Source organism: Mustela putorius, unplaced genomic scaffold (genome assembly GCF_011764305.1).
Source record: "Mustela putorius furo isolate JIRA1106 unplaced genomic scaffold, ASM1176430v1.1 tig00000508_pilon_pilon_pilon, whole genome shotgun sequence".
NCBI lineage: Eukaryota > Metazoa > Chordata > Mammalia > Carnivora > Mustelidae > Mustela > Mustela putorius.
In genome coordinates this window covers 1,835,329-1,905,421 of record NW_025421402.1, presented here as the reverse complement: position 1 = coordinate 1,905,421, position 70,093 = coordinate 1,835,329, and the positions used below count along the sequence as shown (strand labels likewise).

The 70,093-nt window shown below is 52.3% G+C and overlaps 1 protein-coding gene across 2 annotated transcripts; it reads right to left on the bottom strand.

Annotated features, from left to right (window-relative positions):
- Positions 1-37,046: 37,046 nt before the first annotated feature.
- Positions 37,047-69,445, bottom strand: IGFN1 (immunoglobulin like and fibronectin type III domain containing 1). 2 transcript variants are annotated; one of them, XM_045080993.1, is made up of 25 exons: positions 69,365-69,445; positions 67,038-67,087; positions 66,437-66,559; positions 65,177-65,316; positions 64,142-64,241; positions 62,681-62,725; positions 62,358-62,403; positions 61,602-61,776; positions 60,605-60,718; positions 59,422-59,590; positions 58,126-58,398; positions 57,312-57,347; positions 49,284-49,433; positions 48,656-48,780; positions 47,584-47,725; positions 47,080-47,382; positions 46,173-46,472; positions 45,476-45,649; positions 44,308-44,436; positions 42,209-42,511; positions 41,805-41,893; positions 40,452-40,647; positions 39,439-39,738; positions 38,394-38,720; positions 37,047-37,558 (listed from the first exon to the last, which is right to left on the bottom strand). In XM_045080993.1, exons 2-25 carry the CDS (start codon positions 67,042-67,044, stop codon positions 37,545-37,547), a joined length of 3,780 nt encoding a protein of 1,259 aa, XP_044936928.1. In that variant the 5' UTR covers positions 67,045-67,087; positions 69,365-69,445; the 3' UTR covers positions 37,047-37,544. The 2 variants fall into 2 exon arrangements, with proteins under 2 accessions (XP_044936928.1, XP_012913586.2); XM_013058132.2 differs by lacking the exons at positions 57,312-57,347; positions 58,126-58,398; positions 59,422-59,590; ... (7 more) ...; positions 67,038-67,087; positions 69,365-69,445 and having other exon boundaries at positions 49,284-50,998.
- Positions 69,446-70,093: the final 648 nt, after the last annotated feature.

The window sequence follows — 70,093 nt, the reverse complement described above, 5'->3', positions numbered from 1 at the left end:
GTGAGAGTGCGGGGAAACTGCCTTTCTCACCTCCTAAGGGACGTTTACTTCAGGAAGTAAGGATATGTACACGCCTTTGCCCTGTCCCTGTCATGGCGGGAGAAACCCACCCAGGAAGCCATCTTCCCAAGCATCTGAATGGATGAAGCTCTGTAGTAAACACGTTCTGAATCCGGGACCCTTGCTGCCCTCAGGGTACCGGGGCACGAATGGACCAGACTGTGGGTGCCTGCAGTAGGTCCGTGGCGCAAGACCATTGTGCCTGGAAGGCCCAGAGGGTGCTCCGAGAGAGCCTCCCAGCCCTGGACAGGAATATGGGGAAAATGGAGGGATGGGAACAGCGGAGGCCACGCCCCCAAGCCCTTTGGCAAGCGCCCTGATTGGACAACGAGAGCATGTGACTCTGGATCTTCCCATCCACAGAGGCCTGGGCAAGGGGTGTGGCCTGTGCACGTTCACACTAGGGCCGCTCTGCTCTGGAGGGAGAGGAGGAGGGAGGGCAGGCAGCCCTGCTGAGAAGATGAGAAAGCAGGGGGTCTGGTGCAGAGGCTGGCCGAGCCAGGCCTGGATGAGTCCAAGGCAGGCAGGGCTGGCCAGCTAAGGGGAGAGGCAGGGTGTGCACCTAGAGCTCCCCGACAGGGCAGAACCCACTGTCTCAGAGCTGCCATTCTGGTCTCTCTGGGCGGGGTGGGTGGAGCTGCGGCGAGAGCGGGAGGGAAGGTGATGAATAACACAGCCGTGTCCCAACCGTCTGCTGTCAGCACTAGACGGGCTCCACTTCCCACCCCTCGGCCAACCCCAAATTCCAGCTGTGTGCTCCTGACACGAGCATCCCGGGACCTGCCTTTCCATCTGTCCTCTCCCCCCAGGCCAGCAGTGCTGTTTTGCAAACCCTTGGCAGGACTGAGGCTCTGGGCTTGAGTCCCAGCCTCAGGACAACGGGAAGCCCTCCGCTCTCCGCAGGAGCGGAAGCCCCTGGAGCGCAGACCCCAAGGCCCTTCCAGGGAGGCACCGTGGGAAAGCAGGGATGGGGCTTTGGAGCCAGCAGAGCAAATGTTGCACCCAGTGTTGCTCCTACTGCCATGCTGCTACCTGGAACAAGACACTTTACCTCTCTCGGTACCTCAGTTTCTTCATTTGTAACATTAGGTTAGTCACACTGACCTCCCAGAGCTCTTGGGACCATAAACCTGTATAAAATATCTTACCCAGTGCTTTGTACGCTGCAGGGGCTTAATGGTAAACAGAATTTCCTTCCATCCTCCTGTAGTGCCTCTGGTCTTTTATCGGACTGCCCTCTCTTCTGCCCTCCACTTGACACTATCTGGTTCCCAGTGTGCGCCTCTCCTCCTTAACTTCAGAGCCTCACACATTCCTCCCTCTCTTGGGAGCTGGGCCATACCTCCTGCCAGGCTCTGCTCGACCTCTCTCCCATCGCCCCCATCTCTCCTCCCCTCCTGGCCCAGTACTGCTGTCTACAATGTGGCTCTGCCATGATTGCCCTTGGAAACATCAGAACCTCAGAGGTGGAAGGGACTCGATTTGTCAGAAGAGGCAGCTGAGCACAGAGAGGCACGGTGACATGCCCTTTGAAGGCCTGGGTGTCTGGGTCTTGCTTCTCCCACCATGGGGGGCACAGTCCCCTCCTCCCTTTGGGGGAGGATGGGGGTAGGTGGTTGGGCGATAGGCCTGAAGGGAAGCCAAAACAGGAGAGGAGCCCAGTAGGCGGTGGTTCCTGGAGCTGCCCCTTCTGCTGCTCTGTGCTGAAAGAATGGCTAGCCTTTGGGGGGGGGGGCGGGGCAGCAGCCCAGGGAAAGGCTGTGGGAGCCCCGAAGCTGGCAGCTGCATGGGGTATGTGCCCCAAGTGCTGGGCAGCCATGCTCTCCCCATCTCTGCCTCAGTGTCACCTGCCCAGCCCCAACCCCAGCCCCGCACAGCCTTGATGGTAATTTGATGAGTCACCCGCCCGCGCCTGCAGACAGGGCAGCCACACCCAGAGCAGCTGGCCCCCCGACGGTGCTTCTGCTCCGAGCTGCTGCTCCGGCAGCCTGCCAGGCCGTGGATGGGCGCTGATGGGGAGCCGTGACGCTCCGGGGCCTTGGGCCAAGCTGAGAGCCTCCTGAGTGGCAGAGCCTCCTGTCTGCAATGCCCCATCGCCATGGCCAAGGCCTCCTGAGAACAGTCCAGCCCAGCTTCCTTCTTATAAGGAGCAACCAATCACAAGCCATGGGCCAGGTGCCTCCCAGATCTGTGCTCAGTAGAGCCCTGGGCTTCTGGCTGCTGCCAGATCTGTAGGCTGCCACCATCTGGATCTGAGTTAGGAGCCATGACTGGTCACTTAGGCTGGCTCTCTCTGCCTGGCAGGCTGCTGTCTCATCTCTGTGCATTCAGTCCTATCGTGATCCTGCCTACCTAGCCCATCTCAGATGTTCCCACTTTCCCCCCACTGGCTCCCCGGAGCTTCTGAGCTGAAAGTCCTCCCATCTGTCCCCCAAGAGGTATAATTTGTACCTCTCTTGTGCTACTTAGTGCAGCCCCCAACCCCGCTGTAAACTCTTTGCATCACCTGCAAGCCTCCTGCAGGGCCCTGAATACTGCAATGGCTCAGTAAACATTTGTCCTGTTGGTCTACATTCCATCTGTGTGCTCTGTTAACATCCCTGTGACCAGACTCCCCTTTCAGCACTCTTTTGCTCCCACCTACCCCTGTCCTCATTCTAGGTTGTATCATACCAGAGGCCTTGACTTTGGGTCCTGCTGGTGTTGGGCCTGGATCTGGGCCCATTTGGCAAAGCACTCTTGAGGAATTATGGGGTCGGTCACATGACACCTGGACCCTCCAACTGTCTCGGGTCTTAGCTGTCCACTGGCTGCCACAGGTGCCGAAGGTGAAGGGGCAGGGTGGTCAGGATGGGGAATCTGTACCCCTTACTACTTTCCAAGGGGCCTGTAGACATGCTTTGCACCTGTCAGTCCTGGACCTTGACAGGCTGCCCTGCGAGGCCCTCCTGCCCCAAGAAAGACTCTGGGGGGCCTCTATGGCAGAGGTTTATTTCTTCCACATCCCACCCCCCACCATCTGGGAAATCAGTGAGCCAAGCAGGCATCACTGGGATTGGGTTGGCAAGAGGGTTCAGTGCAGGACTCCCCCGGTGACTTCTGGACTCCCGTTCACGTTCCAGCACTGCGGCTAGGGGTGAGGCTAGGCCTGGAGAGGGTGGGCAATGTGAAAGCAGAGGCAAGATTCGGAGACCTTCTGGAAAACAGGCAATAATGGACAGCACGGAACTGTGGAAACCAACTTTGTAGTCCAGGACAAAGAGTTTTTGCTCTTAGTGCAGCGAAGAGAAATCACGAGATGACTCAGAAAGAGTGAATACTTCTGATTACTTGCTGGCGTGGCTGGGTTTTGCATCTGCTCTCATCTGTTTGCAAGTGGAATGACGACAACTCTTCACAGCTATCTGCTTCTCTACAAAGTGGTTTTCTGTCCTTTGCCTCTTGGGATCTGCCCATCCACTCCTTCAGAGGAGCAGTCAACCCTCTGTAAGGATGACAAGACTGAGGCTCACAGGGGCTGCGTGATTTGCCCAGAGCTGCTGCTGGTGAGTGGCTGGGCTGAGTCTCAGAGGTCCTCTCTTCAACCCCAAGCCAGTGCTTTTCCTCTACATTGCGTCACACCTATCACAAGACCCTTCTGGGGGCGGAGACAGCTGCCAAAGTACAGTCTTTGAGGGGACACTGTTGTGGGTTGGAGGGTGGCCTCCCCCCAGAGAGCTATGTCCACTTTTTAATTCCCAGAACCCATGAATGTGAACCTATTTGGAAAAAGGGTCCCTACAGATATCATTAGGTCAAGAATCTCGAGACGAGATTATCATAGATTTAGCTGAAGTCCAGTGACAAATGTCCTTCCAAGAGAAAGGCAGGGGAGATTTGAGACACAGAGTAGAAGGCCATGTGAAGACAGAGGCAGAGCCTAGAGGGATGTTAGCACAGCCAAGGAACACCAGAAGTTGGAATAAGTGTGAAATGGTTTCTCTCTCAGAGCCTCCAAAAGGAACCATTTTATTCTAGATTTTGGCTTCCAGAACTGCAGAAAATAAATTTCTGTTGTTAGTGGTGATTTGTGTGGCCGCCCTAGGAAACAGACACTAACTTGAAACTCCGTCAGTCACCTGATATGAGCTGTCAGCCTCTTGGCAAACCTACTCAGCACGTGGCTTGGCGGACAGGTGAGACCCAAGACCAGCCCCGGGCCACGTGGGGGCTGCCGTGGGTGGAGGACACACCGGAATGACAGTCCCTTAGCAATAGCACCATGCAGGGACCGGCTGGCTCCCCCTCAGCCCGAGACGGCCGACCTCTCACTCCTCTGCTCCGCCCCCTTTGCCACCAACTTTTTGTTTGGTTTCACTCCATGCCAAGGGCAGATGGATGCCCCAGCGGCTCTGGGAAAAGAGAAGCGGCCTCTTCCCTGGGAAGAATTTATGAAGCCAGTTACGCCTGTGCCAGGAAGTCAGAAGGGCCCAGCCTCTCATAACTGCCAACCTCTCAGCCCGGGCGGCCCATCATTTTCATACTTCCCACTTAATGGGGTGTCTTTAGGCAGTCCACGTAACACAGCCACAATTAAACACAAGAAGACATAATGGGACTTTGTCTTTCCACAGGGCTTTCATTCTGAAAGCTCGGGCAGCTTTACAAGCCTTGGGAGGCCCCCTGATACTCCCTTCTGAGATGGGTAAACTGAGGTCCTGCTGAGGAAGAGAGACAGCACAGGGCTACTGGGCAAGGGCTTGTTTCTGAAGGTCTGGCTGGCTCCCTCCTCAGTTTTATCTACCAGGCTTCAACAAGAAGCTTAGCTTTTTTCTTCTTTTTTTTCCTTCCAGAAAAGTCCTCCGGATTCACTGTACCTTCTTTGAGATGTTCAGAGTGGGGCTCGGCCAGTCTCCCCAGCTTTGTGGGCAGTGGGAGCTGAGTGGGGCCTGACAAGATGGATGGGGGGTTGGAAAGAGCATACACACTGCCCTTCCTCACCACCTCACTCTATCTGGTCCAAAGCAGAGTTCTGGACCTGGCTTGGCCACCAACTTGCTGTGTAGCTTTAGACAAGTTGTTTGCCCTCTCTGGGTTTCAGGTTCCCTGCTTGTAAAATAAGGGGGTTGGAGCAGATGCTCAAAGTCACAACTTTTCCAGTCTTAATGGGCATTGAATCACCTAGGGATCTTGTTAAAATGCGGATTCTGATTTGGCAGGTCTGGGGTGGGGTCTGATGTCCTGCTTTGCTAGCAAGCAACCAGGTGACGCCGATGCCGTGGGTCCTCGGAGCGTACTGGAAGTAATGTCTCAGGACAGGTGACCTACCCATGATATGTCAAATACCACCGTTTCTGTCACTGCCTTCCCTAGGGTGCTGCTTAAAGAACCAGACTTCCTGTTTGGTGCCAGCGCACTTTATAAGCTCTAAAGTGATGTACAAATAAAGGTTTTTAAAAAGATCAGCAAAACTATGATTAAGACTTGCTATTTGGAGCCATGCGACTCAGCTTAAGACCAGCACTTGTCACAGCTAAGGCCCTCTTAGGCAAACACTTCATTTCTCTGAGCCTGTGAAATGGGGGAAAAGCAACCACCTCACAGGCTCATTATCAAGGTGAAATAAGAGAAGAGCATTGACAGGAGCGACAGTGTAGAAGAGCCCGCACAAAGCTCATGGGTTCTCCTTCCTCCTCCTGACCCTTCTCCCATTTCCAGAATGGGAACAATCCGGGGTTCTGCTGCGTCTGTCCTCACCTGTTCTTTCCCCTCCTATCCTGGAGTCCATCCTGCCAGGTCATGATAAAATGTCCAGTTTGACCCCAAAGTCTCTCCAGGTCCCACCCAACTTCCTCTGCTTCCCTACCGCCCTGAGGTGGGACCACCTCCTCCTCCAGATCCCGACAGTGTACGTGGCTCCACTCGGAACAGCTGGGGAACCCGAGGAAGGCCTGGAGTTTGGGGGTTTGGGCGGGAGGGAGGGGGATCTGCATTTCATTTTGGGTCAGGTGAGGGGGTTCTGCGTTTCACTCCCCTTGGGAAACTGCCTGCCGCCTGAAGGAACGTGGATTTGGTGGATTTGGTGGGAGCGGCGGTCAATCTCCGGGGTGATGCGGTTTGTGGGTGTAAGCAGGCAGCGGGAAGCACAGTGCCACTGGATGCTGGGGGCGGGCTCAGGGCTCCCACCCCACCCTCCCAGGCCTAGATAACGGGGCTTCCCTGCAGCAGCTTTTCCTCTCCTCATTCCACCTCCACATCCTTCCCTCTCCCCTAGCTCGAGCACCTGGCAGGGTGGGCGCTCTGACAAGCCAGAAGCCGCAGTGAGTGTGCCCTCCCCCGGATAGGCTGCCAGGTGCCAACTGTCTCCCGACCCATGCAGTGAAGTCTGGTTTTGTCTAAACAGAACAATTACCCTAATTGCTGTTTGTGCTGATTATACCGTCATCATGGGTCTGACAATAGGAGAGGCGTTACTCGCCCCAACTGGCCATGGAACAGCAGCCCGCTGGAAGCCAGAGCCAGGGCCCCGGGAGATCCCTGACTGAGCGCCGATGCCCAGCCCAGTCCTGTGGGAGGCCAGAGCCGCCCTGCACCATGCTCCGGGCCTTTGGGGGTCTCCGACCTTGACGAAGATAGTTCTTAGTTTCTAGGTACGAAGGTGAAGGTTTGCCAATGAGTGATGTGTGCATAATATAATTAAATGTGCAGAAAAGGAAAGAAGGAAATCAGCTGATTGTTGTATATCTGATCCTATGAAATTCCCAGGCCCCGTTTTGGGTTTTGATGCTGGTGGGAAATCCGTAAGGGAAAACCAACCAAACTGCCCATTTAAGGCAAATGGGCTGTTTATTTAGAAGAAGCTCTTCTGTATTCATTCACAGTTATTTGGGGGATGAAGCCATTCAAAATCAAAACTCCCCATCAGGGCTGCTCCTGTCCATTTCCAGGGTGCCCCGGAGGCATCTTTGAGATTCTGGAGAAGTGAGGGTGTGCACACAGCCCACTGCCTTCCGTTTGCAGCTCCTTTTGCTCTCTGAGGCCAAGCCCTCGGTTTCTCCCAAGGAGCATGGCCATCCATCCTGCTGGCCAGATCCCAGTCCATGCCAGCTCCCACTGGCCCTGAAGGTGCCCTGGGCACTGCCTGTGATATACATCCATCCCAGCCCTGGTAGGCAGCCCGCTGCCCTCTGGCTGCTTTGCCCCCTCCAGCCATGGCTCCTTAGCTTATCTTCCAGCCCAGACTGTCAGATCCTTTGACCTTCTGGGTGTCCCACATGCTTCATAAAGGTGGTGGGGAACCAGGGGGCAAGAACCTAGGACCATCTCTCTAGATACCTCCTTGGTCATTCTAATCTACTGCCCTGTCCCTTTTCAGACGTGGCCCCATGGGGATCACTAAGTTTTTCCTGATGGGCTTGCCATTTTCTGGTCTATATGCTCAGAGCAAGACTCCTGCGTGGGGATCCCCACCAAACCTCTCTGCGTGTTCACAGCCTTTAACCTGCCCTTCTTCCTTCTCCTGTCTTGAGCCTGAAGGTGGGTTCTAGTGCTCCACTGCCCTGCTCTCTCTCCCAGGCCACAGAAGGATTTTCTCCTTTCTCCCCCTGTCGGGTGGGAGTTTCTTTACATCATCCCCTCTTCTATATTCTTCCTGGGCAATAAGCCTTTTGGATTTGCCTAATCACAGAAGAACTACAGGGAAAGGAGGAAGAAAAAAAAAATCCTCTGAATCATGTCAGGAGAGATTTGAAACCCAGTGACATTGCCCAGAAAACTCCTGGCAACCTGGGATAGAGGAAGGGCTGAGAGAGAAGGAAGGACTGGTTTGGGACCCAGCACGGCTTCTTCCTTACTCTGCTTTTTGTAGGCAGGAAGAGCACAGAAAGACAGGGATATGGGCACAGTGTGGGGAGACATGGGGGTTGGGGTGGAGCTCGGACCGCGCTTGGGGACTCTTACGTGCCATGCAAATGCACCTAGGAGCCACGGGTGAGTACTGGGACCATGGAAGTTCCAGCCCTCTTGTGAGAATACCTCCTCCCTGCAATTCACGTGGGTGCCGCAGCTGCGGGGGCACCCTGCTGAGAAGCTGTGATGCGGCTCTGCCCCTGGGGCTGTGACCCATTGGTTCAGCCTCAGCTTATCTGCTCCAAACACAGTAGCCCTGACAGTGAGTTTCTCTGGGTGGTAGGGACCCATGTGTGCCCACAGGGTTGACCTGCAAGCAGAGAACCCCAGTGCACAGAGGCACACACAGGGGAGAGCAGAGGGAAGACATGAGGGTCTCAGGGGACTCCTAGCTGCTAATTCCCATGACCTTGCAATGTCCTCCTGTTGGGATCCATGACAACCAATAATGGACTGTTTTGGGCAGGGGAGGGGCCTGGTCCATGGAGAATAAAAACAATGATGACAATGCCCCCATTTACCAGGTGAGGTCACATGCTCTGGCTCCTGGCCCTTGTGTACCCTCTCCCAGATGCTTCCTGTGGACCCTTCCCTGGGGATAAACCTCTGTGAATAGTGAATCACCCTGGGATCCAGACTTGGGGGTACAGGGGAGTACAGGAGGGTCTGACAGGGATGGGAGGAAGGACCCGATGATCTGTTAGGCCCCCCTCATCCCAGAGCCTCCCATTCTAAAGGAACAGCTCTGTTGGTGGTGTCAGGTCCCAACCCTATCATGGAGCTTCTACTTCTGAGGCTGCTGGGTCAGGGCTCTCCAGGAAAGCACTGGAGACAACAAGCTTCCAAGGAGATGGTCCTGCACCCACAGAAAGAGGAAAATGGTGCAGGTTTCCCAAGCTCCTGGACAGAGCCCTCTGGCCTTGAAAAGACGCTGGTCATTCCACGACTCCTCCAGCTGCCCAGTTTCTTGTCATTAATCAAGTCTCTTTGTTCTGATCTGCTTTAGCCAATAGTTCTTCAACTAGAGGGCTCAAGAATCGTCTGGAAGTCCTTCTTTTAAAAAGGTACATTTTAGGGGCATCTGGGTGGCTCAGTGGGTTAAGCCTCTGCCTTCGGCTCAGGTCATGATCTCAGGGTCCTCGGATCTGGCCCCGCATCGGGTTCTCTGCTCAGCAGGGAGCCTGCTTCCTCCTCTCTCTCTGCCTGCCTCTCTGCCTACATGTAATCTGTCTGTCAAATAAGTAAACAAAATCTTTAAAAAGGTACATTTTAGGAACCCACCCCAGTCTGGGGCCAGGCCTAGGAATCTGAATTTTAAAGAGAGCTCCAGTCCAGCTAATATTTTGTGTGCATTTAAAAGATCACAATAAAATATACATAACATAAAATTTACCACTTGAACCGGTTTTAAATGAGCAGATCAATGGCAGAAATGCACCGTTTCTTGTGTAACCATCAACATCGTCCGTGTCCTGAACCGCTTCATCATCCCAAACAGAGACTCTGTGTCCATTAAACACTAACTCCCTCTTCCCCGCAACTCCCCTCACCCCTGCAACCATTCTTCTACTGCTGGGTCCTGTAAGTGGAATCACACGACATTTGTCCTTTTCTGATTGGTTTGTTTCACTTAGCATAAAGTGTTCTAGGTTCATCTGTTTTGGAGCAGATGTTGGAATTTCTTTCCTTCCTAAGGATGAGTAACATTCTGTTGTATGTATATACTACCTTCTGTTTATCTATGCATCTGGATGGACACGAGTTGCTTCCACTTTTGGATTATGGATTGTGGATTGTGGATAACGCCATTTTGTGTGCAAAGATCTGTTAGAGCCCCTGCTTTCATATCCTTTGGGTCTCTACCCAGACCCTCCACTTGCTCTAACTCTGTCATTTCATTCCATTTGTTCCTGTTGTCTAGAATACCTGTTTGGTTTCTGTCTTCCAAGTCCCATCATATTTCTCTTGCTTCTTCTAAACCTACTCACGCTTCTTTTTTCTTTTTTTCCTACTCACACTTCTTAAAAGCCAACCTGGGTGGCAGGGGAAGAGCATAGACTTTGGGGCTGGACTGGGTGGTTTTGTGCTCCTGTCTCAGAAGTTCATCCGGCTGTGTCCTTGGACTAGTTACCTAACTTCTCTGAACTTCAGTTTTCTCATCTATAAAAGGAAACTAATGAAAGCTCACTTGCAAGATAGTTTTGAGAGGATTATGTGTAAAGTGCCTGGCACAGAGTAGGTATTTAATAAATGGTGGCTTTTGTTGGAATTACTCAAGAAAACCTTTCCTGACAGGGTGGATCTGGGTGGAGGAATTTGCAAAGAAAACTCTGCCCCTAGTGAGGGTGAGATAAACCAAATCCCTCCCCACACTGAAATAACTGTATGATTTTTGCTCCTATAAAATTAATTATTGGCAGGCAAACTCTTGGAAATTAGCAGGCTATGTTTTGTGAGTAACCTCAATTTCTCTTGCTATAATTTAAACACATTTTCTCTAGTTTTGTCCCCAGTAAACTTTCAGAACTGCCATGGGGAATCCTCTGTCAGTATAAAACACTCTTTCAGGACTTGAGAGCTTAATAGAGCGCCAACCACTCTTCATTCTAGTCAGAGTTCAGACATCCAGCTATGCGTGTCTGGGTCCAGCAGTAGAGCAGGGAACAGAGAAGAACGAAGCGTGGTCCTTGTCTTTGGGATGCCGCAGGCACGAGGGCAAGATTTACATGCATGAGGCAATCCAGGGAGCCATACAAGACTAATGTGATTCATCCGTTTTATATCAAAGCTAATAGAGGGTGTGGACAGAGCTGCTCACGTTAGCATAAGCAATATGAAAAAGAAATAGCACAGCAACTCTGAAATTCTACAGTGGGGGCAGGGAGACAGAAAGGAACACAGCATGAAAAAAATAGGTGAAGAATCCCTCCTGGAAGAAAACATAAGCTAAAAACAGAAACAAAGTTTCGCTAGTGTTTCATGTTTGGGGAGCATGTTAATGCAACATTTAAAGGCTAGATGACAATAAGACTGAATGAGATGAAAAAAGGTTGCAGGGTTAGGAAAACAGAGTGAGAACTAAATACAAGTACTAATCTAATGAATGATTTAGAAACAACACAGACGACTAAAAATAGGATGGCACAAAGGAAGGCTTGAACCCATCGTAATCAACGCAAAGAAAAAGAGATTAAAAGCAATTAGAAGATAATAGGTTTGGAGGAGAAAGAAAGAAATAAGTGAAGATCAGCTAATATAAGAATAATTAATATCCCTAAGGTAGAGAACTATACAAAGATATTTAGGGCTATTTTTAAAAAGACTTTATTTATTTGTCAGAGAGAGAGAGAGAGAGCAAGTGAGCAAGCAGAGGGGAGGTGCAGAGAGAGAGAGAGAAAAGCAGATTCCCCTCTGAGTAAGAAGTCTGATGCGGGACTCCATCCCAGAACCCTGAAATCATGACCTGAGCTGAAAGTAGATGCTTAAAGGACTGAACCAACCAGGCGTCCCTGTTTAGGGCTATTGTACAGAAAAGCTTTCCTTTAAATAAAGAAGGGACTGAGTTTACTGAGACAAAGGGCACATGGCATTCCAGAGAAAAATAGATGAGAATGGTCAACACTGAGACACATCCTGTTTAAGTTACTGAACTTCAAAGCATGAAGAATTTTTCAGGCATTCAGGAGGAAGAAAAAAAAAAAACAAGTCATTACTAGAGGGAAAACCCAGGTTAGCCTCAGATTTCTCCACATTCAGTACTAGAAGACCAGGAAGTAATGGTCACAAAATCCCGAGGGACAGAAACTATGACCCACAGATAGTACACCAGGTAAGTCTAAAGACAATAGGTATCTTCAGACGTGAGAGCCCGTCTTGAAGATCTGACCATAAGAGGCAAAAAGCCATGAACGATTCGAGCTAAAGAACTCGAAAGTAACAAAGCCAAAGAAAGGATGGGTGGTGAGCATTATATCCGGTTAAAAATAGAGTTGCAGAATATAAACATTTAAGACTCCCAGCAAAATGAAAATTGTGCAAGCAACAAAAATCAGGATGTGGGAGATGCGGAGGGATGAGGTAGAGAGTGCTTATCATCTCGTCTTTCATAACGGAATCAGCTGCACTGTCTCTAATGAAAGCATAATTTTAAAAAATCAATGACTACAACCTTTTAAAAATGATTTTGAAAAATAATTCATTTTCTTATATGTAGAGGCAGTTTATAGGTACAAATGTCTCTTGTGGTTAAGAAACTTTTATCCAGGGGCACCTGGGTGGCTCAGTGGGTTAAGCCTCTGCCTTCAGCTCAGGTCATGATCTCAGAGTCCTGGGATCGAGCCCCACATGGGACTCTCTGCTCGGCAGAGAGCCTGCTTCCCCCTCTCTCTCTGCCTGCTTATGCTCTCTCTCTCTCTCTCTCTCTCTCTGTCAAATAAATAAATAAATAAATAAATCTTTAAAAAAAAAAAAAAAGAAACATTTATCCAAGATACAATCATGTCTTTAATCTTATCTGTCACTTTAGTTCCTGTTATAGGTAAGTACACATAAACTGAACATTTCTTTATTTTAAAAGCATGTCATTTATGATCCAATCCTTAGATAATTCTTTCTGTTTGTCTATCCTCTACCTACAGTTCTATTTGTATCTCTGCTTAGAGATATGTTGGGACTGATGTTCAGCAAATATTCATGTTGGTTATTTCTGGGTGGTAGGATGTGGGGTGAGTGATTACTTTCTTCTGTGCAGATGTCTGTGCTGTTTGAATTTTTATAACAAGCCTGTGCCATTTTGGTAGAAATCGTCAAAAGCATTACTTAGGAACACGGCCGGAAAGCTGAAAGTAAAAAAAAAAAAAGAAAGAAAAAAAAGAAAGCTGAAAGTGACTGTAGCCAAAAATCCATCCTAGAGCAGAAGGGATAGGTCCTACGGGCTGCCGTGGGTTAGATACCTTGGCTCCTTCCATGAATTCCATCTACCTGCCTGACAGGAGGGACAGGAGACAGGAGAAGATTTCTTGGTTGGCTTTGAACTGGACCTTGAAGAACAGGAAGTTTTGGAGAGCATCTCTTTTTCCAGAAACCTCATGGAGTATCTTACTTAACCCTTCTGGGTCTGTGGGGTAAGTAGTTTCATCTCCATTTTTTGGATGAGGAAACAGACCAGACAAGAAAGCGAGGGGAGAACATGGTAGACAGGGTACAAAGTATAGGCACAAAGCACAGGGTAGTAAACTGGGGTAGCCAGGAGGCCAGGTGGCCTTTCTCAGACTGGGCCTCCCTGAGGCAGAGGCTGAGCAGAACCCCAAGGGAAAGTTGTCCTGGGCAGAGTGAGGAAGATCCTGTACAAAGGCTCCAAGGAATGACCTTGTGATGGTGTGTGTGAATGCAACAGGAAGTGCCCTCAAAGGGTAATGGTAATGAGACTGGACAGGGAAGAGAAAAATGATCAGTGCCATCCCATGTGACTACAAACAGGGCCCCGAGCACAGGGACTGGCTCTCAGTAGCAGTGGGCTGTGTGGGGTTTAGGCTGAGGTCCTCAATGGCAATCCCCCGGGGCCCAGGAGAGGAAGGGGCCAGGAAGACTGAAGCCTTAAAGCAGGCAAAGGTCAGGGTGATGACTACACCCACCCAAACCTGCAGGGCACGGAGACTCAGCTCTCAGTTGGGGTCATGCTCTCAGAGGCCATTAATGGCTCCTTTGCTTCCCAAAAGGTCATTAAGTTATTAATTACATAGCAAGTGGCAATAAAATGGTCTCGGGCTTCCTAGTGTTCCCCAGAGCCCAGGGCCTTGGCATCTGAAACCCAAGGGCTCTGTTTTGAGCCAGCTGCCTTGCTGTATTTGGACTTCAGCAGCCCAGCGGAAACTGGTCATCGCCTGTATCACAAAAGCAGTCATGGCCTAGGAGTCTTTGGACTTCAGCAGCCCAGCGGAAACTGGTCATCGCCTGTATCACAAAAGCAGTCATGGCCTAGGAGTCTCGGCCTCTAGGTCCAGCCCCACCACTCACTGCTGGACAGCCATGGTGAAGCCGATCAGCCTTCTCCCCATAAGTGGCAGGGGCTGTTGGTAAGCTCAGACTCACAGAGGGACTCAGATTGTCCTCTGAGAACATTCATCCTACCCCCATCATCCCTTTAACCTTTGAAGCTCGTCCCTTCCCTTCCCATGGATGGAACACCCAAACCCAACTCCCACCTCCAGGACTCTGAAACCACCACGTGGGACAAGCTAGAGGTTAAAGAGTCCAGACTTTGAAGTCCAATAAATTTCATTTGAATCATGGCTCTGCCACATACTAAACTCGTGACCTCGGCTGGCTTCATCAACCTTGTCAGAGCCTCAGTTTCCTGACGCAAAATAGAGATAATATAATCTATCCCATAAAATGTCAAGAGGATTAAGGGGAGCAGCACAAATAATGCTCCTGACACACAGTGGGTGCGTGATCCTTCTGCTGGCCCCCTTTTCCATGTCATGCTTGCTGGTTCCTTCCCACTCCTGACCCCTACTCAGATCTGCGCTCCAGCTGGTAGCCTTCGATCGTCTGGGCTGTTTCTTCACCAGCACTGATAAGCTCCCAGTCTAGCACAACGACGAGGCCTCTGACCAGTGGGCCTCATTCTCAGGCCCAGAAGTCATCCCATCAGGAGGGTAGAGCTGGGTTGTATGCTTTGCAGAGCCCTAGGGTTCCAGACAGGGCAGGGAACCAGCAAGAGACGCATGGAGATCATGACAGCCTAATAAATACAATGTGAGCAACGTGTGTAATTTAAATTCTTCTAGTGATTGCATTTAAAAAAGTAAAAAGAGATGGGTGAAATTAATTTTAGTAATATATTTTATTTGACACAATATAGCCAAAATATTATTTCAACCTGTGATCTATATAAAAATTACTGAGATATTTTAGCTTTCTTTTTCTCATATGAAGTGTCTGAGATTTGTACTTTGTGCTCTGGTGTGGTATTGGACAGCACAGATTTTCAAGCTAGAGACACAAAGAGTATTAAGGCCGGGAGATTGTTCTGGACAAAGGAAATAATAAAATATGCATTTATTCATCCATTCATTCATCATCCATCCATCCATTCATTCAACACCCATGAGTTTCTCTCCTTGACCTCTGCCAGGTTCTGTGCAGGAGGCCCCTGTCCGGTGTGATTCTCCCTCCTGGCCCCTGAGCCCATCGGCCATTCTGTCATATTCCCCCCCACCCCTCCCCATCTTCCCTGGGGGCAGCTCTAAGCTAAATGGTGAGGCATCCAGCCCAATTGTGGGTCCAATTCCTGCCAGCTTGGCTTTCAGCTGGTCCCCTACCAGGGGGGGAAGGGAAAGGAAGGGAGTGAACGGGACAAAGAAAAGGCCCCTTGGGATCTCTGTCCCTGAGGGGATTTGGGAACAACGGGAGCCAACCCCAAATTTTCTCCCCATAACTTCACTTAACACATTTAATGGGTCAGCCCAGGGAGAGGCCTCAGGAAGTGTGGTAAATAGGCTGAAGCAGCCTCTGCCCTAACAGATTTCCACTTCAGAGAGGATCAGTCTTTCTTGGTGCTCATGAAGCCTCATGCTCGTCTGGGAAGAGCTAGAGACCCAGACCTCCAGGAAGCCCTGAAGAGTCCCTTGCCTCCTGGCTTGTCTTGCCCAATGAGCAACTGGGCTCAGGAATCCAGCCCTGTGGTTCCTACCTGCCACCCACGATGCCCTCAGTCCACCAGGACCCCAGGTTCCATTTCCCTCCATGGCTACCAGCAGTCCAGCGTCGGGCAGCTGGTCTACCTGGTCATAGAAAACCTGAAAGAAGCCACATTCCCACCTTCTGCGGCCCTGAGGATGGGAAAACACAACAGTCAAACTTCCTGGCGACAATAGTCCCTGAGCAAAGAATTCCCCCATTCCTGCCATGACACAGAGTCTCTGCTTCATGCCTGGCATGTTTGCTGAGTGACTGTTGGGTGATGTAAATATCCCAGCACAACAGAGATGACCGTCCGGACCAGGATTCTTCCGTCTTGCTGGACTCCTCATCATGACCTGACATTCCTGGAGGGAACCAGTTGTGTAATCCCAAGCAGATTCCTCTGTACTCTCTGAGCATAGTTTTTGTCTGTAAAACGGGGTAGTAACAACCCCTTTGTGGGATGGTCATGAGAAATAAATGAGGTCATAGATATAAAGACTTACAGCACACGGCTGGAGCTTAATCAATAGTTGGTCACTTCCTCTCTTTCTTTTCTGCCAGTAGATCTCTCTGCCCCTTCACAGTAAGGGGGTGTCTCAGGGTGACCGGGATGCACATGTCTCGTCTGGAGCAGGCCCTATCACCAGGGACCTCAAAGTGGCAAAGGAACCCAAGGGTCTCGTGGGGGCCACCTGGAGCTTCTGTTGGAAGTGAGAGGTTTTCTTGGCGACTGGGGTTCGGAACCCCTCCTGCCCAAGTCTGAGTGGGTCCCACTTCTATCTGCTCAGTGTATTAGGATTTCAAATAGCATCACTGGGAAAGATTTTTGGTGCCACAAAGGGTTGAGTTCCCTTTTTTATAACCCCCTTATTTTGCACATTAGGGAAATAGGCCTTGCCGTAGTCATTGCAAGAACAAGGTGCAGGGTCTAGCATGAGGTCAAAATTTCTGTGGCTATGAGGGGGCTAAGGCCAGCTCTGGAGCGGGTCTTGCTCACTCTGGAGCCCCACCGCCTCCCCAGGCCAGAGTGGGCTCGTCTCCCCAAGCCGGTGTTCCAACTCAAGCTTCGACTGTTAGTTCCCCCAGAATAGGCAGGGCATTCATCTCCCAGGGTCCCCACCTTCCTGGAACTTGTGGGGCCAGACAGGAACATACCGGGAGTGAAGGGAACCTTGAGCGGTAGACAGTGCTCAGAGGCAGGGAGCAAAAAGACTATGGTGAGCCGATTTAGCCTAGAGCCCATGGGCTTGGTGGGGCTATCCCAATCCCACAAAGTCTCTGGACACAACCAGGGCACCCAGAGACACAGTTTACTGGGGAGAGGGTGTGAGGGGTCCCTTTGTACAGGGAAGATAAGCCAATGTGGGAAAACCTTTCCACGTACAAACCCGTACCTAGTGCCAGGTGCAGGAGAGACACAGAGATGATGGTGACACAGGCCCTGCCAGCAGGTGACTCTTAACCTTGAGGAACTCTCAGGAGGGTTGAGGGTGTGCTGATCTTGATGGGTACACTTAAAACTTATCAAAATGTACCCTGGAGGTCTGTGCATTTGATCATATGTAAAACACACCTCGAGATATAAAACACAGTCTTTCAGACAGGCAGACTCAGAGGGAGGGAAATGATGGACAGGGTCTAGCACACAGGCACCTGCCCTCTTTACAAAGGTCACCTGAGACGGGACAGCATCGGGCGATGGGTGTGGCTCTCTGTTGGAGCAGGGACCGTGGCTGGGAGGAGACCGAGTCTCTGTTCAGAAGGCAGAGCTGGACACACCCATCTCTGTGTGCATATTTTTCCCAGAATCTGCTCTGCACAGGCCTTGCTCAGTTCTGAGACCTGGTCCAGCCTAACTCATTCCTGGTCCCTTTCTGGTTCTCGGCCCCACCCTCAAGGCCTGGTTGGGGGAATTGGTTGGAGCTCTCAAAAGGGGATCCAGCTTCATTTCCTATAGCCCATGGTTGGTCTCCTCCTCCCGTGGGCCAGGGTCCCAGGTCTACTGCCCAGGCAGAAGGGGAGAGGGGTTTGGGGGCACTCCTGGATCTGCGGCTCCCCAGATGACAGGGTGTGAGCTGCCAGCGGCTTGGGGAGGTAGGCTGGGAGCCATGTCTCATCGCTTGGGAAGCCGGGTACAAGCACCAACAGCTCCCGTGACGCAGGCGGCGGGTGGGGGTGGGGGGGTGGGCAGGTGCTGCTGCCAGGGAACAGCAGGCTTTCGCCGGGACTACTGGGCCAGCCCCGGGGGTGGAGGAAGTCCCATGGTGAGTGGTCCATGCACCCAGTACCCTTTACGGGGGGGTGCAGAGCCTACACCTGGGCCTGGCCTCTAGTAGGGCAGGGGTACCCTTTCCTGGCCAGGGAGTAGGAAGGCTCCTGGGTGACAGTTCCTAGGGTGTGGGGGGAGCTGTCACCCAGGAGCCCTCCTACTCCCGGGAGGCCTGGCAGGAGAGGTGGGTCTACTAGCTGCCGGGACCCCAGAAAACAACAAAGCCACAGCTCTCTGCCCTGAAACAGGTGCGAGTTCCCCCACCTCACTTGCCTGGGCCAGACGCATGGCCTGCCCTCTCCCCTGACTTCTTGTGACTGCCATGATTGGCCTGACCAGCCCCAGCCTTCTGGTAACACAGCAAGCCTGCCTGGCCCCGCTCAAGGTGGGGGAGGCCAGCAGTGTCCCATCAAAGGAGGCACAGAGCGGTCCCAGGAGCCCCCAGCTCCAGGGGCCCCTTAGAGAGCTTGGCAGAGCCGGCGACACTGCTGGAATGAGCCAACGTGGGCCAACTCCCTAATTATTAAAAAACAAAACACCTCTCAGGAAGGAGTTTGAAAATGGTGACTCAGCAGAACTGGGGGCCTTTCCTCTCCCCAGCAAGAGAAGAGGCAGAGGGAGGGGCTCGTTGGGCCTCCAGGAGGCAAGTGAGTCGGCCCCCCACCTGCTGCAGCCCTGTCTTCCTCCAATCCTGCCAAGGCCGGCTGTGCCCAGGGCGCGCTGCTCCTGGGTCAAGTACATGCATAGATTCCAGCTTTTAGACTCGGAGTGGGCTGTCCTGGCGGATGTTGCCAGTGGAGGTGGGATCGGACAGCAGAGCGGTGGTGGGCATGCAGGGCCAGCTGGAGGCTCCCCAAGACCACTGTCCTGTGGGTATGAGAACAGCGACCAGGATCCCGGAAGGCAGCCCCCAGGCAGGGACCCAGCATGAGGCACCGTAGCCTAATGCGTAGTAAGCACTTACGCATCTTCTCCATGGTCCAGCCCTGAGCCCAGAGTGTGCCCCTGAGCCCCCGAGCCTGGAGACTGGGCCCCCGGGGGGTGGGAACTGCTCCTGGGGTTGGGAAGAGGAGGGGAGGGGGAGGGAGGGACAGGGCTGGGTTTCCTGGGGGTGGGGTCCACATAGGGAGGAGAGCTCCAGAGAAGCTGTGGGGGGGGGCCGTGGAGGGATGGGGGGTGTGTGCTGGCTGAAAGGGTTTCAAACCAGTTGTAGGGTCTGGGGCTTCGCTGGGAAGGGACAGTCTTCCTTCTGAAGGGGAGGTCAGAGCTGGTAGCATCGCCCAAGGCAGGTGGGACACTCATTCTGCTCTGGGAGGAGCCGGTCCCCACAGCTCCATGCGGGCAGCGTCCCGCCAAGAGCCCAGGAGGAGGGCCTTCTCTTTCCCCCTGGGGACCCCACCTTCCCCAAGCCTGTGCCCAGCCCCTGCCCCATATCTCAGACACCTCACCCGGGACCCCGTGTCCTAGGAGGGCAACAGAGCTGTCAGCAGGAAAGCCACATCCTGGAGAAGCCTCCCTCCTGGGACCCCGAGCGGCTCCCCAGGTGAGGTGGGCAAGGGTGGGGGGAAAAGTCTCCGCTCCATCGTCCGGGGAGGACATGGAGCCGGGCAGCAAGTGTCAGGTCTGGCTCCAAGCCCCTGGTGAAGGCCCGGTGTCACTTTTCACTGCCACCAGCCCCAGTTCCTCTTCCTTGGCAGTGGCCCCACCCTGTCCTTGTCGGAACACCCTGCAGTCCTGTCCAGGCCCTCTGAGCCTGCACCCCAAGGGAGCTCCACTCCGGCCTTGCACCCCACACTACAATTTGACCCTCAGGGATACCCCCAGCTTTACCTGGGAAGAAGAGAGGAGGGTCCACTCTGTGGGCCCGGCCTCTGCACTAACCCTGTCCTCTCCGGGGTCCAGCAGGGGATCCAGGAGGGAAGGAGGGGAAGAGAACTATCCCTGAGGAGAAGTGAGAAGGCCGAGCAGGCCCTCATAGCAGCAGGAGAGCGAGGATGGTGTCAGGCTGGGTCCTACTTGTCCTGCCTACTGTCCCCACCCACTGTCCTTGCAAGACCCCCAGACCTCCAAGGGTCTGGCCTCTTGACCTCCCCTCAGAAGCTCTTCTAAGTGACACCCAGGGCCCTAGCCCTGACCCCCAAGAAGAACCCAGGCTGAGGGTCTGCGCGAGTTGAGGGTCTGGCCAGGCTGAGGACCACAGAAGGTGGCAAGGGGAGGGGCTAGGGAAGGAGACATCCCTCATCCAGGCTCAGTACAGGGGTCCCGGGTCCAGCATGAAGTTCGCCAAGAGAGACCTGGGAGAGAGCAGAGGGGGACAGAGAACCTGCTAGTGCCCACCACCTCCTCCCACCTCCAGCCTCCAGCTTCTGTTCTATCCTCCTCCCCCGCTCGCTGACCTCCAGGCTGTCACCAGATTTCCCAAAGGACCCTTTCTTCTTGCCCCAGTGGTGCCCGTCTCCTGCCCCGCTGCAAAGCCTGCGGTGCCACCTGGTGGTCAAGTCCGGGATGGCAGGCCATGTGAGTCTCAGGACTCCGAGGAAGGGGCTTGAGGCCCGGATTGTCTGTCACCACACACCCCCCGCCCCCACCCCTCAAAGACCTGTGCTTTCCTGGAGCTGCAGGCCCTTCTGCTGAACCCCATTACCCTGGCTGCCTTCTGCCCTCTCCAGCCGCTTGGTGGTGTTACAGATCTGGGCATCTGGGACTTCCAGCTGAGGTGTGAGAGGAGATTCAGAAATACCAGCCCCGGGATACGGAGTAACATTGGAACCTCACAACAGCACACTGGGGCAGGTTCTAGGATGATCTCCACGGCCCATATGAGGAACTAGGCTCAGGGATCTGAAATATGAAACAACTTGCCCCAGACCACACAACGAGTAAGTGATGGCATCAGGATTGGAGCCCGCTTCCTGCTCAGCCAGAGCCAGCTGGGCAGAGAGCCTCACTCCCAGGACAAACTGAGGCCCCGGAGGGGTGAGTGGAAAGAACACTAAACTGGGAGTTGGATTTTAATCCGGCTCTGCTACTAACTTGCTGTGGTACTCCAGGCAAGGCACTTTCCCTCTCTGGGCCTTATGCGCCCCCCAAGGGAGTCAGATCAGACCATCCTCCAAGGACTGGGGGATCCAGGCTGCTCACCCGGGGCTGGGCTGGGACAGCTGCAGCACAGACTGGTGACCAGGTACCCAAAACATTGTCACAGGAGGTCCTAGGTTTTCTGACAGGTGTTTGAAACAGGCCTCAAAGGCCACTGTGGGTGATATCTTCAGTGATGCCTTCTAGCTTGCTCCCATTCTCCCTCTTCTGGGAAGCACTTCTGGCAAGCCTCTTAAAACCCTCAGAGTCCCTCTCCCACTCCCACAGACCGGGTGTCCAACCAGTATGGGCGTTTCTCTGGTGACTGGAAGGCGCTTTTCCTGGCCTCTGAGAATTCACAGGCTCTTCTACCCCCAAGGATGCTCTCCCTCATCTCATCGCCAGGACATTCTGCCCTCCAGTCCTCACCCAGACCAGCAAGTGTCCCTGGGCCTCGTGGCTCCACAGCGGAGTAGGGGGCCTCACGGTGCGGGAGCCTGGCTGTAGCTGTGTTCTCAGGCTCTCGGCAGACTTCAAGACCGAAGAACGTCCATGCTTGGCCTGACGTGATTATTGCCACCTACTCATGTTTACTCAGTAGCACAGCACCTGGCCGCCTCTTTCCCTTCCCTCAGCCCCCTGTCCCCAGCCCCTCCCAGCCCTATCCGGACAGCAGCTAGGCCTCCCTCCTCACAGGGGGAGTTGATGAGATGCTGCTGCAGGGTCTCCTCAGATCCCAACTCCAGCCTGACGTGCTGGCTCCCAGGACTCCATGCCACAAGTACTCCAGGAAGGGTGCCTGTAACACTGTCACACCCATCGCCCCATCACGCCTGTTCTCCTTCCCTGGGCAGGACAGCACACACCTGGGCAGATGGACTCAGAAGTGTGGGAGTGAGTGAGACACAGCCCCACCATGGCCAGAGAGTATCAGAAACACACACCAAACAGGAAGGAATCTTGGGGACACAGATAAGGGAGGGGGGACTTGCCCAAAGTCTCTCAGAGCCCAGTCTGGCAGGTGTCCTGGCCCAGGGCTCCTGTGCCATCTGGGGTCTTGGGTGCCGCAAGAGGGGTCTCCAGAGCAATGAGAGGATCCCTGACCCGCTTTGCAGCATGGTTGGGGTGGGGAGGACTCCTGGAGGAGGAGACAGGAGCAGAGTCCCCTCCCCAACTTTCCATTCTCCCAGGCCCCTCCCTGCTCCCTTGGACCAGTTAGATCCCAAGCAACTTGGCAATGAAGCCTCTTAGGATTGGCCTTATGAATATTCATCATCATGTATTCGAGCATCAGCTGGGCACGGGCTGCATGCTAAGCACTTCTGCACACATTGCCTCACTTAATTCTAACAACCCCCAAACGCGGGCATCATTACCCCCATCTGACACTTGGGGAAAACCAGGCTTGTGGAGATGAAGCGGCAGCGGGAAGGCAGGCGCGGCCGCTGTGTGGTTCTCTGCAGCTTCTCGGGACTTCTCTCTGCTCCCTCTCCCAGCACCTCTTGTAAGAGGCCGACATTCGCCTTTAGAGTGGGGCTTGAGGACAATGGTGCGGGGAGGACTGTCCTCCGGGAGGTGCCATCCGGGACCTGGTCTGGAACTCCTGGCCCTTTTGCTTATATGATCTCATTCAGTCCTCGCAGGGGTCCAGCAGGAAGGGGCAGGCTGGGCTGGCTTTGCTGTTTTGGACATAGAGCAAGTGGCCAAGCTGGGCCAGGCTTTCTGGTGAAAACATTTGAGCTGGCTACCCAAAGACAAATTGACCAAAGGACGAATGTCCAATCCCTTAGGGTATGCTCAAGGCCTCCCCTCCTGCCGCCACCCCAGATTCATCCCCAGTGCCCCAAGGATGCTGCGTCAGTCTCTTCCCGGCTTTGGTCCATGTTCTTCCTCCGCTGACCTCATCCGTCAAGCTCCAGCTGCAATATCTCCTCCTCCATGAAGTCCCCCAGCACAAGTTTCTCTCCTAGCCACACCCCTACACTGGTGGCCCATTCTCCCCAAGCTCTTCACAGCCTCTCAGCCAAACCCCACAGTGGGTTTGGGGCAGCTGTCCTCATGCCTTTGTGCTCATCTCCAGCAGGGCCGGGAGCACAGGAAGCTTCAGGCCTGTAGCCCAGCTGGGCGTATCTGGGGTCTTGGGGCTGCTCCCTCTATGGTCTGCTCCAGAATGTTCCTGCTGGGCCCCTCACCCACAGGGGCTCCATGTTCTGGGGGCCAGAACCCCCTGCCCCCAGCCCCATCCACAGCCGGGCCCCTTTGTCCCTCCTGCCCCCCAGGTCCCATAGAGATGCTTGCTCTGGAAGGGCCAGTTCTTTCCTCTCCAGCCACATCTGAGCCTTCTTAGACTTGACCTTACCTGACCCTCCAAAGCACCAGTGTCCCAGAGCCTCCCTTCTTAACACTCTATTGGTTTCCTTTCTAACTCCTTGGCTGCTTCTGAGCCCTCGGTCCACCTTGGGGTCCACTCTGACACCCTACCCCAGAGTGACCACACCCCCCCACATTCTCCTAACCAAAGGGACATCTCCCACCCTGATCTCCTGCCCATCTCCCTGCCAGCCTCCCACCTGGAGGTACAGACACTCCCGAGTGACCTCCCTTCCCAGGAAGTGGTGCCGCTGCCCCTTCAGCTGACAGCTGAGCCCCAATCTTGACGATTCAATTGTGAGCCCCAAACTTTACTTCTTTTTCTCCCAAATGTGCCCACTGTTCCCTGGCACCGCCCCCCGAAACTCCTCCTTATGACTCTAATTGCTAATTTGTCTTTGGGATTCTGTTCAAGTGTTACTGTCTCCAGGAAGCCCGTCTTGATTCCCCTCAGCTGGGCTGGGGCGCTCCCATGGTACCCGTGTTTCCTTGCAAGCTCCCACGGATCCAGCGGGAACACACCTGCCGGTCACTGGCCAGGGCGTTCCTAGACCAGGGACTCTCCCGCAGACAACAGACCATGTTTTGTTCTCTTAGCACCCACCCCGGGCCTGGCCCATCGTAAGCACTTGGTAACAACCTGCTGTGGGAACAGATACATTAATGAGGATAACGCTTGGGAAACCCTGAGGCTTCTGAGCTCAGAATCTGCAAGGGAAGAGACGAGCTAGCCCGTGAGGTCTTCTCTGTCCCAACAGTGCAACCGCGGGGGGGCCTGCTGCCATCAGCAGCGGTCGGCAGGGTGGGGAAGACCACCCACTAGGGAGCCGGTTATAACACCACTGGCTTTAGTACTGCTCCAAGTGTGCTCTTTCTCTGGCCATGGGGAGCAGGCAGGACTGCAGGGTCAGCCGACTGGGGGAAAGCCCGAGGCCCAGGGAGGCTAAGGGAGGCGTCCCCAGACCCCAGGAGGCAGTGGTAGGCTTGAGACACTCAGAACAGTTTGTCTGACCCGCCCTGCTCCCCGAAGTGGGTGCACCCTGGGGCCACCTCTTGGCTCTATCACCCCATCCTTCCCCTTTCCCAGCCACTCCTGTCCAGCCATGGCTGCAGAGCCTGAGAGAGTCAGGCCCCCCAGCCCATGGCCCTCTCTGCCTCTGAGGCTCGCTGGGTTCCACCCCCAGCCTCTGCTCCAGCTTCCAGGCAGCCTCTTGGGCCTCCCGGTCTCCTTTCCGCAGAGACTAGGGGCATCCGCAGGGTCTTGCAGAGGCTGGAGGCCGGGGATGGGACAAGGCACTCCAGGTAGGAGCCTGGTGCCTGGACCCAGCCCAGCCCTGGGCGGAGAAGCCTGGTTGGGCGGGGGGGCCTGCTCCAAGTGGGTCATCCTCTCCTGCAGCCTAAATCAACTGACCTGCCCCACCTCCCCAGTCTAGAGTGCCAGGCCCAGTCTCTCTGGAGCGACCTCGGCCAGTAGCTGCTTGGCCACACCTGTGGCTTCTGGGAACTTTGGCTGCATCTTTACCTGGGCCATCTGAACCTCGGTAAACCCTTCGCTCCAGAAGCCTCAGGCCGTGGCTCTAGAACTGGCATAGCACTTAGTCATTCTTTTTCTAAGTTTTACTGCATTTCCTTTCCTTTTTCCATCTATTCTACTGTTGATGGACATTGGGTTGTTTCCAGTCTGTGGCTATGGTAAGAGTCACGATGCTGGTGTGAATGTTCTTTTCCACAGGGCACATACACAACAGTTCCTTGTCTAGACTATACAGCTAGGAGTGGGGTTGCTGGGTCAGAAGGTAGGATGCTTATAATGGTGAATGTCATGTGCCAACTTGGCTGGTTAAGGGATGCCTAGACAGCTAGTAAAATGTGGTTTCTGGGTGTGTCTGTGAGGGTGTTTCCAGAAGAGATGAGCATTTGACTCTACGTTGAGGAAAGAAGAGGGTCCTCACCAGAGCAGGTGGGTACCCCCTAATCCATTGAGGGCCTGAATTAAGACAGAAAGGCAGAGGGAGGACAAATTTGCTCTCTGCTTAAAACTTGGCATCCCTGATGACCCTGAGACTCAGACCGGAGCTTACAGCATCGACTTCTCTGGTCTTGGGTACTCAGATTTGGACTAGAAATACAGCAGCACCTTTCTTGGGCCTCTGGCTTGCAGACAGCAGACTGTGGGCTGTATCAGCCTCCACAAACCCACGTGATAAATCTCTATGTACCTCTATTTATCCTATTAGCAGGATAAATAGAATAAATTATTCTATTTCTGGAGAGCCCTCTCCAGGGCAATGGTCATGGTCAACTTGATGAGGTCATGGCAGACCTTCTTGAATTCACACCCCTGCCTGCCACAGGTGAGAGTTCCCATGCTTCACAGTCTGACCTGCACTTAAAACGACAGCTGATTTTTGCCAGTTTGAAGAGGTGAAGTGTTACCCGATTATGTGTTTAATGTTCGTTGTATGTTTAAGTGTTACAGATTCGGAATTAGACTTCCAGGTTCCAAATGAAGTTGAACATTTTCCCATATACTTATGAACCAGTATTCATACTACCTCTTTTACAAAAGGTGTGGTTGTATCTTTTGGTCAATTTTTCTCTTGAAATATTTATCTTTTTGTCATTTGATTTCAAGGGGTCATTAGAGACACTAATTATAAATAATAATTCTTTGACAGAATCATGAACAGCAAGTCTTTCTCCCACTCTCTGGCTTATTCTTTCATACACTTTGTTTTCTTTGGATGAAAACACAGCCTAATTTTAATATAGTCAAATTTATACTCTATTCCTTTCTGGCTTTGTCTTTGGCATCTTGTCAAAGAAAACCTTCCCTGCCTCAAAGTGATATAGACATTTTCCTATAGATTCTTCTAATATTTATAGTTTTGTCACTTACATATAAATTTTTTTTAAGATTTTATTTATTTATTTGACACACAGAGATCACAAGTAGGCAGAGAGGCAGGCAGAGAGAGAGAGAGAGGAGGAAGCAGGCTCCCTGCTGAGCAGAGGGCCAGACGTGGGGCTTGATCCCAGGACCCTGGGATCATGACCTGAGCCGAAGGCAGAGGCTTTAACCCACTGAGCCGCTCAGGCGTCCCTACATATAAATTTTTAATACACCTGGAATTCATCTTTTTGTGTAGTAGAAGATAGCAATTTGACTTCACTTGAGTAACCAAATTGTCCTAGAACATAGCGAAGAGCTGACTCTTTCTTATTGATTTACAATGTCCACTGAGTCATAAATCAAGTTTCCAAATAGGCATGTGTCTACTTGACCTGCTGTTTCTATGTCTATTGATACACCCAAATCACACTGTTGAAATGTCTGAAATGTCTGTAGAGATAATAAATCTTGATAACTGATAGAGCAAGTTTCCTCCTTTCTTTTTTATTCTTCAGGAATGTTTTGACTTATTTTGGGGGGGACTCCGTTCATCCACATAAATTTTATAATTGCTTTATTCATTTGTATGAAAAACTCTGTTGGGATTTTTTTTTTTATTGAAAATGTATTGAATCTATAGATGACTCTGGAGAGAACTGACATTTCAGTAATATGGCCTTTCAACCAGGAACAAAGTATGTCTATCTACCTTTGAAAAATTTTTCAGTTTTCATAAAGATACCTAGGAAAAGATCTAAATGATGTCATTTTAAAGTTACATTTTCTAATTGGGTGTAGCTGTATATGAAAATACAAATTATTTTTGTATGTTATTTATTTATTTATTTTACTTGTAACTTGTGTGAATTCCCTTCTAGATTTTTATAATTTATAGATTATTTTGCATTTGGTATATAAACAACCCTACGGTCTGTAAGTAATGCTAGCTTTGTTTCTTTCTTTCCAGTTCTGATTTGTTTTTCTTGTACTGGCTAGTAGCCCCAGTACAATGGTAACCATAAATGATGACAGCAGGCATTATACCTTTCTTCAGATTTTAAAGCAAATGCTTTCAATACTTCATCAGTAATTATGACATTTGCTCTAGGGGTTTGTAGGTGCCCTTTATGGACATTATGGATGTTTACTTCTCTTTCTAGTTTGCTAAGAGTTTTTTTTAAATCACTAATATAATAGGAGTGAACATGTATTATTACATGCAAGGATTGTTCTCACTGCTTTGTATATATAAATTATTTTAATCCTCACAACAAACCTATGAGGAAAATACTATTATTATCTTCATCTTTATAGGTAAGAAGGAAATGGAAGCTTGGAGAGATGAAATTACTTGCTGAAGGTTACAAAGCTCCTAATGGTACAGTCAGCATTCAAAACCAGGCAGCCTGACTCCAGGGCCCATGTCTATAACATTCTTCACTACCTGTCATTAGATGTTGAATTGTATGGAAGCTTTCTTGTACATATTTTTTATGGTTGACTTTTTTTTGTTTGTTTGTTTAAGATTTTACTTATTTATTTGACAGAGAGAGACACAGCAAGAGAGGGAACACAAGCAGGGGGAGTGGGAGAGGGAGAAGCAGACTTCCCGCTGAGCAGGGAGCCTGAGGTGGGGCTTGATCCCAGGACCCCAGGATCATGACCTGAGCTGAAGGCGGACGCTTAATGCCTGAGCCACCCTGGAGCCCCTTTCCTGTAGACCTGTTGAAATGACTGTATGGCTTCTCTTTTGTTTTATCAATGTGGTGAATTACATGAACCATTTTTCTAACATGAATCCAATATTGCAAGTCTGATAGAAACCTATTTGGTCATGATCTATAAACATTTTTCTTCCTTGCTTGACTCAGTTTGCTAATATTTGTTAAGGATTTTGCATTGATGCTAATAAATTAGATTGGCCTATGGTTTTCCTCTTTTGGGCTGTCCTTTTGGTTCTGGCATCAGGACCAGGCTAATCTTAACTTACCAAGTTGGGGAGGACTCCTTTTCCTACTCTTTGGAGAAGTTTTTAAAGATTGTAAATGTTCCTCAAACATTTGGAAGAACTTTTTCACCTATCAGACTGCTGGGCTATGTTTTCTCCATGGGAAAAATGCTTAGCTACTGACTGAATTTCTTCAATGATATAGGACTACTCAGGTTTTCTATCTCTTCTTGGGTCTGTTTTGGTAAATGATCTTTTTCTATGAATTCACACATTCCATTCCAATTTTCAAACATTAACATACATATAGTTTTAAATAGTATCCTTTGTTTCCACTCAGTCTGTAATTCACCCTTTTTCATTCTTAGTGTTTATTTTTGCCATTTCTTTTTCTCTGTGATTAATCATGACAAAGGCTTGTCAATTATTACCCATTGCAAAAAGATAATCTCTGGATTCGATTACCCTCTGTAGGATGTGTTTTATTTAATTAATTTTTGCTCTTTGTTGTTTTCTTCTCAGTTTTTAAATGTTTTTCTGCTTTTTAAAAAAAGTTTAAAAAAAGTTATTTGCTATATTAATCAGAATGGGCTAACTGCCACACAAAACCTCTATAGTCTAACACAGTATAGTTCAGTGGACTGTAGGCATGACCTTGCTCTGCCAGAAGTCATTCAGGACCTTGAGTTCCCTTCATCAGTTGGATTCACCATACTCTAGAGCTAGGGAGTCCTACAAAGGATTCCTTGCATCTAGAAAGTGGATGTTTGCAAAGGAACTTTTAAGTGTTAGACCCAGAAACTCTTCACATTACGTCTGCCCATAAGCTATTGGCTAGAACACAGTCTCACGGTCCTATCAACTGCAAGAGGCTAGATAAATTGTCTCTGACACGAATCCTCCTCTCATTGATTTTGAGCCTTTTTTTCTTTTTCAGAGTAAGTATATAGGCCCCCAATTTCCTTCTACATTGGATTTTCACTGAAAGTCTACAAGTTTTTAATATATAGTGTATTATTATTTATTATCATTATTATAATATATATTATATATTACTGATATAATATGTTTTATTGATATATATTATATTATTATATCATATTATATTATTATTTTTATCATTAATTTTAAATATGTTTCTCTTTTCCACTATGCTTTTGGTTGTTGTTTGAATCACTAATTATTTAGAATAGTGTTTTAAAATTCCCAATTATATGAGATTTTTTTCTATATATCTTTTATTATTGAGTTTCAACCAACTCCATTGTGGTCAGTGTGGTCTACATGGTGCTGGTCACTTAAAGCTTGTTCAAGCTAGCTTCATGGCCTGGTACATAGCAATTTTCATAAATGTTTCATGTATGCTTTCAAAGAATGCTGATCTCCATTTGTTAGGCACAATGGTCTAGGTGTCTCCATACATCAAGCTCATGAATAGTGATGTTCATGTCTTCTATATCCTTGTTACTTGTTTGCCGGCTTGATACATTAACTGCTGAAAGAAAGACATTAATGATCACAATGATTAGTTATTTTTTCTTGTAATTCTATCAAGTCCTGCTTTCGATGTTTTGTGGCTAATTTAAAATATGTTTGGGGGCTCTGTGTTGAGGTGCATACCAGCTCAGAATTGTTCTATTTTCCTAATGATGTAAACATTTTAACCTTTTCTCATTACTCCATTTATCTCTAGTAATGATATTCTTGAAGATTTTATCTGTTGCCAATAAAGTTATATCAAGGATTATTTTTTGGTTGGTTGTTTTAGTTTTAGTTTTTGGTTTTGACTAGTATTTACTTAGAATATCTTTTTTTTTAAGGATTTTATTTATTTATTTGACAGAGAGAGATCACAAGTAGGCAGAGAGGCATGCAGAGAGAGAGGAAGGGAAGCAGGCCCCCTGCTGAGCAGAGAGCCCAATGCGGGACCCTGAGATCATGACCTGCGCCCAAGGCAGTGGCCCAACCCACTGAGCCACCCAGGCATCCTCAGAATATCTTTTTTTCGGTTATTCAACTTTCCACCTTTTGGAGTACTGTGTTTAAGTGTGTCTTTAGTAAAGAGGGCATAGATGGTTTTTGTCAAGTCTGATGATCTTTGTCTTTCAACTGGAGAACTTGACTTATCCTATTTGTGATTACTGATGATTTCTATTTATTCATATTTGTTCTAGTATTTTTGTTTCTCATCTGTCTTCCTCCACCTCTTTCCATTTTCTCTTACTCCTCTTTATCCTCTCCTCCTCCTCTCTTACTTGCCCTCTTTTGGATTGATTGAAGTTATTTTACTCATTCTGTATTTTGTTTGAAAGTTATATATTAAGTCTATTATTTCAGGCATTACTCTAGTTATCCCCAATATGTACACGTAAAGTTTAAAGATAATAAATCTTTATTTATTATTATTATTATAGAAAGATAATATCTTTCTAAATTTTATTTCCGATCTCCCTTTTTCCAAATTACATTTAATTTTTTCCAGGATTATAGTTTCTTATTAAATATTGTGATTATTATTACTCACAGCCAGTGCTTTTTCATTGCACAAATATTTAAAAATCCCTTTGCTGATCATTCTTTCTTGCATCTCAGAACTTATTTCTAGAATCATCTTTCTTCTATCTGAAGTGTATAATGGAAATTATTCTGAGTTTGTTGGTAGTAAATTCTGTTTTTCTGAGAATGTCTCTTTTGACCTCATAATAATAAATGCAGAAAAGTAAAATTACTGTACCACTGAGAGATTTATACATGTTAAGGCTCTTGATACATATTAATTCATTTTTCTGCATATAAACCAGCAGTGTATGGAAATTTATATTATCTGACACACTGGATAATTCTTTTTCTTTTTCTTTTTTTTAAGATTTATTATTTTATTTTAGAGAGCATGTGAGAGAGAGAGAACACAAGCAGGGTGAGGGGAAGAAGGAGAGGGAGAGAGAGAGTCTCAAGTAGGCTCCCCACTGAGTGTGCAATCTGATGCAGAGTTTGATCTCAGGACACTGAGGTCATGATCTGAGCTGAAACCAAGAGTTGGAAGTTCAACTGACTGAGCCACCCAGACACCTCTAGAAAATTCTTTTTAATGCTTCCTAAACTGTGTTGTAATAAATGGCACATAATTGTAAAATCAGCTTCATATTTTTTTAAGATTTTTTTTTTTTTTTTTGAGAGAGAGAAAGTGAGAGAGAACACGAGAGGGGAGAAGGTGAGAGGGAGAAGCCGACTTCCCGTGGAGTTGAGCACCTGATGCGGGACTCGATCCTGGGACTTCGGGATTATGACCTGAGCTGAAGGCAGTTGCTTAACCAACTGAGCCACCCAGGTGCCCCCTATTTTTTTTTAAGATTTTATTTATTTATTTGGGAGAGAGTGAGTCAGAGAGAGAACATGAGCATGAGAAGGGGCAGAAGGAGAGGGAGAAACACAGACTCCTAGCTGAGTGGGGAACCCGATGTGGGACTCTATTCCAGGACCCTGGGATCATGACCTGAGCCAAAGGGAGATACTTACACAACTGAGCCAACTAGGTACCCCTGCTTCATTTTTTTTTTTAAATAAACTATGTGTTTCCTTTTTGTGCAATTGCCCATTACAGTCTTTTTCTTATTGACTTACAAGAACTCTATTTGTTGTTAAATTTTAGACTGTCATATATCCTGTGATTTTTTTTTTTAAATTAAGATTTACTTATTTGAGAGAGAGAAAGCACAAGCGGGAGGGACAGATCAATGAGTTTATCTTAGTTGATAAACCAAATCCCTCGTGGAGAGTAAGAATCAATGAGTTAACATTTAATTCATTTTATTGGCTCATTGCCCCAAATATGACACCCTGCCTTCATCAAGCTTTCTGAGGTTCTGATCTAAAGACCTGCTATCTTTTATAGCACAAGTCATTTGAAGGAAAAGTGGTCAATGATGTATTTTCTCTTTCATAGTTCAAATAACTGTAAAAAGAGGAGGGGAGTTTTGAGGGCAGAGATAAAAGGTGTCTAGTCTTCTTGCTGGATTCCAGATGAAATCTCTCCTTCTAAACCATATCCGTTCACTTCATGAGACTTTTTCCTCCGACCATATCCGTTCACTTCATGAGACTTTTTCCTCCGACCTTCCCCATCGCACACTTTTTAGGACTTTAGACTCACTGATCTTCTCAAGCTCTTGATGGCACTTGGCCGCCCCCTAGTGGCCAAATCCTCTACGTGCCAGAAGTCTGTGATGATGGTGTTCAGGTGGGAAGTGTATTCTTGTTTGTAACTTACTTTGGAACGTATAAAAAGACAAGAGGATGGAAGTGGATGAGTAGAGAGATGCGTGGGTACTTACATACGTGATGGAGCAGGTCCAGCGATGCTAACTGTAGAATCCAGGGGGATGAGCGTACGGGTCACTGCACCATTCTTTCAGCTTTTCTGAGAACATTTATATAATAAAACACTGAATAAATATCTCTCTGGTAGGCTCTGGGAAACAGGAGGGAGAAATAGACTTCTTCAGATGAGAAAATGTATTGTCAAGAGAGCTGCAGCAGAAAGAATGTTCCAAGAAGTTATTATTTTTTCTTTTTTTACAAGATTTTATTTATTTGACAGACAGAGATCACAAGTAGGCAGAGAGGCAGGTAGAGAAAGGGAGGAAGCAGACTCCCTGCTGAGCAGAGAACATGATGCGCCGGGCTCGATCCCAGGACCCCGAGATCATGACCTGAGCAGAAGACCCACTGAGCCACTCAGGTACCCCCAAGAAGTTCTTTAGGTAGGAGAGAAACAATAGCAAATGGAAACCCGGATTGACACAAAGGAGTGAAGAACATGGCAAATGGTAAATATGAATTGGTTTTCCTCATTAAAAATATCTTTAAAAGACAAGTGAGTTTTTAAAGCAGAAGTAACCACGTAATTGGGGTTTATAACTTATGTAGAGTAAAAGGCATGACAAATAACACAGACAGTGGGAGGCAGAAATGCAAGCCCCCTGGTGAACTTCTTGCTCTTTACGGGTAGAGGCATATTATTTGGAAGTAAATTGTGATAAATTAAAGGTATATATTTTACATCCTACACAAATCCCCAGTTTTGTTGGCTATGTCAACATGCCTTTCTCAGTAATTGAGAAAACAAATGGAAAGAAAATCAGTAAGGTTATAGAAAATTCAAACAACCATCAACCAATGTCACTTAATCGACATTTGCATAACCCTCATTGCAACAAAAGCAGAAGGCCCATCCTTACAAGTGCACAGAGAATATTTAACAAGATAGACGATATTTGGGGCCGTGAAACATGTTTCATTAGATTTTAAGAAGGTAGAATCATAAAAGTGTGTTATCTAATTGCAGTAGAATGTAAGTAGAAGTCAAGAAGGGATAGCTGGAAAATCCCACCTATTTCAAAATTAAACAAAACAGTTCTAAGTAACCCATGGGTAAAAGAAGAAGTCATAGGGCGCCTGGATGGCTCAGTGGGTTAAGCCGCTGCCTTCGGCTCAGGTCATGATCTCAGGGTCCTGGGATCAAGTCCCCCATCGGGCTCTCTGCTCAGCAGGGGGCCTGCTTCCCTTCCTCTCTCTGCCTGTCTCTGTCTACTTGTGATCTCTCTCTGTCAAATAAATAAATAAGATCTTTAAAAAAGAAGAAGAAGAAGAAGAAGAAGAAGAAGAAGAAGAAGAAGTCATAAAGTAAAGTGGAAAATTCATTGAACTGAATGAAAATGAGTACATGTGTCTAAACATGTGGCTATAGCTAAAACAGCGTTTAAAGGAAAATTCACAGTATTCAATGCTTGTGTATTATAAATGAATAAAGGTCTAGAATCTGTGATCTAGGATTTGACCTTAACAAAAAGGGAGGAAAAAGAGAGCAAGTTAAGCCCAAAGTAAGCTGAAGAAAGGAGATAACAAAGATAGGAGCATTAATCAATGAAATTGAAAACAGAAAAATAACAGAGAAAATCAATGAAACCAAAAGTTGGTTCTTTTTAAAGATCGGTAAAATGGACTAACCGGTAGCCAAACCGATTAAGAACAAAAGAGAGAACACACAAATCGCCAATATTAAGAATGAAAGAGAAGATATCACGAGAGATCCTACAGACAGTAAAAGGATAATAAGGGAATATTACAAACAACTTTATGCAGATAAATTCAACAACCTGGATGAAATGAATAAATCCTTTGGAAGTCATAAATTACCAAAGCTCATTCAAGAAGAAGTTAATAGCCTGAATAGTCCTATATGCCTGTTACAGAATTGAATTTGTGGTTACATCCTTCCCATAGAAAATTCCAGGACCAGTGGCTTTATTGGTAAATTCTAACAAACATTTGAAGAAGAGACTATATCAATTCTATGCAAACTTTTCCAGAAAGTAGAAAAGAAGTAGGGAAGACAAAATCCAAAAACAGACCCATACATATATGGTTAATTGATTTTCAATGAAGGCTCCCAGGTAATTCAAAGGGGAAAGGAAAATCTCTTTGTGAAAATGGTGCTAGGCCATGTGAATAATCAAGAAAGAAGAAAAGAAAGCCTCTACTGTCACCTCACGCCACATGCAAAACTTCTCTCAAAAGGGATAGATCTAAAAGAATTCAAACCATAAAACTTCGAGAAGAAAACAGGAGAAACCCCTGTGACCTTGGGTTAGGAACAGGTAGTCTTAATTTACAAGTGAGGACTCAGTCATAGAACAGGATAAGGAACTTGCTGAGGTCACATAACTAATTAGGGAGCAGAACTAGCCTTTAAAAACTTAAATTCAGGGGCGCCTGGGTGGCTCAGTGGGTTGGGCCGCTGCCTTCGGCTCAGGTCATGATCTCAGGGTCCTGGGATCGAGTCCCGCATCGGGCTCTCTGCTCAGCAGGGAGCCTGTTTCCTCCTCTCTCTCTGCCTGCCTCTCTGCCTACTTGTGATCTCTCTCTGTCAAATAAATAAATAAAATCTTTAAAAAAAAAAAAACTTAAATTCATACTCAGATTTAATGTACTTGACTGGCAAGGGTTTTGAGCTTTGAGTGGAAATGAGTGAAAATGCCCACCACGGCTCCCTTCTCCTTCACATTCTGCTCTGTTCGTAGATATATGCAAGCCCCTCCCATGCGGCTTCACTCGCCCCAGATGTGAGCACTGCTGTCCATCACCACACAGACCACAGCTTTCCACTGTCCTGGGCTGAGTTGCAGTCCCTGGGCCCAGCCCGTGCTCATGTTCTCCCCTTCTCTGCCGGCCCACTTCCTGCTTATCCCTCAAAGATGCTGGTACCTCCTTTGGGAAGCCCTCCTTGATGCTCTCAGCCTGCAGGTCTCCCCTCCTCTGAGGTCCTCTGGGCTTTCTAGTGCTTCTGTGAGTCTTATCTCCCTTCCAGAAGGTGGGCCTCTTGCGGGCAGGTCTCATGTCTGAGTTGTTTTTGCATCTCCCTGCATGGTGCCTGCTCAGGGCCGATCGAATGAATGAATGTATCTTGAGAAGCCATCATGGGTTACGGTCTTTTGTCTTTGGATCCCCTTGGAAGGTCAGGCCCCCATTCCACCCTTAGAAATGTAGAAAGGGCTCTTTGCTCATCCTTGGTCTGTGAGTGCCTGTTCAGGGCCAGGCAGGGCACAGACACCGGGTCATCCCCTCTATGCAAACCCCCTCTCCTCCCGACACCACAGTCTGAGCTGAAGCCCTGTCCTTCCCGCACTGCAGGACCCCACAGCACAAAAAGTGCTTAGGAGAACGGTTCATGCAGGCCGAGGTGTTCAGCCACTGCCTCGCAGTTTCTAAGAACTTCTTTCTTTGCTCCTGGCCCCACTGTGGCCTGCTGCGGTAACAAAGCAAAGATGGCAAGAGAAAAGCCAAGGAAAACAGCTCTCTCTTGTAGGTTTCTCTGGGGAGGGTAGGAATGAGCCGTGGCCTGTACAAAGTCATCTAGTCCATCTCCCCTGACTCTGGGAGCACAATTGGTCTCGTTTGGGTGGACAGTTCTCTCTGGCATCCAGAGGTAACCCATTCCCTGGCTACGTGTTCCCAAACCTCAGAAACGTGTTTTTGACACCCACCCTATACCTCCCCTTGTGGCTTGTGCTTCCCTCTTCCTGTGTCTGCAGTCAGGTGTGAGAGGAGACAGCGGGAGGCAGAAGCCTGCATCCCAGCCTCGGGAGTGAAGAGCACGTGGTGTCAGGCCACCAGCTAGGCCTTGGAGCTGACACACCGGGACAGAGTGGGGCTCAGCCTTCCTGGGGCTCTCTCCTTCCTTCTCTTCTACAGGAACTCTGGAGTGTTTCCGGGGAGCCTGGGAGGTTCGGGGGCCTTGAGGAAGGAGAAGGACAAGAGTTTCTGTGGGAGGTCACAGAGAGGTCCTTCTCTGGAAAGGGAGGCGTCCCATCTTGTGTGTGACCCCGGGCAGCAGGGACTGTGGAGGAGCTGAGCAGGCGCCCACAGCACCCAGAATGAGAGCCAAATCCCCACGTGTGTAGTGGTTTCCCTCAGCGCCTTCTGACAGGGTCACATCCTGGAGTAGGGTTTTCCTCAGCCCAAGACTCTTCCTGGCCCCAGGGAGGGACCTGAGACAAACAGCGGTCTCAGGCAGCCCTGGCTCTGGGTCCCCCACACTCTAACACCCAGGAAAGCCTCTCGCTCTGTTGCTCACGGGATTTTTGCCAGCGGCGTGAGGGACACATGGGTGAGAGTGAAGAGTGTGTCTCTCCTCCATGCAGACCCTCCAACCCCTCTCTGGTTTCCTGCCCTCAGAAGCAGGCGCAGAACCACCTGTCCTCCCTGTGGGCGCCTGGGGTGAAGGTTCTGTGGTGGGAACCTTTCCTCCAACACACCAGCCCCAAGTCAACTTGCAAGGGATAGGCTTGTGTTGGCCTAATGTTTTAATGATGAAAAGTACAGAAAGCGCACCCTCCAGACACCCCCTGGGTCCCCCGGCCCTCATGCAGCTCCTCTGACCTCCTCATTCCTCCCTCCTGTGCTCACAGCAGGCCCAGCTCTTCCAAGAACCCGCTTCCAGAAAACAAGGGCTGGGCCTTGTTCTGGCCGACGGGTTCACTCCGGATCTCTGGCAAGAAGTAGAGAAGAAAGAAGTCCCCATGGAGAGAGTGGAGGAGGTTCATGGTCACGTTCAGGGAGTTGGCTTTGGGGTGGAGAGGCTGAAGGTCGCCCCTCTTCTTCTTTTTCTTCCCCCAAGGACTCCATGCCCTCCTGCTCCTCGCTCCTGTCTCCCTGGGGCTCCAGGCACGACCGGTGTCCTCCGTCCTTTAGGACTGTCTGTCTGGGCCAGTATGGGTGTCAAGAGCGAAATTTCAGGGATCTGTCGTCATCCACGACCGTCGAGCCAGACAGGACTCCAGGGTGAGGTGGTGTTAGGAGCTGGATTCTGCAAGACAGGGAGCACTGGGGCAGTCAGGCTGGTCCCGAAGGAGCAGCTTCCCGCCCCCCCGCCCCCGTTCCGTGGCGAAGGTCATGGTCAGTCCCAAGGGCTCAAGTCCAGAGACAGCACGTACTCTCTGAGCGTGGGCCAATTCCTCCCCTGGCAACCAGCCCCCCAACACTTTTCTGAAAACAGCCTTTTCAGGACCAGGTGCGTGCACGTGCTGGGGCACCTGGCGAGTGGCTTCCCGAGGGCCTTGGCACAGATGCAGGAAAAGATGTTCTGGGTCAGTGCTGAAAGGGCCATTTTGGCATAAAGATCAATTCTCAATAATCTAAAATGTTTAGGGGTTACTTTGTTTTCTATTCAAAATATAAGCTGTCCTAAGTACTCTTAAGGAAAACTGTTTTCTTATCAACATAGGTTATTTGCTTTACTGAAAGAGACTACCAGTAAGACAATCAGCAAGGCTTTGGGGGCACAAAATGTCTGTGTCTGGGCATATTTATGAAGGTAAAACACAGAAGACAGAAGAGGCCCCTTCATCTCTTGTCTTGAAATGTGTTGCAGGCCATACTGGGAAGCTTAGGCTGGGGAGGCATCGTCCCTAAGCCAAGAGTTAGGTGAGTTAGTCCTCAATGATCTAGTTAATAGCACATTTTGCAGGTGGGTAAATCTAGGCCCCAGGAGGCCGCGTGATGGCCAGCAGAGCCACAGGGGTTAGAGGGCCCGGGATCCTGACCTCCAGCCCAACTACCCTTCAGGGGACAGGGAGGGCTCTGAAGGCGGCTGCTCCCCGACTCTCCTTCCCCTCCCCCCTCTGCTAGGGCAGTACCTTCACCTGTGACAATGAGGGTGGCAGTGCTGACGGCCTGACCCAGCGCGTTCTCCGCCACTGCCTTGTACTGGCCGCTGTCCTTGGGGGAGACGCTGGGGATGAAGAGGGAGCACACGCCCAGCACGTCGGTGCTGTACACGGCAGGGTTTCCGGCCAGGCTCTGTTCGTCCTTGAACCAGGTGACGTGGGGCCGCGGCCAGCCCTGCACAGCACAGCTCATGCAGCACTCGCAGCCCTGCGGCAGCAGGTGGGTCCGCAGCCCCACCAGGAACCGGGGCTTCTGGCTCAGGTTAGGCTCCCGGTAGCTTGGAGACTTCACCGTGAACCTGTCTGTGGCAGAAACCAGGGTGAGAGGGAGAAGGGTCGGTAATCAAGGAAGGGATGGCCAAGGCACGAGTCAGGGTAACTGGTTCCTGGTGGAACTTAGGCACATTCTGGGTCCTAATGCCACATCTTACCATCAATTTGGCCCCCATAGCTGGACTTACTTTTTTATCCTTTTCTTAAAATACATTTGGATTTTTTTTTTTCTATAAGCTAACACTCATTCACTGTGAACAAACTAGAATGTATAAGAAAGTCAAAGCAGGAAGGAATCAAAACTAAGCATAATGTCACTGCCTTCAATGACCAGAGCTAACATTTTGGTGTGGAACCTTTTAGACATTTTTGTGTTTTAGAAATATGGAATCACACATCTGATTTTATGATCTACTTTTTCTAGCGATTACTTTGAAGGCCCACATCTGTTTGATTGTAAAATACATTTGATTTTCAGAGACACATTAACCTCTCTTTGCCGTATGGACTGCTGCTGATCTGAGACCTCACCCAAAGGCATCCTGACCCATCTCTCCAGACCCATCCTGAGTCAGGGACACAGAGGAGAGCAGTGCAGGTGGGTTGAGCCAGCTGGGAAGCTGGGCAGGTGGGGAGGAGGGCAGGGCAACAGCTCTTGGCCTCCACCTGGGCCAGTGACCCGTTAAGCCGCACTGGGCCACCAATGCCGGGGCTGCCCCAGATGCAGCCCGCATCCCCAAGAGCTCACCTCGCTGCCGGGGGATACGCCAGGGCTGGCTGGTGTCTGAGGGCAGGCTGGCCCCCAGCTCGTTCTTGGCCACCACCCGGAAGTGGTACTCGCGGCCGGGGAGCACGCCCAGGAGGGTGTAGTGGTTGGTGTGCACACGGTCGGCCGCCTGGCGCCAGGGCCCGTGCACCGAGGAGCGTGTCAGCACCTCGTAGTACAGGGGGACACCCCCAGCCTCGTCTGGAGAGGGCTCCCACTCGGCCGTCACTGTCCCGGGCACGTTCTCCTTCAGGCTGATGGGTCCAGGTGCCTTCGGACACGCTGCACGAGAGAGCAAAGGCAGCCGAGTTTGGGGAGGACCCAGCAGGGCACCCCAGAATGCCCACAGGCTTCTGCATGGCCCTTCTCCAGGTTCCCAAGTCTTCTGTGGTCCTGGGGAATGCAGTCTGGCCATGTCGGCAGCTAGAGCCAGATAGAGCTCCGCTGGGGTGTACAGTGATCTCTAAGGCATGGAAAGCCTCTCCAACAAGAGCCATTTGAAATCACTCTGACTTGTAAGTAAAATGACCCAGGACATGGTCAGTGGAGAAGCTTTCAAAAGACCAAGTTGCAGAGGTCCCAGTTAGCCACTGGTCGTTTCTGTGTTCCAGAAGCTCCTCCAGGGTGAGCAGGGGCTGTGCAGGAGTGCCCGTGGGGAGGGCAACAATTATCCCGTACAAGGACCACACACAGTCCTTCCAAGGCTCTTTTAACTGAGGTAATGGTGGGGACTGTCTCTGCTCACTGAGAGTCCCAGATGGGGGAAGGGCTACGGCTTAGCGGTCCCTAAGTTTCTGGGGCACGCCCCACCCCAGACTCTTCCTCTGCCTTTCTTCCTTCCTTTCCTCCTGCTCTCAGGAAGGGCTGGTGGTGTGATCCCCTGTGTACCCAGGTTTGGGAGAATAGCTGAGACACGTGACCAGGACAGCTGGAGAGCTCCATGCCTTAGTGAGTAGCAAGCTGGTGTCGGGAGCCCCTGCCCAGGCCGGCCTCACCTGCCACCCTGAGGGAGAAGCGGTAGAGAGCCTCTGTGCCCTGCGGGCTCCTCAGCAACACAGTGTAGACACCACTGTCTGAGAGGCTGGCCACAGGAATCAGAAGCTGGGTGAGGCCCTCCTTGGTGGAGGTCACATTACTTTTAAGCAAGGGCAAGCCGTCCTTCAGCCAGGTCACCTCAGGCATGGGGACAGCCTGGGAAATGAGAGGAAAGAAAGGTAAAGACGGGACATTTCGTGGGATGTATGGCACTGAAACTGGGACGAAGGTATAAGTGGGGAGAAGGGCACTCCCGGGGGAGAAATGTCCGAGCAAAAGCATAGAGGTGGGAGATGCCTACCTAGGGAGAGGCTGGTTGAGAGAGGGATCCAGGGAGGGACGGGAGGGGGTGTGGGGTAGCGAGGAAGCAGGAAAGGGGGAGTAAGGCAAACCGCCAAGTCCCTGTGAGAGCCTCTGGCACCTGTCACACTGGGCATCAGAGTCAGACGGGGATGCGGACAGTCCCTTACCTCACAGGAGTGTTCTGAGGATTGAAGGAGTTAATAATACGTGGCAAGTATAGAGAACAGGGCTGAGGAACACTCAGCGTGTGTATGAAATATTTTGTCACATTACGTCATATTACGGTCTAATAGTTAAGAACATGTAATTTAGAATTATATCTGGGTTTGAATCAGGCACTGCCACCTATGAGTTCCCACAGAGATGATGATGATGACTTTAATAATAGTAACAACAACAACAACAACAATTAGTACTATATAACACAGTTGGGCTCTTGCCATGTCAAGCTCTACTTATGTGCTTTCACGGTATTAATTCCTTGAATCCTCAGAAAAATCCTGGAGAGAAGTTACTGTTGTCCCCATTTGACAAATGAGGGAGCTGGAACACAGAGAGGTTAAGATAGTTGTCCGGAGTCAAACAGCTAGTGAGTAATGAGGCTAGAATCTGACCCCAGGTGGTGTTGGTGGAGGACCATCCCGAGTCAAACGCAGTTCATGTGCCTGTACAGTACTCATACTCAGGACTTTGTAAAGTCAAAACGGACTGTCCGTGCTGCAGCCACACTGCATTCCCAGACTAAGGGAGGAGAAAGGAAAGGGGGCGTCATAGCTTAGAGGTGCAGTAACAGAAGTGACCACTAGAGGGGGTGTAGATGAGCGTGTAGAATGATCCTGTCTTCAAGGAGGACCCTCTTCCATCCTGACTCTGGCTTGATTTCCAGCACAAGACTGGTCCACCAGTTGGGGACCAGAAAGAGGGGGGAGGTGAAAGAGAATCACAGGGCTGACTCTGGCTCCTCTGGCCACTCTGGGCCCCTCTCCCCACTCCCCATGAGCTATACTCACTTCAAAGGAGACAGGCACACGAATGGTCTCCCCAGCTCTGACCATCAGCGAGTCCCGTCTGCTGGAGTCCATCAGGAACTTGGGACGGACTGGAACACACAAGATGGCTTGTCACCTCCCTCCACACTTGGGCCCCTCCACACATACCGGTGGCATGACCCAGGGCAAAGCCCTTTGACCTCAGCTTCCTTATCTGCAACTTGGGGGTAAATACCACTAACCCTCTAGGATTTTTATGAGTTGTAATAAGAAAACATTTCTGAATGGGCCTGCCTTGTCCAGTGCCTGGCTCCTAACAGGTGCTCGATCAAGGGCACATCATTGAACTGGGAAAAGGATCCTGGCTGCTGCTCAGAGGTCCCGCTCAGGAAGGGCCTTTGGGAACTGAAGGCGATGGCACTCACCAGCAACAGGCACGACTTGCACTAACGTGTCCAGGGAGGTGGGCTCGCCACGGCCTCCGTCATTGACAGCTGTCACCCTCACGAAGTAGCTCTCTTGGGGCCGAAGCCCTTTGGCAGTGAAGGTGGTGACTGGCACGGTGCCCTCGTGGCAGGGGCTCCACTGCAGACTGTCTGAGCCACGTAGCTCCACCACGTAGCCCTGGGCTGTATCCCCGTCCTGCGTGTCTGGCTGGGCCCAGTTCAAGGTGATGCTAGTGTGCGATGTGTCTGTGACTTGGAGGTCCCGCACGGGCCCAGGGGGTCCTGGCCGGGCACCGAGGGAAGATCAGGAATTGCGTCACCCTCTCTTGAGGGAGGCCACTCCATGTGGCTGTTCATTAGTTTTCCTGTGGGGGGCTGGGACTTTCTTCACCCACCTGTTAGCCCACTTCCCCTAACCACACTTCTGTAATTCCTGAAATCTGGCATATGAGTTGATGACTCCCTGGGCTCTATGATCCCCGAAGACTAGAATTCTGTATCTTTTGATTCTGAGCTCTAAGTTCGTCAAGACTGCCTTGTGGGCACTCAGTCCCTTCTTATTTTTCACCTGTTAAGTGGGAAGGAAAATAACACAGGCCCTACCCAGCCACGGGGGTTTTGGAACAAAGGTATGATGTATGTAAAGGGCTTTGTCCATTGCAGAGCCGTCTACCCAAGCTGGCTGCACAGTGGACTCTTGTGGGAAGCCTTGAAGACCCTGGCACCCAGGTCCCATCCCCAGAGACGTGGCTGGGATGCAGCCCAGACAGCCGGAGTTTTAAGAGCTGCCCAGGTGTTTCTAATCTGGGCTAGGCTAGTGCTTCTCTTAAGTTTAATTTGTTTATAAGCCACTGGGGGATTTGGTTAAGACTACAGATCCTAATACAGAAGGCCTGGGTGGGGCCTGAGACTCTGCATTCCTAACAAGCCCCTGGGTCAGGCTGCCGGTCGGTGATCATACTCAGCAGCGACGGCCTAGGAACGGTCGTGATCGGGTGCTGTAGTCACTGCTCTGGCGGCTTGCTGTCCCCACTCCCTATCAGTTGTCGGAGAGAGAGAGGCAGATAAACTAGGATAGGGTTGGTCACCTTGCCAGGAGTAAAATGCATGGGTCCGCTTTCCCCTCTGCATTCCACACACTGCCCTTTTTAGGACTAAAACTTAGACACCATTCGATCCGTTAAACTTGTACAACGTTCTATTTTTTTTTTCTGGATTCATTCTAACAGCCCAGACCTGTGCTGTGCACCAGGCCCTGTAGGTGCTTTCAAGGTGACCATGTGGCCAGTCCGGCAAGTGCCAGAAATGTGCCACTGCCTTGATGGCTTGTCACTAGCAGGCTCATAGGGCTCATGAAGGCTACAGAGCAGCATTTCCTAAGCCCTAGGCCTTGGAATGAGGTTTTTGAAGGGGGTTTTGTGAAGAAGGTATTCTCTACTCAAATTTGGAAAATGTGGCTCCAAGTAGGACAGGTCCCTTTCCTGTAGGTCTTAGAAATATCACAGGCTACATGTTAGAAACATCTTTGATCACAGATTTTTTTGGCTGTTTACATTGTTCTCAGCATGTCTATTGACATCTGTCTGTGCTGGATGTCTGAAATCACAGAGAGGGAAATGCAGTTCTAGACCAGAAGCAGAGGCCATCATTTTTTATCTAGTTCCTGGCACAATGTCAGCCATTGCAATAAAGGCAATGAACAAAGATCTGCTGGATAGTTAGGAATGAGGTTCCATGGTGACTTCCCACCTGCCCCATGGTGATGACAAGCCCTCACTGGGGTGGGTGGATGGTTATAGGATGAGAGCAGGTGGGCCTGACCTGCCCAGAGGCTGAAGAGTTAGTTAAGTGATCTTGGGAAGGGATCTTCTAATCCCCACTGCCTGATCTCAATCCTCCAGGGCCCCTAAAATACACCTTACTCCACAGGCCCTTTGACCTTTGTCTTCCAGCCTTCCTGACCATGGCCTTCAGGACCAACCCTGACCTTCTTATAGCCCCTGTCTTGTCCCACGGGCTCCAGAGCTATCCCCTGCTCGTCACCACCCCCACCCAACCTGGGCTGGTGTTCTACTTACTCATGGGGTCCCGAGCAAAGACGGCATCCGATGGAGGCCCAGGCTCTCCGGGGCCAGAGGGAGACACAGCTGTGACCCGAAACTCATACTGACAGCCCTGTCGCACGTCTGCCACGGTCCACCTCCTCTCTGTGAAAAGCCCACCCCACGTTCGTCTGCCTGTGACAGGACCAGGCCATAGGCACACAGATGGCCTGGTGCTTCCAAGCTCTGGATAAGACCAAGCCTAGATTCCCGACACATTCCTCATCTCCAGCCAGCTGGCTAGGGGTGACTCGGGGGTCTCCAAGGTAAGAAGAGCAATGCTCAGGGTGAGAGGCTTCAGTCCCTGTCTGGTTCTGCCACTAACTTGCTGGGTAGTCTTGGACAAGTGCCTTAATCTCTCTGGTTCTCTCTGCCTTACCGACTTCTAAACGTTGTTACAAAGCTATATAGATTTATAAATGAGACAGAAGGACTAGGAGAGTGAAGTTGGAAGAGTGCCCTTGTTCACCACCCTCTTTCCAGAGATGAGGATCCTGAGGTCCTAAGTGGCACAGCCCTGGCTAGAAACCTGGTCTCTTGACAACATGCTCGGGGCTTGGAATCTATTCTTTCTCCTGCAAATGTTGGCTTGGATGTTTCTGAATTCTTTCTGATCTCAGAAAGCAGTTTTCTGGAAACTGTAGGGAAGTGAGTAGGACAGGGAACACATCTCCTCTTCTTAAGGATGAGAAAGGTAAGATCCAGAGATAAGAGCACACTGCCCCAGGTCAAGGCCAGAAGGAGACGGTCAGGGCTAATAGCTCCAGCTCTGGCTTCTGTCCTGAGACTTCTGTTAAACCAGGGTTTCCTAACCTTGGCCCTATTGGCATTTGTAGCCAGATAATTCTGTGTTTGGGGACATGGGAATGGGACAGGGGCGTGGCCCTGTGAACCGCAGGGTGTCCAGCAGCATCTCTGACCTCTTAACACTAGTGCTACCCCCCAGCTCCCCGCACTTCAGTTATGACAACCCCAAATTGCCAGACAATTGCCAAATGTTCCCAAGGGGTGAAACCTCCCCAAGTGAGACCTGCTGTACTAAAGGGACTGGCAAGCTGGTGGCACAGGGCCCTGGAGCCAGGAGGTCATGCAGGGAAACTGTGGAGGCCAGGATAAAGCAGAGTGTCCCTTCAGGCTCACTCACCAGGCACAGGCTGGGCATTCACTGGTGTCCAGGCGCTGCTCCCCTTCTTGCGTTTCTCAATCAAGTAGCCCAGGATGTGGGCACTGCCAGGGCCCCGAGGTGCCGTCCACGTCAGCGTGATGCCCTGGCTGGAGGCCGACTGGATGGCTGGGCTTGAAGGGGGCCCGGGGAGAGCTGGGGGGGGGGGTGGGAAGAGAAGGGGCAGGTCAGCCCCAGAGGCCAAGGAAAGGTGCCAGTTCACAGCAAGGTCCTGGGGGACAGCGAGTGGGACACCTGGGACAGCCATACTGTTCTTTCCCAGGCGGTGTCAGGGGTGCTGAGCCAGCCTACCCTAGGACACTGTTCTGGCTGTGGCCTAGGAGCCTTAGAGGCAGCCCGGAGGCCCCTCAGTCTCAGGTCTCCTGACAGATGCTTCAGAGGGAGGGCATCTGATGGAGGATGGTGTCTGCCCCGCCCAGGTTCCTGAGAAAGTGCGCTCTGCGTGTCCACCCCAACTCCCGGAGAGCCCTGGCTGGGAGAAGACCCCATGACCCTTGTTTACTGGTCTCCTGCCAAATCCCAAGTGAACCTACACGAGGAGTCTCCACAGTGCTCTCTACAAGGGCCCCAAAACGCCCCCCCATCGTTGTGTCCCTCAGTGTCCGAGGCAGCCCCGCCCCCCCTCTGGGGAACGCTAAGGCCCGGTCCATCCTCTTACCCTCAGGAGCCACCAACACCTCCATGGACTCCAAGGCTTCCCCCGCCCCCTCAGAGGTCACAGCTCGCACCCGGAAGGTGTATTTCCTGCCCTGCTCCACGTGGGCATCGGTGAAGGTGGTACTGCCAGCAGGGGGCTCGCCCACCTTCAGCCAAGCGGTCCGGCCGGCTTGCCGCCTCTCCACCACGTAGTGCTCCACGGCCCGGCCCCCGTCGTCCTTTGGGGGCCGCCAGTGGAGGCAGACACCAGCCCCCCGGCGATCCTCTACCTCCAGGGGACCTTGTGGGGCCTGGGGCTTGTCTGGGGTCCCACCGAGAGGGGCAGGAAGAGAAGGGGGAGTCAAAGGAGCTGAAAGGGAGAAGTACGAGACCTCCCCACTCATCAGCGGATAGGCCGGCTATAGGGTGGAATGCCCAGAGAGCCTCGGGCTTTACCTGGAGGTATCTCCCCCCCTCCCCCCCCACACACAGAGGTGACCCAGAATGCATCCCTGTGGCCAGTACAGGCACCTGCTCAGCTCTCTGGCCACAGGCAGTCCTAACTTGCTGGCACTGCTCAAGGCTGAGGGCCACCATCCCACCCCAGTGGTCCCCCCCCCCCGCCCCTGGCCCAGTGCCTTAGCTCGCAGAGAAGAGCCACCAGCCCTGTCTTCTTCCTAACCAGTCTGAGGAGGGGAGAAAGGACAAGGTGGAGTAGGTTTGTATCTTAGAGAACATGCAAATGAGGGTTGGGGCTGGGGGGCACACACTGGGCCTGCTCCTGCCAGCAGGGAGGTTTGTATCTTAGAGAACATGCAAATGAGGGTTGGGGCTGGGGAGCACACACTGGGCCTGCTCCTGCCAGCAGGGAGGCCCCAGAACCCTGGGAGCACGCAGGCCTCGGCTGGGGAGAAGGCTGGGGCTGGCACCTATAACTTGCAGGGTGAGCTCAGCCTGCACAGAGCCGCCCTCGCTCTTCAGTGTCACGCGGTACTGGCCACCGTCCTTCCTGCTGGCGCTGGGGAGGCACAGCCGGGTGAAGCCTTCCCCCAGGGCCACCTGCGCTCCCTGGCGGCGGCCGCTGTCCACCACTTCAGTCCCGTCCTTCTTCCAGGAAGCCTGAACTGGGAGGCGGCTCTGGAAGGGGATCTTCACTGTCACCGGCTTCCCAGCCTTGACCACCAGTGGCTCTCTCAGTTTCTCTGTCACATCAGCAGCGATGACGGGGCGATCTAGAGATATAACAGGGCCAGGGAGTCAAAAACAGGCTGGGCGCTGTGTACCAGGGGCGTGGGGAAAGAGGACCCGGGGGAGGAAGTGTAGGCTGAGAGTAAAGACCACCCCCCCTCCCCTGTGAGGACCGTGGAGGGGATGCCGACCCCCTGGAGCAGAGAGCCTGTGGAGCAGGGGCGGGGGGTGGGGCTGAGCCTCACCGTGGACACTCAGGGTGGCCTCGCTCCGCTGGTTGCCGGCTACAAAGGTGTACCTCCCAGCCTGGGTCCCCTGCACGTGGGCAATGAGGAGCTTGTGCACGAGACCATCTTGCTCAAAGACGACTCCATCCTGGGTGCTGAGCTGCAAACAAGGGGCGTGGAGGAGACCGTCATCTCCATCCTGCCCAGCTCCCCCAGGCAGGGGGAGGGGGGGAAGCGGGGCCCCTTATTAATGCAATGTAGGAACTGTAGTAATAGCGGCGTCCGGGAAACCATTGCATGCCCCAGGTGCATGCTAGTGCCCTCCAAGCTCAGCACCTCATTTAATGTTGCAACGACCTTATGTCAGTATTATTATTGGCCCCATCTTATAGGTGAAACCAGAGGTAAGAGGCGGAGCTGGGATCTGAAGCATGGTCTAGCGGGCGCCAAGGCCCGTGCCCTAGACCACCCTGATGTCGTCGGTCCTCCTGAGAGGACAGCTGTGGCAGAGGACAGAAGGGCTATAGGACAGAAGGGCTGTTCCGAGAGTGGAGAGGTCCCGGCTGGCTGGGTTGAGGTGGCGTTTGTACCGCGCCTTGGAGGACAGTGGAATTCAACAAGTGTTGGGACACAACAGACATTTTAGATGAGGAGGAGGCATCTGGGAGAGGAAGGGGTGTGTCCAGGGGGAAGTGAAGAGGGTACACATCTACCTAAAAATCCTGTTTTATTTTAAAAACATCAACATGCTGGCTATTTAGACAAATCACAGGGTAGGTGCTCTAGTAATATGAAGAATGAAAAATCTTGGGGTGCCTGGGTGGCTCAGTTGGTTAAGCATCTGCCTTTGGCTCAAGTCATGATCCTGGGGTCCTGGGATCGAGCCCAACACTGCGCTCCCTGCTCAGCCTCAGTGGGGAGTCTGCTTCTCCCTCTGTCCCTCTCTGCCTCCCCGGCTTATGCGCTCTCACTCTCTCAAATAAAATCTTTAAAAAAGAATAAAAAATCTTTCTTGCAAAGTATCTACCCTCTACTCTTTACTGCTTCACCCCCCCACCATAAACTGTCAATAAAGCATGGGGGGCAGTACCTTGACTCCATCTTTAAACCAGGCAGCGGGGCCCAGGTAGCGGGTGAGGGTACAGGAGAGCACAGCAGCCTCTCCCTGCTGCACTTCCGTGTCAGCCAGGCCCTGGGAGAAGTAGCCCCTGGGGCCTGGAGAGACAAGAGGGAGTCGGGGGCTGGTCACCCAGGGATTTCCGCCAAGGCCCAGCCTCCCAGACCTTTGCCTACACTGAGCTCTGGGAGGCCACCGTGTCCTGCCGACTGGGCTGAGCCCGTGCCAGCCAAACCAAAGCTTCCATTTTTCTCCACAAGACTTAGGGTGGTATGGGGGACCTGGGGTGTGAGGGGGATGAAGGGCCCCCCTTGAGTACGCAGACAGGAAGTCTGAGTAACCCACAGGGTGTATTCCAACAGCTCCAGGTCTTTGGACATAGACTGTTAAGACAGAGACCCAGAGACCTCTCGGCCCCATGCGGTCTGGGGTCCACTTGCATAAGGAGGAAGGGGTTTTCCTGGATGGAAAGGGGGGGTGAAAATGGGGGGCACTGGCAGGGACAATCTCCTGGGGCTGGAGGCAGAAGTGAGACTGACGCAGTCATCCCTGTCCCCCTTGGCTCTACCCCACCGGAGCCATTCCCGTGAGAAATACCTACCTTGGGCCTCCTTGGAGAAACCGCCAGTGCCAGGCTTGTGTCTGGATCTGGGACTCTGGGTGGCATCCCTCCCCTGACTATAGATGTCTGACCTGCCCTCTGGGCCACCTCTCCTGCTGCCAAGATGACTCAGGGGCTCCCAACTCTGGTCTTCGTGCAGAGTCACCCTTCGGCTCTCTTGGTCCTCTCCTCCCAGGGGCTGCCCCGAGGCTCTGGCCTTGTCTGCTCCCCTTCCCTTTGCTGTTCCAGCCTCCACCCCCAACCATCTTTGAGACCTGCTGAACTGGCCAGGCCTTCCGTCTGACCCTCCAGACTCTTCTGCTCCCCATCTCTCATACTCCTTTAGGGGCCCTGGACCTTGGGCTCTGTCATTCTCAGCCCCCAGGGACCCCTGATATCCCAGGGATCCTCTTTCTCCTCTTTGCCCTTTGTCTAGCTGAAAGCCCAGGCCCTGGATACCCTGTGATCTGTCCATAGAGTCTTTTCCGGCCAAGGGACCATCTGGACTATTCCAGGCTCCCCGACGTCCTAAATCCCCAGGTTTTTGGGTGAGACTCTTCTCTCTATCAGTGAAATTCCCCTTATCCAGGATGCCTGAGTCCCCTGAGCCAGTAGACCTGCCCCTTCCAAGACCTGAAACTTTGCTATCCAGGAACCGTGGGTCTTGACACCGACCAGCCCCTTCTTGGCCTGGAGCATGCTCTATGGTTTCTTGGCTCCTGGGTCCACCTTCATATCCTACTCCAGCCTGTGTGCCTGTTACTCTGAACTTCCCTGAAGCATCTCTGTAGCCCACCTCACCTTCTGACCCCATTTCTCCAGATCTTCCTGAGCCTCCCCTATAATCTGCCTCACTTCCTGACCCCAGTCCCCTAGTACCCCCCAAACCATCCCTAGGGCCTGCTTCATGTCCTGACCTGAGTCTCCCAGAACTCCCCAAACCATCCTTATAACCTGCCTCTCCCCCTGACCCAAGTCTCCCAGACACCCCCAAACCATCTTTATAACCTTTGTCACCGCTTGGCCCAATTCTCTCAGACTCCCCCAAGCCAGCCCCATAACCTGCTTTACCCCCTGCCCCCATTCTCTCAGAAGCCCCCAAACCATCCTTATAACCTGCATCACCCCCTGATCCAATTCTTCCAGACTCTACCAAGCCATCTCCATAACCTGCCTCACCCCCCATCCCCATTCTCCCAGAACCCCCCAAACCAGCCTTATAACCTGCCTCATCCCCTGACCCAACTCTTCTAGGACCTCCCAAGCCATCCCTATAACCTGTACCTCCTGGCCCCATTTTCTCAGAACCTCCCAAGCCATCCGCATAACCTGCCTTATCCCCCATCCCCATTCTGCCAGAACCCCCCAAACCATCCTTAAAACGTGCCTCACCCCTTGATCCAATTCTACCAGAACCTTCCAAGCCATCCCCACAACCTTTCTCACCCTTTGGCCCAGTTCTCCCAGAATCCCCTAAGCCATCCCCATGACCTGCCTCATCCTCTGTTCCCATTCTCCCAGAATGCCCCAGATCATCGCCATAACCTACCTCATCCACTGATCCAATTCTTCCAGAAACCCCCAAGTCATCCTTATAATGTTCCTCACCCCCTGCCCCCATTCTCGCAGAACCCATTAAGCCATTCTTATAAGCTGTCCCACCCCCCATCCCCATTCTCCCAGATTCCCCTAAGCCATCCCCATAACCAGCTTTACCCCCCATCTCCATTCTCCCAGAACCCCCCCAAACAACCCTATAACCTGCATCATCCTTTGATCCAATTCTCTCAGAGTCTCTCAAGCCGTCACCATAACTTGTTTCACCCCCTTCCCCTATTCTCTTGGAACCCCCCAAACCATCCTTATAACCTATCTCACCCTTTGACCCAATTCCCCCAGAATCCCCCAAGCCATCCCCATAACGTGTCTCACTCCCCATCCCCATTCTCCCAGAATCCCCCAAACCAGCCTTATAACCTGCCTCACCCCCTGAGCCCATTTTTCCAGGACCTCCAGGGCCATCCCCATAGCCTGCCTCATCCCCTATCCCCATTCTACTAGAATCCCCTAAGCCATCCACATAATCTTTCTCACTCTTTGACCCCATTCTCCCAGAACCCCCCAAACCAGCCTTATAACCTGCTTCACCCCCTGACCCAATTCTCCCAGGACCTCCTAAGCCATCCCTATAACCTTCCTCAGCCCTTGTCCCCATTTTTCCAGGACCTCCTAAGCCATCCCCATACCCCGCCTCACCCCCCACCCCCATTCTCCCAGAACCCCCCAAACCAGCCTTATAACCCACCTCACCCCCTGGCCCAATTATCCCTGGGTCTCCTAAGCCATCACCATAGCCCGCCTCACCCCCCATCCCCATTCTCCCAGAACCTCCCAAACCATCCTTATAACCTGCCTCACCCCCTGGCCCAATTCTCCCAGGGCCTCCTAAGCCATCCCCATACCCCGCCTCACCCCCCACCCCCATTCTCCCAGAACCCCCCAAACCAGCCTTATAACCCACCTCACCCCCTGGCCCAATTCTCCCAGGGCCTCCTAAGCCATCACCATACCCCGCCTCACCCCCCATCCCCATTCTCCCAGAACCTCCCAAACCATCCTTATAACCTGCCTCACCCCCTGGCCCAATTCTCCCAGGGCCTCCTAAGCCATCCCTATAACCTTCCCCAGCCCCTGTCCCCATTTTTCCAGGACCTCCTAAGCCATCCCCATCCCCTGCCTCACCCCCCACCCCCATTCTCCCAGAATCCCCCAAACCAGCCTTATAACCTGCCTCACCCCCTGACCCAAGTCTCCCAGGACCTCCTAAGCCATCCCTATAACCTTCCCCAGCCCCTGTCCCCATTTTTCCAGGACCTCCTAAACCATCCCCATCCCCTGCCTCACCCCCCAACCCCATTCTCCCAGAATCACCCAAACCAGCCTTATAACCTGCCTCACCCCCTGACCCAACTCTTCTAGGACCTCCCAAGCCATCCCTATAACCTGTACCTCCTGGCCCCATTTTCTCAGAACCTCCCAAGCCATCCGCATAACCTGCCTTATTCCCCATCCCCATTCTGCCAGAACCCCCCAAACCATCCTTAAAACGTGCCTCACCCCTTGATCCAATTCTACCAGAACCTTCCAAGCCGTCCCCATAACCTTTCTCACCCTTTGGCCCAGTTCTCCCAGAATCCCCTAAGCCATCCCCATGACCTGCCTCATCCTCTGTTCCCATTCTCCCAGAATGCCCCAGATCATCACCATAACCTACCTCATCCACTGATCCAATTCTTCCAGAAACCCCCAAGTCATCCTTATAATGTTCCTCACCCCCTGCCCCCATTCTCGCAGAACCCATTAAGCCATTCTTATAAGCTGTCCCACCCCCCATCCCCATTCTCCCAGATTCCCCTAAGCCATCCCCATAACCAGCTTTACCCCCCATCTCCATTCTCCCAGAACCCCCCAAACCAACCCTATAACCTGCATCATCCTTTGATCCAATTCTCTCAGAGTCTCTCAAGCCGTCACCATAACTTGTTTCACCCCCTTCCCCTATTCTCTTGGAACCCCCCAAACCATCCTTATAACCTATCTCACCCTTTGACCCAATTCCCCCAGAATCCCCCAAGCCATCCCCATAACGTGTCTCACTCCCCATCCCCATTCTCCCAGAACCCCCCAAACCAGCCTTATAACCTGCCTCACCCCCTGAGCCCATTTTTCCAGGACCTCCAGGGCCATCCCCATAGCCTGCCTCATCCCCTATCCCCATTCTACTAGAATCCCCTAAGCCATCCACATAATCTTTCTCACTCTTTGACCCCATTCTCCCAGAACCCCCCAAACCAGCCTTAGAACCTGCTTCACCCCCTGACCCAATTCTCCCAGGGCCTCCTAAGCCATCCCCATACCCTGCCTCACCCCCCATCCCCATTCTCCCAGAACCCGCCAAACCAGCCTTATAACCTGCCTCACCCCCTGACCCAATTCTCCCAGGGCCTCCTAAGCCATCCCCATACCCTGCCTCACCCCCCATCCCCATTCTCCCAGAACCCCCCAAACCAGCCTTATAACCTGCCTCACCCCCTGGCCCAATTCTCCCAGGGCCTCCTAAGCCATCCCCATACCCTGCCTCACCCCCCATCCCCATTCTCCCAGAACCCCCCCAAACCAGCCTTATAACCTGCCTCACCCCCCTGACCCAATTCTCCCAGGGCCTCCTAAGCCATCCCCATACCCTGCCTCACCCCCCATCCCCATTCTCCCAGAACCCCCCAAACCAGCCTTATAACCCACCTCACCCCCTGGCCCAATTCTCCCAGGGCCTCCTAAGCCATCCCCATACCCCCGCTTCACCCCCCATCCCCATTCTCCCAGAACCCCCCAAACCATCCTTATAACCTGCCTCACCCCCTGGCCCAATTCTCCCAGGGCCTCCTAAGCCATCACCATACCCTGCCTCACCCCCCATCCCCATTCTCCCAGAACCCCCCAAACCAGCCTTATAACCCACCTCAGCCCCTGGCCCAATTCTCCCAGGACCTCCTAAGCCATCCCTATAACCTTCCCCAGCCCCTGTCCCCATTTTTCCAGGACCTCCTAAGCCATCCCCATCCCCTGCCTCACCCCCCATCCCCATTCTCCCAGAACCCCCCAAACCAGCCTTATAACCCACCTCACCCCCTGGCCCAATTCTCCCAGGGCCTCCTAAGCCATCCCCATACCCCGCTTCACCCCCCATCCCCATTCTCCCAGAACCCCCCAAACCATCCTTATAACCTGCCTCACCCCCTGGCCCAATTCTCCCAGGGCCTCCTAAGCCATCACCATACCCCGCTTCACCCCCCATCCCCATTCTCTCAGAACCCCCCAAACTAGCCTTATAACCTGCCTCACCCCCTGGCCCAATTCTCCCAGGGCCTCCTAAGCCATCACCATACCCTGCCTCACCCCCCATCCCCATTCTCCCAGAACCCCCCAAACCAGCCTTATAACCCACCTCACCCCCTGGCCCAATTCTCCCAGGACCTCCTAAGCCATCCCTATAACCTTCCCCAGCCCCTGTCCCCATTTTTCCAGGACCTCCTAAGCCATCCCCATCCCCTGCCTCACCCCCCATCCCCATTTTCCCAGAACCCCCCAAACCATCCTTATAACCTGCCTCACCCCCCATCCCCATTCTCCAAGAACCCTCCAAGCCATCCTTATAACCTGGCTCACCCCTTGACCCAATTCTCCCAGAATCCCCCAAGCTATGCCTATAACGTGCCTCACCCCTTGCCCCTATTCTCCCAGAACCCCCCAAGATATCCCCATAACCTGCCTCACCCCTCATCCCCATTCTCCCAGAGCCCCCTAAATCATCCCTATGATCTGCCTTACCCAATGAACCCATTCCCTCAGGAGTCCCTGAATCTTTCCTATAGTCTGCCTCATCTACTGACCCCATCTCCCCAGAAACCCCAATACCATCCTTATAATATGCCTCACCCCCTGACCCCATTCCCCCAGACCCAAGACCCTTTGACCTTCCTCTATAAGCTGTTCTGCTTTCAATTTGCTGAGACCCTGGAATTCCTGATCCACCCCCATGACCAGGCACACCACCAGGCCCATAAGTTCCTTGGCTCTCAGAACTGGCTCCAGGATGAGGAGCCAGCGCCTTGGGGACCTTGGTATCATCCCAATGACCAGCTCCAGCTCCAGAAACCCTAGCACCAAGGCCCCTGGTCCCAACCCCATCATTCACTTTGTCCCCTGCCTTCAGATTCCTCGGCTCCATGGCTTCCCCAGGGCCCTCTTCACGGCTTCCTTCTCCAAAGGCCCCCAGAGCCCCTGAGGCTCTGAAGTCCCCGTAGTCTCCAGTCTGACCCCAAGGCCTTATTCTTCCAGAGACCCCTGGTTCTGCATCTGCATGTCCTTCCCCAACAGCCTCCATAGTTGTTGAGGCCCCGAGGCCACCTCTCCCCACAGACCCCGCTGTCCCAGGGCTCCCTAGGCCACCGCTGGAATGATGCCTTTTCCCAGGGCCAGCATCCCCCTGGACTTTGGATACATCTCTGGCCTCTGGAGGCATCCTGGCTTCATTGCTGGGCCCTCTATCATGGCCACCTGAGCCACTCTTGAGATTAGCAAGTCTCCCAGATCGCCGTATTGCAGGACCATCACTATCTCCGTTTCCAGACCACATTCCTCCAGGCACCCCTGAGCCATGTGTATAACCACCCCCTTTCTCAAACTCTGTTCCGCCAGGTGTCCCAGAGGCCACTCTGTAGCCAGTGCCATAACCGAATCCCATTTCTCCTGACACTGCTGAGCCGTCGCTATAGCCAGCCCCAGTTTCAGGACCTACTCCTCTAGCGTATTCTGTGCCATCACCATACCTAGATTCCATCCTCCCTGGACCTCCTAAGCCAACCTCATAGCCTGTCTTACCTCTGGGTCCTTTTCCTCTGGAGTTCCATGACCCATTCCAGAAATCTGGTTCAGAGCCCATTGTCCCTGGACCTTTTAATCCACCAGTGTCTCCTAGTGTCTTCCCAGAACCCTGAGCATCCAGGCTTGGAGACCCAATTAGCTTGTGGCTTCTGGCATCCACCCCCTGACCAGACCCCATCAGTCCAGCCCCCTGGGTACCACCCACACGACTTTCCCCATCCCCAGACCCCAAAAGTCCAGGCCTGTGGTGGGTCCCAGTTTTGCTGAAACTGGACCCTGTGTCATCCCAAGGATCTGTGGTCTCAGACTCTATTCTGCCAGCATCCTCTGCCCCCCACTGACCTGCTGGCCAACCTTGGGAATACTGGAAGCTTCCAGAGCCATCCTCTGACTCACCCAAGTCCCCTACTGTCTTCTGGCCCTCCCTTCCCCTGGGCCCCTGTAGGCCCTTCTCCCAGCCCCTGGGACCTCCTGGGCCTGTGGGGCTGGTTTTGTAGCCCTTTCCCCCACCCACAGACTTCCCTGGGCCTTGACCAGCTGTCTGTAGTGACCCCTCACCTTTGGCCTCAGGCCCCCCTCGTCCCAGGAGGAAACTTCTGCTACCAGATATTGATGATTCCTGGGAGTTCTTTCCTTTAGGTATCTGCCCTCGAGACTCCCCTGGCTCCCAGCAGCCCTCTTCTTCAGCATCATCAGCATCCATGCCTCTCTGAGAGCCCCAGGACTCAGGGCCTATGCCTGTCTTGGAGCTAGAAGCTCGTTCTCCAGGATACTCCTGGGCCCCAGGACCATCCGCCCCACTGCTGTCTCCAGCTTCCCCCAGGCCAGTCCCCCTGCCCCACACTGCCCTTGTGGCTCCTCTCTGTCTTCCCCTGCTCAGATCACCCCCTCCCTCCACCTCACCCAGGTTTTCCCCCTGCAAAATCTCTTCCATCACTCTCCCTTCTGACCAAGAGTCCATAGGACCAGACTGGGATCCCCTCAGGGCTGTCTTTCCTCTCCCAGGTCCCATATGAGCACTGAAGAGTTGCTCCTGGTTATGCCCGTCCAGGGGACTCTCGTGGTCCTCTCTGTACTCCTCTCCTTCCCTGCCGCTCCCCAGTCCTCCCACCTGAGGGTACCTGGACTCAGCTGCCCAGCCTCCTACTGTCCTACGGCATCCATCCCCATCACTGCCTGTGCCATGATCTTGCTGTTGAACTTCCATGAGACCCAAACCTGATTCCAGACCCTCTCCCTGTGCACAGGGGCTCCCGGGAAGGCTTCTGCCCCAGCCACCCTCTCTGTGGAGTTGATTTTCCCCAAGGGCAGTGACTGTGCCTCCCCCTCCTTCTAGAAAGCCCTTTCCTGTCTGCCCAGGGTCCCAGGCTAAGCCAGCTGCCCCATCACTCCCTACCAGGGAGTAGCCATGCCCACCAAGGCCACCTGTCTCTAGGTCATCTGTGAGCTGGAGCCCAGAAGCAGGCCTGGCCCCACTAAGGGAGCCCTCCAGCAGGCCCTGCTTTCTGGGTTTCCCTCCCTTGCCACTGATGCTCCTGGAATCTTCTGCTTCTGAGGTCTGGGCTCCTTGGGCTTGCTGCTGACGGTCAGCACTTGCAGTCAGAAGGCTTTTGTCTTTCCCTGTTTTGAGAAGAGGTCAATGCCCCCATTGAGAGACAAAAGAAAAGACCTGTTAAATTAGTCCAAGGCACCTGTCTGACCTCAACTGCTTTGCCTGACTCTCAGTTTCCCCAGCAGAGAAAAAGCTGACCATCTCAGAAGGAAGCCAGGGTATGCCGGCTTCCTGATAGATGAGTCCTATTGCCACCTCCCCCAGCCCTGTGCCCACAGACCACCGTGCCCTGCTATATGGTCCATAAGGACTTTTGGGAAAATACATAACCCAAAACTCACCTGCTTATCAAACTGCCACGAACAGTTGCATGATTTTTAAAAGAGCTATTTGCTCACCATCTGCCTTAAAAATGCCTACTAGTTGATGATTCTAGTTTCCTAGGATCACCTTGAACCCATATCTGTAGGGGATTTAAGGGTGTCCTTTGGTCTGACCCAGGTTCTCATCCATCCTGGATCAGAGCCAAGCCCTAGCCAGGACCCTCAGGCCACCTTGGATCTGTATTCCCAGAAGCATTCCTAGAGACCTACGGAGCCCAGACAGTGGAGGAGGACCGGGCTGCCCAGGAAGGCCCAGCATTGCAGTAAGTCAGGAATAGATCTCAGATCTATTAGATAGATCTCTTATCTATTAATAGATCTCTTCATTCTCAGAGACTGAAGGAATCATCAAAAGCAAATGACTGACCAAAGGAAGCCCCTGGCCCCGGCCTTTTCCATGCCCTTCTCAGCCCCAGACTCTTGTCTTGGTAGAGAGAGAAAGACAGAGGTATGAACCACTCACCTCCAACGACCAGCCAGGCAGTAGAGCTGTGGAATCCAGTGCCCAGTGAGTAAGGGCCCATGTCTGACAAATGGGCCCCCCTGACTACCAGCCGGTGGGTCAGCCCATCAGGGGACACAAACACTTCGTATTTGTCGCTGGGTTGGAGGGGCCGGTGCCGGAAATTCCAGGCGGCATGGGGGCAGGGGCTGGAGAGAACACACTCGAAGACAGCATCGCCCTGCTCTTCACAGTGAGCCTCAACCAGCGGGACCACCACTCTGGAGGGGATGGCTGTTGGGAAAGCAGGAATGGGGACATTAGCTTGGCGGCGTAACCCAGTGTGACCTGACACAGCACAGCCAGGAGCTCAGGAGCCCAGGTTTAGAGCAGCTCAGCCGCAGACCTCCTGTGTCACCTGGGGTAGGTCACCTCCTTACCCCAGGTGACAGTTCCCAACATAAAATGAGGGCTTATAACGAGGTTATGAACTGTAAGACCGTTCTCAGCTCTGGAATTCCATGATCCTAAATCCAGAGATTAGGTCTGGGGGTAAGATGGATATATGAAGAAAAGCGATGTGCTGACAGTCATGGTCTCTTGTGAATCCTAGGACCACCTCCCAGATAGGTATTATTATTTCTTTTTTACAAGTAAGGAAACCAAGTCTTACCCAACTAAGAGGCAGCCCAGGCAGAATTCACACCCAGGTCCGGCTGAAACCAAAGTCCCTCGCCCCTTCCCCTATGCCATGCCATTTCTCAGCTTTTCAAAGCCCTGTCCAGGCGTACCAGGCCTGCTGGAGATCTCATGCCCTCTTTCTTCCTTAACATTGACTTAGAAGGCACAGAAGGCAGGGAAGGAAGACTTCTGTTCAGGGCACAAGGGTGCTGCACCTGGGTGTGGCTTCTTACTGGGGAGTGTGGGAGGGGGAGTCTGCAGCAGAAAAGAGTGGGGCTGTGGCTAGAGCCTGTGAAATTTGTCTGGATCGGATCTGGAGATTGAATCTCTGCTGCAGAAGGTCTGTAAGCAGGGCCACGGCACAGACACTATGTCTGCGGCTGGAACCCAGGAGGGCCCAGCTCACCACCAAAAGAACATAGACCTCAGACCCAGACCTCTGGAAAGCAGAGATCATTTCAGTGTAACCACGTGGGTGTGCATTCTGCTCCCTTACAGTCTTTGCAAGGCAGGGCGGGGGGGGGGCACATTTATCTTCCACTCTCCACCCCTCCAATCCCCAGCTATGGCACCAACATGGGCCCCCTCCTAACAGATCTCCTCCGCTCCAGCTTCTGCAGGGGGAAGACCACCCACCGCTGGCATCCAGTTCCGTGGAGAAGATTTCAGCATCCTCCACCTTGACCTGGTAAATGCCGGCATCCTCAGCCTGCAGGTCCCGGATCTGGAACTGATAGCGCTTCCCCAGCCGCCGCAGACAGTGCTTGGTCTGGTTGTCAAGGCTGTAGGGGACCATCTCACCATCCTGAGGCAGAGAAAGGAAGAGGGAGGCTCAGGGCCTCCGTGGGTCCCCAGCACCTCCTGCTCCGACCCCCTTTGGGCAGTTTTCTCCCACAGGCCCCTGGCACCAGACAACATTGCTGCAACCACAGAGGAGATGGGGAGGGGGCCAGGGGCAGGGGTGGAGAGCAGGGCTCAGAGGCTTTGAAAACAGGGAGGGGAGGGTGGTCCCTGACTCTGACCATGAAGTGAATAATTGGCAAGTGTCCTGAGAGAGACACCTGAGACACACTCATTTTCAGAGGGGAACAAGAGAGCCATCAGGTATTTTCAGAGCTCCACAAAACCAGTAATCCATGCACATGCCCCCTTTAGCTAAAGCCTAAATATATTTGTTTCTTGCCAGATATTAACAACTCACCTTTGGTTGCCTACTGTGTGCCAGGCCCTGGGTTAAGTACTTGGGGCACAACAGTGAATAAAACAAAGATTCCTGCCCCCCAGGGAGCTAAAATTCTAGGAGGGACACAAATAACACATATCATAAGCAGACCATATAACCTATATTAGAAAGACAAGTAGGGAAAAAAGAGAGAGGAGGATATGGATTCAGGGATGCAGGGTGGGGTAGGGGGGGACACAGCAGTGTCAGACAGGGCGGTCAGGGGACATCTGGGTGCGGGTGAGGGAATTAGCTGTGTGGATACAAGGGAAGACGGTGCCAGGGAGCAGGACCAGCTAGAGCCAAGAAACAGATGCAGGGGGGTGGGGGTGCACTTTCTTAGAATCCTTAGAATCTAAGAATCCTCGGGCCCTGACTAGGGAACTGGTTTGCTCAGTGAGAGTAAGAGGAGTCTGTGAAATGTCCACACCACAGTTTGACTTCCCTCCAATCAGGAACTCCAGGGGAGGCAAGGTTCATCGTCTGTGCGCTTGAGTTGCTCCCAGAGGGGAATCCAAGGGACCCATAGCTCCTACCCCCAGGACCAGGAGCCTCCCTGTCAGATCCCTCCTCCCTCAAAGACTCCTCCGGCCTCACCTTATACAGGTAAACCTTGCTCCCGGGATCCTTGAGATCCAGCTCCAGATCAAATCTTGCGATCCCCTCCTTGCTGACCTTGATGTGTCTTAAGTTGGAGACGGTGTTAACGTACTAGGAAAGACAAACATACCAAGGGATCGCTCTGAGCTCTCTCTTTGGGGCACTCCACACTCCCCAGCCCCCCCCCCCATGTCTCACTCAAGCATGCATTTGCCCATTTTACAGGTGGGAAGAAGTTTTCCAAGATGAGAGATATCAGGTCAGGAAGCAAAGTGAGAAAGGACCCCAGGCGTCCAGGTTTTCCGAGAACACGGTAGGGCATTTCTGTTCATCTACTCTTCCAGGCAATAAAAATTAGTTGAGCACCTACTATGGGCAAAGCCCTGTGTTAGGGTCAATGAGAAAGCTTAGAGGACAGAAAACTAAGTCCCAGGATATTTGATGAACCACCTTCAAGGTGATAAAATACTATTTTCAGGATGGGGAAAACTAGTTGTTTTGCATTTCCAGAAGACGAATTAGACATGCTATAGTTAAGTTAGACCCAGGAAAGAACTTCCTATACAGTTTATAAGACACTGGGATAAGCAGACAATGCTGAAATCCCCTCTACTGGAAGCCTTTAGAAATAAGACAGGCATCCAAAGTCTGGGGAGGATGACAGCGGACAGGAAGCCCTTGCCAGGCATCAGGCACTATTAAGTAAAGCGCAGTTAAGTGCTTTAATTATATTGCCTAGTTCATCCTCTCCCTGATCCAAAGGGGCAGGTACAACTGTAACACCCATTTTGCAGATAAGGAAATCAAGACACGGAGGCCCTAACTTTCCCAATGCCCCGGATTTTAGTATCTGAGCCAGATTTTGAAGCCAGAACGTTGACTGGAGGCCTGGGTCCCAGCCACAGGCGGCCCTGGAGGTGGGCGGCGGGCCGGCCCTGCGTGGGGCCCAGCTCCGGGTGGGGGCGCCCGCGAGGCGGCGGCCGGGCGGAAGCACCTGCGCCATCTTGTCCTCGTGCTCCTTCCGCATCTCCTTGAGCTTGCGCAGCATGCCGCGGTAGTCCACGATGCCGTACTTCAGGCAGATGCGCTCGTAGTCCTTGCGGTCGGCGGTCATCAGAAGCTGCCACACCTGCTCCAGGTCCACCTTTTTCTTGGCGGGAGGCGGGGCCCTGGGGAGCAGGGCGGGCAGGTCAGAGGCCAGGGGAGCCCCAGCGGAGCCTCAGGAGCTGGTCCCCTGGACCTGCCACCCTGAGAGGCTGTGGGGAGCTGCCCTCTCTGCACTAGAGGAAAGGGATGGGATGGAGGGAGTGGGGGAAGGGAGCTGGGCCCTGGGCCTGAGCTCTGTCGGGACACGGGGGACCCAGAGATGGGCAAGGGTGGCCTCCCCTCTACCCCCCACAGTCCGAACTTTTAAGGGGAGAAACTCCATTCCTAACACCTTGTACTGTGGACTGCTCAGAAAGATTGGGGGGGGGGGTGTCACATTATTCTGTTACCTTAATACTTTTTTTTTTTAAATCATGGTTCTAGTGGAGCACCCCATTTTAAAAATGAGTTAGTCAAGACCCAGAGAGGAATGAGGATTCATTCAAGGACACATTGCTTAAAGGGAACAGAATATAGGGTCAGTGCTCGTCTCTCCTCCTGCTGGCTACCCGCAGTCTAGCTTTCTAGCCAGCCGAGGGGAGAGCTGGCTCATGGACATAGCTGGGGAGCCTCCAGCCCTGCCCCTGGACAGGCCCACACCCACCTCTTTTTCAGAAGATTTCGGTAGTCCATCAGCTCCTTCTTGAGGTCTAGAAAAGGACCAGCAATGAGGCCCCAAGCCCAGGGGGAGATTTCAAGGGGTTAATGCAGGGCTTTTCTGTGGCAATGGGAGTTGGGGGGTGTCAGGGGGTGCAGTCAGAGGACCTGTGGTCCACAGCTGACAACCGAGCCTTTGGATGGTGCTCTCCTGTGGACCAGTGATGATCCGTAACGTGTTGGTAGGGGCTTGGCCAAGTCGGGAGCACCAGGAGTGGAGTAGCCCGTTCCCCCAAACCCAAGAAGATTTCTGGCAACCCTTTCACCTACCCTCCTGGGGCTCCTTGTGCCTCTTCCGGTTCTTCCGAAAGCCAACTGGATCATCAGGAGGAGAGGAGGGAATTAATGTGGGCAGATAGGGAGAGAAGCAAGACACCCTGAGGGTCTTCCTGAGAACCAGCTGAGTGCCACGGCCCTGTCCTTCCCACTGTCCACAAAGGCAAGGCAACAGCTCAGCAAGAGGGTCTGTCCATCATAAGGACAGGGCAGGGCAGAGGGTCTGTCCATCATAAGCTTTGATACCCAGAGCCTTCGTGTGACTGAGGTGGAGCTGACCTGGTTGAGGGAGCCGGCTATCGTGTCTGCAGTGGTGGGCGGGGGGAGTGGCAGAAGCGAGAGCAGTGGCTGTCCCATGTCCCCCAGGAGCTGCCATTTCAGAGTACGGGTCGGATGTTGCCCAGGAAGGCCGACACTGCTGTTTGGCTGATCCTGCAGCCATTCCCAGTCCTTGTCTTCATCACCCGCTCCCACTGGTGGGAAGGAGGCTGGAAAGCTAACTCCTCCCCTTCCCAGCTGCCCTGGGCACCAGGAGTGGCCATGTGACACAGGTCTGGTCAATGAGATACAAACGGAGGTATCCAACGTGTTTCTGAGAAAACTTCTGCTTTCTTTATAAAAGGGCCTGCTGTACCTGGGGCCACCTCTTTCCCCTTCTTCCCACCTTGAACATGGATTCGGTTTGGATCCCCAGCAGCAGTCTTATGACCGTGAGGCTCTAAGCCAATGTCTTTGGGTGACAGCTCAGCGAGATAGGAAGCGTCTGGTTGGCCCGTGACAGCGCTGAGCTGTGATTTGAGCCCTGGACTCTAACCTTAGGACTCCTCATCATGTGACATAATCAAGTGTCTTTATTTCTTGGGCTATTCATAGGGTTTTCTGTTACTCGTAGGCAAAAGCATAAGCCATCGAAAGACTAGATCCACTTTCTCAAGAGATATGCCCCTTCCTGTTATTGTACGTCAACGATTGATTTAAAATTTGGAAACCCTGCAAGTCAAGACAAACCAACAACCTCCCTGCCCCCCATGTCTGAGCAAGGATTTGGCCTTCATATGACCTGTCTGCCCCTCTGATGTAGCCTGGATAAGATATCCTCCGTAGAGTGGAGAAATCGGGCCTAGAGAAGGAAACGAAGCCCGCTGAAGGAGTTAGCAAATGGTCAGGCCCAGAAACCGAGCTTGAGGTCCCGCCCTCACGCCGCAGGGTTAAGAGAATATCCTTCAGAGCTCCTGCAGCGGGCATCTGCTGAGCGAGCGCCTTTTAGACCACATGCAGACTCTGCGTGTGAGTGGGTGAAGCCAAGGGCCCTGGCACCAGATGGGACAGCGGCCTTGCTGTCCCTCTCTCCTTTCACCCCACCAGCTGCCCCACCTCTGAGGCCTCGGAGGGCTCTCTGAGGAGAAAGCCGGGGCTAGCACCCCAAGCGCCGATGAGGGAAGGGGACAAGCCCACCTTCGATGACCAGGAGCCTCGTGGAGCACGTGGCCTCGCCGTAGACATTCACTGCAGTGCAGCGGTACAGGTCCGAGTCCTCGCCCGTCAGCTTGTTGATCTGCGGAGAGGCCCAGGCCAGGGGAACAGGGCTAGTGCTGCCCCCTTTCTCGCCTTATGAGACATGGCTAGAGGTCTATCAGGATGGATAAGACATAGCCCTTTCCTTACAGAGCCCACAGTCTTCATCAAGGAATCAGACCCCAAAACAAAAAGCGGGGGGTGACAGGGAGTGGATGTACCGTTGCCAGGTTGGGGGAGGGCATTTTGTCCAGCAGAGGTAACCTGGTGACGCAGAAAGAGATGGCTTTTTGGTGTCAAATGGGTCTGGGACTGCATATCGTCTCTGTCGTGGAGTATGGGCTGTGGGACCTGGGATAAATTACCTAACCTCTCTGATCCTTACTTTTTTATAAGGTGAGGATAATAATACCTCCAAAAGTAGTGAATGGTCAGGAGTAAATGATATAGTCTCTGTCAAATGTTTAGCCCAAAGTTCAGCACAGAGTGGGTGTTCTGTGACTCATAGCTCTAATTATTACTAATATTGGCCGGCGGGGATAGAGAACCCCCTGGAGGCCAAACACTGGCGAGATACTTTACATAAACTTTTCATACCCATGACAACACTGCGAAGTACTATTATTACACCCCCACCCCCACCCCCGCCGCTGTCACAGGGGAGGAAACGGAAGTACGGAGAAGTAAGGAACTTGCCAAGGCCAAGATGGTGGGTCTGGGGTTGGAAGCCAGCCTGGGATTGTCAGACTCCAGCCTCTGCCACACGCCAGGGTATCAGCAGAGTACCCGCAGGCCTGGCGGGTCCCCACCCGGCTCTGGCCACCTGGGCCACAGGATGGAGCTGAGTGGGCCCAACCCCAACGGGGAGCATCTCGTAATCCTCTGGGTTCTGCAGGTCACCGCGGAGCCCTTCAAGGGCCCAGGGAAAGACTAGTAGACCTGGGTTGGGGGGTTGGAGGGGGCGGCCTATCTTACCTGTAGCACATGCTCCTTGCCACTGGGGGAGGAGGAGATGTGGTACTTGCTGGAGTTACTGAGGTGACCTTTGGTGCTCTGCCAATGGACCTCAGGCTGGGGCTCCCCACAGACCAGGGCCCGGAAGATGGCATTTTTCCCTGTGGCAGGAAAAGGTGGTCAAAAGATTGGCCACCTGGGGGAGGTGTGTACTCTGAGAGTGTACTCTCTTGAGACTTTAATTTGTTGTGTTCACGGCTCTAGAGGTTTCAACTGCCCATTCCAAGAAGCATGTCTGGCCTTGGCGCCCTGACTCAAGGACTCTTATGATGCCGGACAAAAAGCAGCAGTTTCTAGATGCCCAGAAGACAGACCCCCCACCTGGCTTCTGCATCCCAGAGTGTGGGCTCCTTGAGGAAAAGTTGTGGCTGGACAGTCCACGGTGGAAGGGAAGGCAAGCAGGGCTTGGGGTGGACGGTGCGTTTCTTTGCAAGGGTAGGGGAAGAGTCAGAAGGACTCTCCCAAGACTGGGGACGGGTCTTTTGGGAGTTCCATGTCCTCTCTCAAGGTGGGATGACCCCAAGACACAGGGTTCCAGCCTCAGGAAAGAGCCCAAGCTCTGTGTTTGGCATGGGAGGCTGGGAGCTTCCTACCCTCAAGAAATCCCTTGGGCTTCTGCCAGGAACATCTCCTGAGAGAGCAGCGCAGAGCGAAGACCAAGGGCCCTTCCCTGTGATGACAGACACTTGCTCATGACCTTTGTTTGTATTTTGAGTGAGGGCTTAGAGTCAGATTTAGAAAAATAAAGTGCTCTTCTTTTTCTTGTGCCAAAATGATGTAAATTGCAAGGTATTGTAGGAACCTGTGCTGGGAAAAGACCACCAGTTCTCACCCCTTCCCTCAAAAGTCTTTGCTCCCATCACTTTCCTGGGCACTCCTCTCATGAATCTCATTTTAATAACGTCTGCAGCAGCTGCCCAGAGCCTAGGTGCAGGGAGAGGAGCTCGGAAACACCACCACCTCTCCTGCTTCCCAGTGAGCAGCCCCCAGCCTTGTTTCCAAATATCTCTCGTTTCAGCGTACCATAGTGTATCTTCACTCCCTTTGCCCATTCTGCCCCTTAGGTCCCCCGCCCCTTCTGGGGACCCAGGAAGGCACCCCACAAGGAGAGGGAGATATGGTGTGGCCTGACGCTGGATAGGGGGTCCAGGAGGCAGGCTGGGAAGGATGGGACTGAGCTCCCTCCTTCAGGCTCTCAGCAGCTCCCCTCCCGGGTCTCACCTTCCTGCAGCGCCAGGGCAACGGGCTTCTGCTGGAAGTCTGGTGTGCTGCAGCCTTCGGGGATCTCCTCCACCAGCTGCCGGATGCTCACCCCATGAAGGGCGGACTTCCTGGGGGGCTTCTCTAGAAGGTGGGAGAAAGGGAGATGAACCCTCCCTACTCTTCCTAGTGGGTGGCCCTTTAATACAATGGAGCACTGACGGAAGAACCCAAGGAACATGAGCCCCTCCTCCCCATCCCACCATCGAGTGGGATTGTCTCCCACTGCTTCTGCCTATGAGCAGGGTTTTGGAATTTTCTGTGGATTCAGGTAGTGGTCCTCCAGCAGCGTGCATGGAGTCCCTGGGAAGTGGGCAGGGGCACCTAACGAAGACCCTGGGAACATCACTGGGGTAAAGCTGGAGAAGGGAGAATGGGAAGGGGCTCATATGGGGGAGCTGGGCATCCTTTATTCAGGCCAACAAGTTAAAACCCAAAGTCAAGACTAGAAAAACAGACAGATGAGTTCCCAAAGATCTCCAAGCCCTTCTCTGTCTCTATCCCATGAGGAGCACCAGTGAGGGACTGGGTGGGGGCGGGGGGCGGTCAGCTCTTCTCTCACCTGCCATAGTTTGGGTTCCTCTTTGGTTACTGAGGGTGGCAACTGATCTGCTGCGAAAAGAAGACAGAATTCCTTATGAGAGGTGCAGGCTGGTCTTACCTGCCCCCCCCCACACTGTCCATACATTGGCTGGTGTCTCGCCTGGGAGCTGGGCAGAGCTGCTGCACCCTGAGAGCTTGTCTAACTAACCCCACCTAATGGTACCAATCAGTGTCCTGCCAGTCCCTGCCCTGGGAAGACCAATTTCCCTGAGCCCGGAAGAGGGTGGGCTGCTGCTCGGTTGTACCTTTCCCAGGTAATGGAACCCATGGGGCTGAACCTGCAACCTATGCCGCTGGCCTGGCCTTTGGGTGGGTCTCTAGACCCAATGGGGGTGAGACACAGCCTCCCTGAACCTCAAGAAATCAAATGCCTATCATCTAGGATTTCTTTAGTGATTTTGCAACCTGTTCCCTCTTGACTATGGAATATCAGTTTTCCCTGGATATTCTCTGGAGCTCTTGGCTCCACCCCCAACTCAGATTTTCTAGCAGCGCCCAGCAGCCTTCTACCTCCCACCCTCAACCAATCTGGAATGCTTTTGATCACTGTGTCAGTGGGGGGAGAACCCTCAGTTGGCTGCTCTTTAGCTCTTCTTGACCCAGGCTGACAGGATCCTCATAAATCCATCCGCTCCCCTCCGAAGCCAGTGAGTTATGGCGTCAGGTGAACACAATGCCTTCCAGGCTCTCCCAGCCATCATCACCACTCTCTCCCCCTGATTTTCTCACAATTGCATCCCTCCATCATGGCTGCTGGGGAGTGCCACCCAGGGGAGAGAGGGGGCTTGGCTCTGGGCTGAGATGAGAGCCTTGATGAGGGCCATGACTTGGAGGGGGGTGGATTTCTTGAAAGAGTTCTCCAATAGTCCTACGTCCTGTGCGGTTGGCCCGGGGCCAACGGGTTCCATTTTGGAGACGCCATTCCCTGCCCAAAGAGCCTTGTGTTCAGGATAGAATCACACATGACAGAGCAAATTCCTCCCTCCGAATGACGCTACCATTTCACAACTGCCCACCACTGGCATTTCTGGCCTCAAGGTGTCCCATCTATAGCCCAGCGGCTGCCCCCCGGTGCGCTGGAATGCCATGGCGCGCCAACTGCGTTCTGGAGCGGTCACAGGGCTACAGCCGCCGCGCAGCAGGGAGTCAGGAGGGAGGGCGAGGATGGAGCGGCCACCAGCAGAGGAGAACGCAGCTGACTACGAGCGGTGGGAGCTGCAGGGGTCTGCGTCCCGTCTGTTCCCTGGTACCTCATCTCGCACCTGTCCACGATCCCTGCCCTGCTGTAATTTGAATTTAACACGGACACCTTAGCTGTCCTCTTCATCTTGCTCATCACCTCCGTCAGCCCCACGACCAGCTCTCAGCCCCTTAGTCTGCCATTCGCCACCCATGAGGTGTAATGCTAACACAGCTGCTCTCCCTCCTGCCTCCTGCCTGCAGGTCCCAGCTGAGAAGGGAGAGGGAAGCAGACCCCTCCGGGAACTTAAGGGTCTCATGTGAAGCCATCTCACCCTCTAGACCTCCATTCTCTTCAGGAAGCCAGATTCGGGACCGGGTTAGTGACAAATGGGCAAGAGGTCCACTTGGTTGGAGACTAGAGGGATGTGGTCTCAATTAGAGGGGCTGGGGAGGGAAACTCTCTCTTCCCATGATGCATTTCCCCTTTTGAGAAAAAACCCTAATGTTTCTCAGCACCAAACAGCAGCAGTGTCCTGACTTCAGCTTATCCCACCATGATTCTTAGCCCTGGCCCGCCCCCCCCAACCCAGTCCCCTGGTTCCTCCAGGACCCACAGCCACCAACCCCCGCACTCCCTGCCCCACCTGCCTTCATCTTGCGCCTGTGGGTAGCTGCTGCTCCCACTTTCCAGACTGGTAGGGTTGAGGCAGGAAGAGCCAAATGGGGTGGGTCTCAACTGTTTTGACCATGTTATCAATCAAGACGTCACAAGTCCTAGATCCGAGGTGCTCATTCTAGACAGCTAGACAGATTTTTAAACTGGTCGTCACTTCACACCCTAAGCCAAACAGTGCCTGGAAAATCAGAGCCAGGACAGAACCACCTGGATAAGACTCACTGAAGCTCTGTCTTCCAAATATCCTGGAGTCACTTAGAGGGGACTGAGCATGCACCCCATGGTATAATCAGCTGTTTAGAGCTCACTGTTCCCCCAAGCTGATCTAATGCCTGCTGTTCCCCTTTCCTGAGTAGAAAGTTAGAGAGCATTCCAGCATCTCCCATTTCTGCCCCGTGTAGGCAGCCAGGTGTGCAGTACCCACTTACCTGGTGCACTGCTGGCCTCCTGTCTGCTCCCTCCTCCCTGTTTCCAGCTGCTGCGCGCTGCCCAAGACTCTGAATGGACTGCTGGTGGACCGGCGGTGCTGGGAGCAGATGTAGGTCACTGCGGACTGCCCAGGCTCTCTTCGCCCCTCCCACTCACCCCTCCTCCCTCCTCCTGCTCTGGCCCAGGCTTGGCAGGGCAGGGCCCCCGCCCCAGGGTTAATGCTCTCGCCTCTGTTGAGGTCAGAGATGGAAGGGTCCTGTGACATTAGCTCATCCAGCTCCTCGGTTTGCAAAGCTCTAAGCTCTTAGCTAAACTGGCTTCGTTAGGTTTGTTCCATGGTGCCCGGTTTAGATAAGTGCTTTTAGCAGGGGTGGGGTACACCACCCAAAGCCCTAATTTTGCAGCTAAGCTGATCCCTTGAGACCCTTGACGCCGTAAGTCACACAAATACATAAAGCCACCTCCCCCCTTGGGAATCACAACCCCAAATGGCACCAAACAGGCAACAAACTTCCGGAACTAGACAGAAGGGCATGATCCCGAAGTTCTACTGCAGGGGTGCACTCCCCTGAGAGGGGGAGACCCTGGGAGTCATGCAGCCAGGAGGCCTTCTGGGAGAAGGTGAGCTTTCTCGGGATAGAAGCAGGGAGCTGGGGGCTGAAAGTGGCAGGCACATGGTTGGGTTTTGAAGATGTGGGGATGGGAGATGGAGAATTGGGGGTAGGATG

What these genes read in the sequence shown, in the direction of transcription:
- IGFN1 (XM_013058132.2), bottom strand. Translation starts at nt 50,958, where the DNA reads ATGGGGATGGGGGGTGGGACAGCTTATAAGAATGGCTTAATGGGTTCT. An exon ending in GTGTGCCTGTCTCCTTTGAA is followed by an intron (nt 40,648 to 41,804) that starts GTGAGTATAGCT and finishes CTCATTTCCCAG; the next exon opens with GCTGTCCCCATGCCTGAGGT. An exon ending in CTTCTCCCTCAGGGTGGCAG is followed by an intron (nt 39,739 to 40,451) that starts GTGAGGCCGGCC and finishes TCTCTCGTGCAG; the next exon opens with CGTGTCCGAAGGCACCTGGA.